The sequence below is a fragment of the Musca domestica genome, unplaced genomic scaffold (genome assembly GCF_030504385.1).
Source record: "Musca domestica strain aabys unplaced genomic scaffold, Musca_domestica.polishedcontigs.V.1.1 49, whole genome shotgun sequence".
Lineage (NCBI taxonomy): Eukaryota > Metazoa > Arthropoda > Insecta > Diptera > Muscidae > Musca > Musca domestica.
The window spans coordinates 5,759,226-5,829,556 of record NW_026712344.1 but is presented as its reverse complement, the minus strand read 5'-3'; the positions used below and the strand labels follow the sequence as shown (position 1 = coordinate 5,829,556).

The 70,331-nt window shown below is 33.6% G+C and overlaps 1 protein-coding gene across 1 annotated transcript; it reads left to right on the top strand.

The window, feature by feature from the left end:
- The first annotated feature begins 9,667 nt into the window (after positions 1 to 9,667).
- LOC101889014 (cytochrome P450 4c3) lies at positions 9,668 to 62,085 on the top strand. Its single transcript, XM_005185973.4, has 7 exons — positions 9,668 to 10,122; positions 52,845 to 52,960; positions 56,192 to 56,308; positions 56,385 to 56,544; positions 56,760 to 56,829; positions 60,733 to 61,295; positions 61,448 to 62,085. The coding sequence occupies exons 1-7, from the start codon at positions 9,888 to 9,890 to the stop codon at positions 61,786 to 61,788; spliced, it is 1,602 nt and encodes a 533-aa protein (XP_005186030.2). The 5' UTR covers positions 9,668 to 9,887; the 3' UTR covers positions 61,789 to 62,085.
- Positions 62,086 to 70,331: the final 8,246 nt, after the last annotated feature.

Genomic DNA, 70,331 nt, shown 5'->3' with positions numbered 1-70,331 from the left:
ACAAATTTGGAAAAATTTCGAGGGTAAATGTGACTAGGATTATCAAAATACCGAATATACGTTACTTTAACGGCAAATTTAATATACCCCATATTATGGTGGAGGACATAAAAAGCAAAGCCTAATTGTGAAAAAATATATTAAACAATACAAAGACGCATTGGTTCGGTAAGCGTGAACTTAAAAGTAATTAGAATTTGTTAATATGAAATTTTCCCAACGAAGTTACCTTGAGATTTGTTTCCATTCAGTTTTTATTATATGTTTTTAGAAGAGTAATTTAAATTTAGTTTAAATTAAGTTTTGTGATTTATTACATTAAGTACTATATATTTTATTGTAAATTAAAAAAATAAAACATTTTTATACCCTACACCACAAGGTGGTCAGGGTATTATGTCTTTGTGCATTTGTTTGTAACAGGCAAAAGAAAACGAGATAGATCCATAGTTCCTTTTGATGATCTGCATAGAATCACTTTCTGAGTTGATTTATGCATGCCAGTCCGTCTGTCCGTCTGTCCGTCCGTCCGTCTGTCCATGTATTTTTGTGAACAAAATGCAGGTCGCATTTATTATCCGATTGAGATGAAATTTTCCAAACAACATTTGTTTGGCCCAAGGACGAACCCTATTGAAATTGGAGATAATCGGTAAAAATTTAGATATAGCTCCCATATATATCTTCGTCCGATTTGCCTTTTATTGTGCACCAAACGTGTAATATCAGCCCGAATAGTATGCAATTTTGCACATGCAACCAAATTAGGCCTAAAAATAAGCATGCCAAATTTGATGGAAATCGGTTCAGATATAGCTATAGCTCCCATATATATTGTTCATCCGATTTGTTATTTTTGCCTCCGCAGCCGTAATATGCACTCTGTAACAACAATATTTGGGAAATATATCAAATGCAGCTCAGCAATACCTTTGCTAAATTTTATCGAAATCGGTTCAGATTTGGATATAGCTCCCATATATAACTTCGTCCGATTTACCTTTTATTGTGCACCAAACGTCTAATATTTGCCCAAATGGGATGGAATTTGGCACATACGACCGAATTTGGTGAAGATCGGTTCAGATATAGCTATAGCTACCATATATATTGTTCATCCGATTTGTTGTATTTGTTACCCACAGCCGTAATATGCACTCCGTAACAACGATATTCAGGGAAATATATCAAATACAGCTCAGAAATAACTTTGCCAAATTTTATCGAGATCGGTTCAGATTTGGATTTAGCTCCCATATATATCTTTATCTGATTTAGAACTAATTTTGCACCAAATGGGCAATACAAGTCCGAATTTAGAAGATACAAATGCTTCGACATATTAAGTCTTTTGAACTTTAAATTATAATTATAATCAAAGAGTGTATGATCGAATTCTCCCATAAAAACTTTTACTTGTTATGTGGAGCTCAACTAAATTAGCAAAGTGGTGGAGTGTATCATTAAATCGGCCCCGCCCGACTTTAGGACTTTCTTTACTGGTTTGATTAGGTGTTGTTTTTTTTTTCAAATAAATGTATGTGTTTGAAGTTCATTTTTATTTGTTAGCAACAATTATAGAGTGCATAGTAGAGTTCAGGGCAAGCTTCTTATGTCCCTTAATATATAATATGAACCAAAGAAAAATTGTGCTCAATATTTTGCGCTATGTTTAATTCGCAAAGTTTAATAAAACGTTCTAAAATACAAGGTTAATATCACTTCAACCCAGAATAAACTGGGTAAAATAACTACCCATTGCATTACCAGTAGTTTGAAAATTCCTCAAAAATAAATTTTCACACTGTCAAGTAATTAGCAACATCAACTGAAAGTATGCGTGTCCAATTGCCGAACCGATGGTTGCGAGTTTGAGACTCGGCATCGACCGTTAAGAAGCTTTAAGTCATGGCTAGACATACACTGGTGGCCAAAACTAAAGCAACTGAAATTACAAGGAGAATGAATGCCCTGTAACTTTTTCAAAAATTAAGAAAATGAGAAAGTTTTGTTTTAAATTAGGTACTTTATTCACTTTTTAAAAACCTAAAATATAAAACCAAAATTCATTTTTATATAAAAAATAATGTTTGGTAAAGTCAATTAACCCGATTTTGGCTTGGACAAAACAAAAGCAACACTGTTGTACATTCATACACCGCTGAAATTTCAGTTGTTTTTACTGTGATATTTATCGCATTTTGCTTCCTTCGACAATTTCGCTTGTCATAAATCCTTTTTGAGAAGTTTTTTACAACAGTATGTGTTTTTCTTTTCGTTTTTTAAGTACTGCCCAAAAATATTTTAAAAATGGCTAGAAGCAAATACAGTACCTGAATAAAACAGCAAATTATCAGTGACTATCAAAACAACATATCACAGAAAATGATTTCCGAGAAATCTATATATATAAATGTAAGTTGTGTTAGTTACTACGCTTATAACTTAAGAACCGCTGGACTGATTTTAACGATTCACACAAATTCGGAGTTGTCTCCTCTCCGAAAAGGATAATATCCAAAAAAATCGCGTAAAAACGTGATATATTAACATTTTCATTTTGACTTTTCAAATGTACAACAGTAATGTTTTATTTTGCATGATTTTTTTTCCATTTTGACTTATTTTTTCTAATGTACATTTGTAGTGTTTTTTTATATTTTTATTTTTGAATTCGAATATTAATACCAATTTATTTAATTGACTTGATTTCTTGAGAACTAAAATTGATGGCGGGTTACATGGAAGTGTAGTACCGAATTATGTGGTGGCGAAACGGAATAGATGATATCGAAATAATTTAACGCGGTCACACCAACGTTAAAAGATACTTTTTCAAAATCGCTAAAAAATCAAGAAAAAAAGGTCTCATTGCAAAAATTCTCAAATCTGGAAAAAATTAAAAAAAAAATTTCAATGGAATCGAATTTTATAGTAATAGTACACTCTATTGACAAACTTTGTAAGGATCTTTAAACATTTGCTGTAAAAATCAGCGAACAAGTTGAAGATTTTTTCAATTTGTTATTCTTTTTTTTGTCATTTTTTTTCAATTTGTATTATCATATTGAATTCAGTGGATTTTTTGTGAACCAAATAAAGAATAATTTTTCACTAAAAAAATGAAATAAGTGCGAAATAGGATGTTGACTGACATCTACCTTTCAACTCCAGGGCCTACATCGTGGTTCAGCTGGAAGATGCGAACACATTTAAACTCATTTCAAAGCGTGACAATGATCCGTCCAATGAGAGCTCAAAATGCAAAATTCTTTGGGAGAATAATTAGTAAAATACCAAATATAAAAGGTGCAAGATAGTAGAGCGAATGGGACTTTTAGTAAGAAAAGGTTTTATATCCTTCCAGAAATTCTTCCCAAATATTCAAAATACCTAAAATCGTTTTGCATAACTCACGGATAAGGAAACAACCCGATTTCATATTTATATAACCATCTATGATTTAAGCTATTTTTGGGGTCTTGGCCACTTTTTTCATTTTTGACCCTTATTTGACATTTTTGTTTCCAAGGGGGTAGAGAACCTCTTCGCATAAAATTTGAAATTTTCAGAGTAGGGCCCATATTGGTATTGACCACATTCATCAATTGATTTGGCTAAAAAAATTTATATATGCCACCCTAGGGTAGGGAACCATCATACAGATAATTGCCACATAGGAATTAATTTAAGTAAAGTCCCCACATTGGAGTATCCCCAAGTCCACTTTCACATCTAATGTGTGGTCAGAAAAGAAAATTTTGTATTCTATTGAATTTGTAACCCCCAAAAGAATATTGGTTGGGAACGTAGATTTGGGATGTGCATCTATATGAAATAAATTGTGGAAACATGAACAAATTACAAATATAACAAAGTAGCACGGGACCGAATATTTGTTGAATCATCATTGAATTATACCATGATGAAAATATGGACTTTAAGGGGTCTCCAACTTACAATTTAAATGACAAATAAAATTAAATCCCATCTTATCATTCTGCCCTCAATTATGAGGTGGATAAAACTATTTTTACTTATTTAAATCACGCGAAAAGCTATGACATGCTATATTGTTGTGCTATATTTTTGATTTGGCCTCTATTTGTCATCTTGGATTATAAGGGGTTGAAGAAAGTTTTCAATGTAGGTCGATGTTTCGGAGTATAAAGAAAGTACCTCCTAATTTAACCATATTTCAAAGAATTTGGCTAATAATGTTTATTAGTGGGGGGGGAGGTTGAAAATCTTACTGCTCATTTGACTGAAAGATTTTGCTACGATTTTTACCATATTAAAAATTAATTTGATCCCTTATATGGCGATAAGAATGATATATACTTTTTAATAGATTTGTATAGCACATCCACATAGTTGAAGCCCACGGTTTAAATATTGAAGCCCACAGCTTAAAAATGGGTACAGGTATTTTAAAACACTTTAAATCGACATGTACGTGAACATTTATATCAGTCATATCTGTGGATAATTATGCTTGGGAAAATGTGCATAATAGACAAAAAGTACGGGCCGGCAACGCGGACCGGGCCAGCTAGTATTTTATAAATATTTATGTGATTTCATAATTATTTCTGTATACTAAGTCGGTTTTTTGAAACCGGATCAGTAGTAACAGTCCATAACGGATGAAGGCCGTGAAAAACTTCAGCCCGTACTGATCCACAAATTGTGAGAGAAATAAAAAACAACTAATTAAGAGTTCAACTGGATTGGTGAGAGAGCAATCATTGGATATAAGCTCGAGATCAGTGCGTAGACGATTGGTGGCAGCTGGTCTGCATGCCCGTAAGACATCAAAAAACTATTTATATCTGAAAAAATCAAAAAGGCTTTCGGAAACGATAATATTAAGTGGAATCAAGCTCAATGGACAAAAACATTTTTTCTGGTATGAGTCTACGTTTAATATTAAAGGCTCAGACGTGAACAATTTTACGGTGAGAAGACCAAAAATGAAGGACTCAAGCCGCAGTGTTGCAAAGGTACAGTAAAGCATGAGGGAGGGTCAAAAATGGCGTGGCGCTGTTTTTCTTTCTATGGACTTGGGCCTATCCATAAATTAAAGGAAGTTGTGGATCGGTTTGTTTACAAAGATGTGTTGGACATCACATTGTTCCCTTACGCTGAGTAAAATATTCGGCTGATTTGGGTGTTTCAGCATGACAATGATCCAAAACTTGTGTCAAAACTTGTCAAATATTGGTTGCGGGAGTCAAAAATTCATGTTTTGTTACGGCCGGCACAATCACCTGACCTAAACTCCTTAGAAAACCTTTGGACTATCGTAGATAGGAAGATCAAGAGAGATTCGGAAATAAATAAGCACAACATTTTCTAAAGAATTCGGGGTGCCTGGGAAGGCACACCCAAGGATCAAATTGAGCGTGTTATAGATTCAATGCCTCGTAGGTGTGCAGCTGCTATCAAAAATAATGGTTATGCTATCGACTACTAGCCAAAATTTAATTATTTTAAAATAAAAAATCAAAAGTTGCTTTAGTTTTGACCAAGTAAAAACTGGGTCATTTTAGTTTTCCACATATTATTTTTCGTTCAAAATTATTTTTGTATTTTTATTTTTAGTTTCTTAAAAGTGAATTAAACCCCTCATTTAAAACTGGAAAAATAATTACGATTTGTTTATTTTTGTAAAAGTTACAGGACATTTATTGTCTTTGCGATTTAAGTTGCTTTAGTTTTGGCCACCAGTGTATTTTGTGAAACTTCATAAAGGGATTACAAAGCCGCACTAAAATCCTGCCGTCGTTTTCCATTATAATTTGACATTAATATGCCTACCCATGACTTCAAGCTTTTTATGTTCTTGCATCTTTAGAAATGCAATTTTCGTAATTTTCAAAAAAGGAAAGTTGTGCTGAATTGTTTGTGTTTTGTGTTTAATTGTGCCGAATTTATTTTTAAAAATCGAAAAAAATAAAAAGGGATATTCAATTTTTTTTTGTATTTAAAGATAATTTTTTGACTATTTTAGTTGTTTTCAAATGTAAGACAGAATTGGGATTTTAGAACTTCAAAAAAAAAAAAAAAAAAAACTGAAAGTTGTGCTTACCTGTACTCGGTTTGCGTACATTAGTGTCATTTCCATCTTTTTGATATCTAACCTTTTTGATATGGAAACGTTATTTTTGAAAACGCTTACATCAGAATGTAGACTTGCAAAATACCAAGATATATTTTTATACCCTCCACCATGGGTAGGAGGGTATATTAACTTTGTCATTCCGTTTGTAACACCTCTAAATATTCGTCGTAGACCCCATAAAGTATATATATTCATAATCAGCATAAAATTCTAAGACGATTTAGCGATGTCCGTCTGTCTGTCTGTCCGTCTGCCTGTCTGTCTGTCTGTCTGTTGAAATCACGATAGAGCCCACATTATTTGACGTAGACCTTTGAAATTTGGCACAAGTGTGTGTATTGTCCCTAGGATGGTTGGTATTGAAAATGAGATATATCGGTCCACGTTCTGGTATAGTCCCCATATAACGGTACCTCCCGATATTCGGTATTTTGATGATTTATGCCACATTTTTTCACGGATTTGTCTGAAAATTGGTATTTGTAGGTCACAACGGGTCCCTGAGCGTGTGGCAAAACATTGCATGGATAGGTCCACGTTTTGGTATAGCCCCCATATAACGGTACCTACCGATATTCGGTATTTTGATGATTTATGCCACATTTTTTCACGGATTTGTCTGAAAATTGGTATTTGTAGGTCACAACGGGTCCCTGAGCGTGTGGCAAAACATTGCATGTATAGGTCCACGTTCTGGTATAGTCCCCACATAACGGTACCTCCCGATATTCGGTATTTTGATGATTTATGCCACATTTTTTCACTGATTTGTGTAAAAGTTGGTATTTGTGGGTCATAATGGGTCCTAGTTCGTGTGGCGAAACATTGTAATTATAGGTGCACGTGTTGGTGTAGCCCCTATATAACGGTACCTCCCGATATTCGGCATTTTAATGTTTTTTGCCACATTTCTTCTAATGTTCTTTTACCCTAGGGTGGAGGGTATTAAAAGTTTGGCCCGGCCGAACTTAATGTTTTTTTACTTGTTTTGTTTAACATTGTTATTCAAACGATGTTGAGAATATTATGGTTCTCTGTAGTCAATTTACAATCCAGTTTAACTTTGTTTTCAAATTCTAAACAATACTCATCATCATCGTGTGAAGAGTTCTTTTGGCTTGTTTCGGGTCGTCTCACGTGTTTTTCCATGTTGACGAAATGGAAAAGAACTGTGAACGAGTTTCAATATAACTTCCTATTCGTTGATAAGAACAAAATTGTTTGCTCAGCCTAGTACCAAAAAAAAAAAAAACAGGTTTAGGTAATCAAGCGAAATAGATGTGTTTTCTATTAGACCTTTTTTTATCCAAAAAAAATTAACATTTTGTAAGGAAAAGAACTGGGTTGCGGGACACATAGTTAAATTAATATTCTGAATCTGATTACTTTTGTTGTTTGCCAAATCATTCTTGACAAGTTCTTGGCTTACAAAGCTGCAAAGATCAATTTTTAATAGCTGTAATAAATATTTAAAGCAGTCTTGTTAAACTATTATGAAATGCCACGTTTAGTATATACATAAATAAATAAAGTTGTGGACGAAGAAAGGTTCTAACAGAGTTAACCGACCACCACCTGCTCATTTTCAAACTATTCAGTAAAGATACACTTTTCTTTTCTTTCTTCTCAAAATCCTTAAATAAAAATGTGAAAGAAAATCTTAAAATTTTTCCAAAAAAAAAAAAAAAAAAAAATAAATAAATAAATAAATAAATAAAAATAAAAATAAATAAATAAATACAAAAATAATATTTCTTAGTTTTTATACCCTACAACACTATGTGTTGGGGGTATTATAAGTTTGATTGGGCAAACAATTATGCAACACCACGAAATATTGGTTTCCCACATAGGAATGTATATATGGATCTTCCTATCTCGCCGAGCTGAGTCGATCTAGCTATGTATGTCCGTCCGTCTGTCCATGTTAATTTGTAATCACTCTACAGGTCGCAATTATGGTCCGATCTTCACGATAGAATGGAGGTGGGGCTAGGGTTAGAATAGAACCCTATTTCTTTTGGAGATGATTGCATAATATTTAGGGGTTGAAATGGACCAAAAACTGAACACTTGCTCTACAGGTCGCAATTATAGACCAATCAAAGCGGAAATAGGCCACAACATTTGTGTTAAATAAATGTCAAATTTTCCATTAAACCGCGAATATTTTTAATCCCGGCGAAATCACAAATAGACGAACAGGTCAATTCTGACCGTTACGCAGATGCCGATAGTAAATATATCGGTTATATAGTGAAATATACAATGTGTATATACCAAGGAAGGGGATGTTAGTTAGAATGCTTATATCTCAAGAATGGCTGGACCGATTTTGACAAATTTTGTCAATTCAGAATGCCCTCTTGACATAAAAATATAAAATATAAAAAAAGCGCAGAAAAATATGCCAATAATGATGTTAATTTAGATTTTGTTGTATTTTGTGACAATTTTTTTATATTTTCATATTTTTTATCGCATCCGATTTTTTCAATTTGACTTATAATATTTTGTAACATTTTTTTCTCCTTACAACACAGGTTGTGGACATTATATAAGTATTGTAAATATCGTCCGATCTTCACAAGGGTAGGGCAGGGCTCAGAAGGGCTAGGCCTATTGTTTTCAAAGATGTCCGCAATATATTAGGGGTTGAAATGGACCAACAACAACGTAGCTTTGCACAAAAATAGTTGACAACATCTTCAATTCTAATATAAGTTTATTTTCACATTTAGTTATATAAATTGTTATTTATTTGTGTTTAAATATAAAAATGTCGACTGCTTGGACGTTTGGCATGTCCTTACAAAATTTGTCTTTGAAGATCCGCGACTTCGTATTCACAACATTTAACGATACCTTTCTTTATTCGGTATTTTGATGGTATTAGCGACATTATTCAGCGGAATTGTTTTACATTTAGTATTTCAAGTTCCGAATCAGTACTACTGCCTACGACAAAAAATTATGCAGGTCTTCGTCTCGTATATCCCCCATATAACGGTTTTCATTTAGGCGGTATTTTTCTACGAATTTATTTTTAAATTTTCATTTTCTTTCCAAATCGTAGAGGGTATTAAATATTGTTATTCTTATTTCGATTTTAATTGACACCTAACTCCAGCCAATGCCATTACACATTGAATAGTATACCGAAGTAACAACAAACATTTCAATATGGCAATGCTGCCACATCCGGAGCCGGTTTAGTGTGAACAAACGTTGGCATTCGCGACAGCAATGTTCACGACGAAGCCGACGTCGGTAACAACAACACTGCCAATGTTAAAAATGATTGTTTGTGCGCATGCGTGCTGTTGCTATTGCTGCCAACTTCAATGGCCGGCAGCATCACCTCCATTTCAAACAAACGAAAAACACAACACAAAACAAACAACAACACCTACCAACTTAAATCAAAAATTCGCTCCGAAAAATAAGCCATTGAAAATGTTAAAGACTTCTTTTATATTTTTATGCAATTGTTGAGCGGTGGTTAGTTGACATTCGGCCAGCATAAACGAAACAACGCGTCGTGGAGGTTGTTTCGCATAAAAGAGCGCGCAATTTAAAAACTTTTGCTTTCAACTGGAATGGAAAAAAAAAAATAGCAAATAATTTTTGAAAACTGTGAAAGTGGAAAACTGATGAAAAATTTAAGAAGTTAAAAACCAAAAAAAAATATTTAGAAATAAATTAAATACGAAATTGAAAAATTTACTTGTGTTTCGAAAAAAAGTAAAAAAAAAAATAAAAAATGTCTTCTCGTGTCATAAGCTCTTTGATGGCCGAGAGTTTCCTACTCTCCAAAACCGTTAAATACATATCCGGCTATTCGCCAATAACTGTATTCCTAGTCGCAGCCATCGCCATCATTACCGTGCTTTATAATAGACGTCGTGCCCGCTTGGTGCGTCTCATTGAAAAAATACCTGGACCCAAAGCAATGCCCCTGCTGGGCAATGCAGTGGAAATGAGTGTCGATCATGATGGTAAATATCGAGCGGTTATTGATTATTTTGAAAAAAAAAAACTAAAAAAAAACTAAAAACTACAAAGAAAGAAAGAAGGAAGAAAAAACATTAATTGTGACCCCATTACGGTTTCGTATAATTTTTTGGAAAGTGTAGACTATGACATAAACGGCGTTTCTATCGGTTTTTTTTTAATGTTGTGACTTTATCAGAGTTTTTTGACCCTACCTCAACAAATTTGCCGTTTCTGTTTTGTTTTCCTTGTGGTTAATTCAAAAAATTTTTTTGGATAAAAAATTGCTCGATTAAATAATCTCTCTGTTTGCTGAGAGGTGTAAACTATTTTAACCCTGAATTATTCCATGAGATTATTATCCCCTCTTCGTACCTCAGGCTATCAGTTGTATTAGCGTTGAACCACACCAAACAAATGAAAGTGTTAATTAATTACTTAAATTTGTATCACTTTTGATTTGTAATGTAACAACAAAATACCGTTATAGGTATAATCTGAGAAATAGTGGTGAATTGTAGCTACATACGATGAAAGAAATAGAGGAAGAACAAAACGTCACAAATGACAAAGACAAAAAAAAAGAATTTGTGTTATTTTGTCTTCCTTTTTTAAGCTAGGTGTATTTACAAGGTAACATGGCAAGACGAACTAAATTTTTCAGTCGTCAAATCACATCTAATTTTAATGGATTCTTTGCGAAAAAAAAACAAAATTGACAGCAAGATAATACTAGGCTGAATTTGACTCATGTCCTTTGCTTCTAAAAGAACTTAATTTCATACCGAGGGCACACTTCCACACTTTTGAAAAATTTCGGATTAAGAATATAGTGTCTTCGGTAATATCGCAGAGAAATAGAATAATATTTAAAAAAATAATCTTCAAGCTGGTCAAAAATTGATCTGGTTAAAAACTCCCTTTAAACGGGTTCGTACAAATTCAAAATATCCTACAAAATTATTTGTCATAAAATTCTGCTACATGTCCTAAAAGACACCAAGAGTCTAAATCTTACTTAAACGCTAGAAATTCATGTATATTAAAAACACATGTTAGGGCGGGTTTGTACAAAAATCTCCAACATAGAATCATATAGGATGGATGATGACAAAGATAAAAATATTCTGTCCATGTATTTTTGTAAACAAAGCACAGGTCGCATTTATTGTCCGATCCAGATGAAATTTTGCACAAATCATTCATTTGACCCAAAGACGAACCCCATTGAAATTAGAGATAATCGGTCAAAATTTAAATATAGCTTCCGTATATATCTTCGTTCGATTTGCTTTTTATTGTGCACCAAACGTGTAATATCAGAATAGTATGGAATTTTGCGCATACAACCAAATTGGGCCTTAAAATAAGTATGTCAAGTCGATATTTGGAAAATATAGCAAATACAGCTCAGAAATTCCTTTGCCAAATTTTATCAGGATCGGTTCGAATTTAGATATATTTATCCGATTTCAAGTTAACTGTGCACCAAATGGATAATACAAGCACTAATTGAAAAGACACAAATGCCTCGAAAAATTTAGTAGAAATCGATTCAGAGGAAGAGGATATTTTTCCCTCATTTATTAGTTCCTTTTGATTTTAAATTATAACTATAATCATAGTTGGTATGATCCAATTCTCACAAATTCCTCATAAAAAAACTTTTACTTATTATGTAAAGCTCTACTAAATATGCAAAGTGGTGTAGGGTATCATAAAGTCGGCCCTCCCGACATTAATACTTTATTTACTTTATTTTTTGAAAAATTTTCCTCGGACTTCAGGTTTGAAAGTAACACAAAGAGTGGATCAATATGACCCATTTTCTGTACCAATGATTAGGGATGTAATCCAAAGATCTGTATTAAATTTTTTAAGCTCTGTTCTAAATAATATGAAGTATATCCGAAGTTAAAAGGGACCCTTTGTATATGGCCAAAACAAAGGGCCTTAACAACATTTGGCTTAAGAACCCAACAATTCTTTGGGCTCTTTAGGTAGGTCGAAGTTTTAGTATAAACCAAGATACATTAAAAAGTTAAGGTAGAGCTACTAGCTGATTACAATTTATTTCTAAGTGTGCTCGTGACTTCTGCCAATTTTGTGTATGTATTTATTGTTTTTAAAAATATAAAATATTTTCAAAATGAAAATGACGTTTCTTTAAACGTGCATTGCAGATATTAACCAGTTTTGCCATAGAATTGAAATATTGAACTTTTGAAAGAATATTCAGACATTTTATTGATTTTTCGCACTTTTTTACTCATTTTAAAAAATGAGAAAAAACAAGTAAAATTGCTGTACGTTCGGACGGACCGAATTTTGAATACTCTCTACAATTTGGAACGAATTTGGCAGTTTTCAAAAAAATAAAATCCGTTAAAAATTATGTTAAAATATTAAAAAAACAGAATGTAACCGTTTTATTAGGGCCTATACGACGACGTCGACCAGCATAGGTCACTTTTTTCATAGGCCAATACAATATTCAAATGCGAAACTTGAAAAATAAATTGGTTTGGTGTGTAGCTAAAATCATTAAAATACCGAAAAAGGGATGTACCATTATATGGGGGCTATACCAAAACGTTGACCTGCACAGACAATTTTCTGTCTTAAGCTGTAGTATCCATTACGAACTTCAAATGCCACATTTGAAACATTTCCGTTGAAAAATGTCACTTTAATCACCAAAATACCGAGAATAGGGAGGTGACATTATATGGAGGCTATACCACAATGTGGACCTACCTGGCCCATTTTCAATACCAAAAGGCCAGCAGACATGATGTAGATTTGAGTAAAATTGTATTCCGTTTTCCGTTTAGAAACTAGAGTGACTCCACAGATGTACAAACGAACAGACGGGGGGACATCGCTAAATCGACATAGTATTTTATGCTGATCAATATATGTATATACATACATATATATATATATATATATATATATATATATATATATATATATATATATATATATATATATATATATATATATATATATATATATATATATATATACGGAAACGGAATTACAAACTTAATATATCCTCCATACTATGTTGTAGGGTATAAAAATACGGAATAAAAGATAACAGCTTGTTACGAATAATTTTGAATAATTCTGACAGGAAGCGGACATAGCCTGTATTTCTGTAATTTTACAAAGCTGTTCTATCTCCTTATTGCACCATGGTATAGGACTTATATAAAGATACCCATAAGTGAGAGTCTTGGTTATACTTTCCGAGCGATTTGGCTTGAACTTGGTTTGTCACGGCTTAGAACAAGTAGTCTTTAAGTTTAGTATCAAAAATGACACATTCGATATGCATGAAAAAGAATATTTGTTTGAATACCCACCCTCTGCATAACTAACAGGTCAAAATTGTATGGAAGGGAAGAACTAAATAGTGGAAAACAACATTGACCATCTTCAAGCTCTATGGATTTTTATACCCTACACCACAAGGTGGTCAGGGTTTTATGTCTTGGTGCATTTGTTTGTAACAGGCAAAAGGAAACGAGATAGATCCATAGTTCCTTTTGATGATCTGCATAGAATCACTTTCTGAGTTGATTTATGCATGTCAGTCCGTCTGTCCGTCCGTCCGTCCATGTATTCTTGTGAACAAAATGCAGGTCGCATTTATTATTCGATTGAGATGAAATTTTGCAAACAACATTTGTTTGGCCCAAGGACGAACCCTATTGAAATTGGAGATAATCGGTAAAAATTTAGATATAGCTCCCATATATATCTTCGTCCGATTTGCCTTTTATTGTGCACAAAACGTGTAATATCAGCCCGAATAGTATGGAATTTTGCACATGCAACCAAATTAGGCCTAAAAATAAGCATGCCAAATTTGATGGAAATCGGTTCAGATATAGCTATAGCTCCCATATATATTGTTCATCCGATTTGTTATTTTTGTCCTCCGCAGCCGTAATATGCACTCTGTAACAACAATATTTGGGGAAATATATCAAATGCAGCTCAGAAAATCCTTTGCTAAATTTTATCGAGATCGGTTCAGATTTGGATATAGCTCCCATATATAACTTCGTCCGATTTACCATTTATTGTGCACCAAACGTCTAATATTTGTCCAAATGGGATGGAATTTGGCACATACGACCGAATTTAGTCTAGAAGGTAGTATGCCAAATTTGGTGAAGATCGGTTCAGATATAGTTATAGCTCCCATATATATTGTTCATCCGATTTATTGTATTTGTTACACACAGCCGTAATATGCACTCCGTAACAACGATATTCAGGGAAATATATCAAATACAGCTCAGAAATATCTTTGCCAAATTTTATCGAGATCGGTTCAGATTTGGATATAGTTCCCATATATATTTTTATCCGATTTCAAATTAATTTCGCACCAAATGGGCAATGCAAGTCCGAATTTAAAAGATACAAATGCTTCGGCATATTTAGTCCTTTGAATTTTAAATTATAATTATAATCATAGCGTGTATGTTTGAATTCTCCCATGAAAACTTTCAATTATCAAGTGGAGCTCAACTAAATTAGCAAAGTGGTGTAGGGTATCATAAAATCGGCCCCGCCCGACTTTAGGACTTTCTTTACTGGTTTTTATTGCGGAAAGGAACGTTTTACAAATTTGTCCATTCAAACGTTACTACGATCTAATTAATTTTGCATGTTTTCTATAACATTATCCATCATTTAGGGGTACCCTTATACATAAATTACATTAAATATATTACATTAAATTAATATAAATAGAATAATTAAAAGTAATATTCCCACAACAATTAGGCGGACGCTAAGCGTGCGCTTTACAAGTCATGCATATCAATATTGTTTTTTTTTTTTTTTAATTTAAAAACAAAAACATTTCAACAACAATAAAGTGTGTTTTTATTATTATTGTTTTAATGATTTGAATAGGCAATTTGAAATACATTTAAAGCAACGCCTATGCAACAAAAACAATCAAAATAAAACTTTTTTGTGAGCAGCGTTTTATTTTGTTTCACACGCATAGTCGAAAGGGCCAATTGGTAATTAAATATTATAAAGAGTTAAAAAAATAAAAAGAAAATAAAAAAATACACAATAAAATAAATAAAGAAAAAATAAATGTGTAAAATGTTAGTAAAAAAATAAAAGGCTATATATTTTTATCTACAGAAATGCCTGAAACCCCAAACTTATGGGCATGTTTAACAAATTATATTTCAATTATAATTATCGTAATTTGTGTCTATCTTCTATCGTGAATCTTCTTCATTTGCGTTTCTTTATATTTTTCTTTGCAATGCCACAGGTGATTTCGTTGTTTCGCCATTTTTTTTTTCAAATTTTCTCAGGCAATTGTAATTATTTTCAATGATAATGATGAGTGAAACTAGAAAAAAAAATACAGCCACAGAAAAATCACTTCTACTTTCAACACGTTTATGTACGAAATCTGTGTATGTTTGTACAAATAATTAGTTGGCATTATAATATCGCCAATTATAAAAGAATGATTGTTAAGGTCTTCGTAAAAAAAACGAATACATAAGTAACATGGCATGTGTTAAATTTTGTATGTCAAAGGAAATATTTAAAATTTTCTCTGACATTAAAAATACTAACAGAAAATTATATGTGAATAAGATGCTGTGGGAAACTATGTGTACGCGGTATCAATAGCAAAACAATGAGGTTATGAAGTAATTTTCGGCAGCCATAGGTACTAAATATTGAACTAATTTGGGCCTGAGCTTTGTCTATAAACATAAAAGCGGTGCACGAAACGGATTCTTGTACTAAAAGGTTATTTAGTACCAGTACATATTGGGGAGTGGAGGGGTAATGACAGAATATGCAATATTTAAATATGTATGTCTATGACAAGCAAAATGGGATTTGGTTATCAAAAGTACTAAATGTATTCAATATCGAAACTTGGACATACGGGAATAAAATGTATTAACCATATGAATATGAACAAAATTATGTTTAATTTTGAAAAAGCTACGATTGAAAAACTTTACAAAAGATTGCTTCAAAATCTAAAAAAAGTACCCTTAATATTTAAGAAGGAAGGATGATTCGCACTTATTTCTTGCCTACAACCGTGCAAATGATACGTACAGGAAATAAAAGACAATCCAATTACGAACTTTTTAGTTTGGTGATACCAAAATATTAACAAATTGGAATAAAGTCCCTGGAAATTCAAATTCTTGAAACATGAAATATAGTTAAAAATTAATTAAAATTGTACATAGAATAAAAATAATACTTTCCGCATTAGATGCACAAAAAAGGTATGAGCTACCGATATGGTAAATTTTTAAATATTTTTACAATAATTTTCTTGAAATTTTTTTTTTTGTCAGTTGTGCGCCATCGCCCCCCAAATGGTTTCGAAATTCGTTTTCGTCTACGTTGGTGAGTGATTTCGAAAATAGTGACAAATTGGCAAGGGTGGTATCAAAAATTTTCCTCCAAGAAATGTTTTAAAGGCGGGGTTTTTATATGAAAAAACAAATGAAACAAATAAAATGGCTATGAAAAGTGAGTATCAAAAATGGTACCAAATCGTACCATAAAGAATTTCTTCACAATATGATATTTTAAAGTAGTATTTGGGCCATCTACTCTTTTCCAATGCATGTAATGTTCAGATATTATGCCTAAACCTAGAAATTCATCAACTGGAAGAATCCGAAGATTTTTTTTTGTTTTTTGTTTGGTAAACCGACTTTTTGATGGACAAGTCTGAAACTCAATTTTTGTTTTTTGTGAAAATTGCTAAGTCGACTTTTTGTAATAGATTTTCGATATAAATTTTTGGTTTAATTTTAATGCGAACCAAATAATAAACTGCGATTAATTTGCAATTGTTTTCATATATGTAAAAAAGTCAAACAATCGATTTCAACATCTGTTTGGTAAAAGTACAAAAAAGTCAAAATCGTAAAAAAAAAGATTTTGAACCGATTGGAAAAAATCGACTTTTTCGTTTAAGGCAGAAATCGCAGAGCCTAAAAGTCGACTTTTGCTTTGAGTGCTGTAAAGGGGTGGGTTTGAAATAAAAAAACTGCAACAAAGTCAAACGCCATAATTTTTATTTATTTTTTTAAATTCTATTGAATGAAAGCAAAAAATGTCGGATGTAGCATCAAATTTTAGAATAAGTTTAGATTTGTTCGAATTGGTCATCTTTGGCACGAATTATGGCCTTTAAACGGCCAATGAAACCGTCACACGCTACCCGAATATTGCTCTGCGGTATTTTGGCCCATTCCCGGCGAAATGCTTGCTTGAGGTGATTGACACTTTGGTATTTTTTAGTACCAACTTTGCTTTCCAAATACTCCAGACACAATAGTCCAACGGATTGGTATTCCAAGATTTTGGTGGCCATTGTGCGCTGGAAATGAAACGAGGAACCTCATTTTGTAACCATCTGAGTGCGATGGTGCTGAGTCCTGTTGGAATTTCCTAGGTCTGCGGCCAAAATGTTTGCGTGCCCAAGGCTTTAATACACCCTCCACAATATTTTCGCGATAATATTCGGCATTTATTCTGATGCCACGGTCGATTAATATTAGCGGAGAGCAACCATCGGCTGTTATGACGGCCCACACAATCACCATGGCTGACGCGTGAGTTCTGGTGGCCAACCAAAGGTGCACATTTTCAGCTAAGCTCTTTGGCAAGTAAACACGATCATTTTGTTTGTTTGCAAACTGCTGGACAAGGAATGTTTTCTCATCGGAGAAAACCAAAATTCGGCAGTTCACCACCTTCGGCCAAGCGAAGCAACTCTTTAGCTTTTTTGCGTCTATTTTCTTTCCGTTGCGGTGTAAGTTCTTGCACTTTTTGGAATTTCAATGGCTTTACCCCGAGCTCATTTTTTAATATTTGCCGAATGGAATATTGCGATATGTTCAGCTCTCGAATCATTTCTCGGCCACTGCGACGCGGGTTTCGATGGTACGAGACAGAAAACATTTATTCACATTTAAATGCTGGAGTGCTCTAACGATAGCCACTTGTGGTTGTCCAGCCAAATATAAAGAAATCACACTATCACGCTTGAATCCCATCACGAATAATTTTTTTTTTCTGGGAAATTCTCATCATATGTCGGAATAGTGACAGCAATCTGAATCTGGTTGCAGTTTTTTCATCTCACCCTGTATATATAATAATTAGTAAACACTAGAATTTAAAAAAAAAATTGCATTGGATCACTCCTGAAAAAGGAACATGACGACGAATTGTTTGGACATTTGTAAATCCAATGAAGGTATAGATTTAAAAGAACTGGCATTTTGTATGAGGGCAACTGATGGGGCTTTGGACCGCCCCTTTTGGATGTACCTGAAGAACTTAGGTGTACCAAAGGTTTTTAAGAAATTCGAATTACTAAAAACACTACATTTAGAAGCATTTGGTATTATTTAACCGATAGAGCTAAAATCATGATGCCTATATATCTTAAAATAACTTGCATTGTGTAAGAAATTGAAGTTGTTAGGAATGCATGGACCGATATAGTTTCTAAGATAGTTTTGTACATTATCAATCACTGATTTTTTCTTTCTTTTCTAAATCACCCGTCAAAATAAATAAATAAATAACATAAATAAAAATCTTTAACCATTCAAAAGTTAAAGAAATTTAACCAGACTAACACAATTTTGAACCCCTCTGGTTTGGTTGATTTCTATTTAAGTGTTTTAGAACCATTGCGATACACGGCATTTGCAGACTTGCTTCTGTTTCCAAATGGAGGCTAAATGTTCCCCACATAGGTACTTACTCTTGCCCTGAGGTCTGATCGGAATAACTGCAAAAGATTTTCAAATCGACCTAATTATTTTAACACAGGAATGTAAACCGATATTAACAAATAAATTCTTTGACTATTAAAAGTCCGCAAATAAATAGAAAATACTATTTGCTTTATTTTAAGAATTAACATGTTTGATGTTACCAAAATCCTATGTTTACTTTGTCCGCTGAAGGGATTGAACTCACAACTCTCTGATTTGAACACACTACACATTGCGCCACGTTTACAAACATTTCGAGTTGTTTCAAGTCTTACATGTACATTAACATGACAATGTATTTTATATTGTTACTAGCTGAACCCGGTGCGCTTCGCTACCCCTTTTGATTTTATATGCATTCAAAATTTTATTTACGAATATATGTTGGATAAAGAAAAACAAATTTAAAAATTTAAAAAAAAATATTGCACTAATTTAATGCGTTAATAAACAAAATCATTACAAAAGCAGTAACATGACATGCATACACGAAGGGTTTGTCCTTTGGATTTATTTATTTCATAGCAAATACCAAGCGTGCAGGAAACTGCAATTTTTTTAAGTAGAGTGGCATTTCTATTGCAATTAGTGAATTCGAGATAGCAACATACTTCGCCGTAATAAGCGTATTTCTAATAAATTGTTGTGTTGTTTTTTTAGTGTTAGCCTAAGGCGTTGTGGGTCAATGGTTCTTATTAAAATCATATCCCAATCTGATCCGATTTAAATATAATTTTAAAAAAATTACTTTTTCACCAAACTCCGCCACACCTTTCATATTTCATTGAAATTGGTGCGTCAAATATGTGAAATCGGCCGAATATATATATATATGGAAGCCTTATCCAAATCTTAACTAATTTCCAATTAATTTATCACATTTATTATTATAACCAAAATCCGCCACACATTCTGAATTTCATTGGAATCGGTCATATATATCGTGTTTGGTGCATAATATGTATGAAATCGGCCGAAATATATATGTTAGCTATATCCAAACCCCAACTGATTTCAATATAATTTGGCAATTTTTGCTAGTGCCAGATTTTGTCTCTCTCGTTTTGGGTGCATCAAATATGTGAAATCGGCTGAGTATATATATGGGAGCTATAATCACATCTGAGCGTGTTTGAATATAATTTGTCAAATTTATTTTTGTACCAAATTTAGCCACTCATGCCGAATTTCGTTGGAATCGGAAATACGTATCGTGTTTTGTGCATCAAATATGTGAAATCGGCGGAAAATATATATGGGAGCTATATCCAAATCTGAACCGATTTTAAAATAATTTGACTAATTTATTGTCTAATCAAAATCCCGTTACATATTCCAAATTTCTTTGGAATTGAACATACATATCGTGTATGGTGCATAAAATACATGAAATCGGTCGAAAATATATATGAGAGCTATATTCAAATCTGAACCGATTTTAATATAATTTGACAAATGTATATTTGTTTTAATTTCCGCTACACATTCCAAATTTCATTGAAATTAGAGATACATAGCGTGTTTGGTGCATCAAATACATGAAATCGGTCGAAAATATATATGGGAGCTATATCCAAATCTGAACCGATTTCAATTTAATTTGACAAATTCATTTTGGCTCCCAATTCCGTTACTTATTTTAAATTTCATTACAATTGGAAATACATGTCGTGTTTGGTCCACCAAATACATGAAATCGGCCGAAAATGTATATGGGAGCTATATCCAAATCTGAACCGATTTCAATATAATTTGGGAAATCAATTTTTTAGATAAAATCTATCACACGTTTCCAATTGCATTGAAATTGGGGATACATAGCGTGTTTGGTGCATCAAATGCTTTAATCGGCCGAAAATATATATGGGAGCTATATCCAAATCTGAACCGATTTCAATATAATTTGGGAAATCAATTTTTTAGATAAAATCTATCACACGTTTCAAATTTCATTGAAATTGGGGATACATAGCGTGTTTGAGGCATCAAATGAACGAAATCGGTCGAAAATATATATGGGAGCTATATCCAAATCTGAACCGATTACAATATAATTAGGCAAACTTATTTTTGTTCCAAATTTCGTTACGTATTCCAAATTTGGAGACTGTATCTTCAACCAATCAATAGATATGTGCATATAAAATCTAAATTTTTGGGAGGTACCTCCGATTCTGATGCTATATCTCCAGTTCCAAGTGGAAATTCAAAAATGTATATAGCCTATGTTACTTTCAAGCGATGTTGCAGTATATATGGAAATTTTCAGGAAAATCTATTCAGCGGTTTTCGAGTCCATAAATTACAAACAAACAAACATACAAACATTTTCCTCTTTTATAGATATAGATTTAAGTCGAATGGATTCCCTCCACTATAGTATGGAGGGTATATTAAGTTTGTCATTCCGTTTGTAACACTTCGAAATATACATTTTAGACCCCAAAAAGTATATGTATTTCTGATTAGCTTAAAAGCTTATGTCGATTTAACGATGTCCGTCCGTCTGTGAAAATCACTCTAGCTTCCGAACGAAATGAAGTAGATTGATAAAATTTTACTCTAATGTATATTATGTCCGCAGCACTTTGGTATTGAACATGGGCCTGCAGGTCCACGTTTTGGTATAGTCCCCACCCGATGTTCGGAATTTTGATGATTAGCCACATTTGATGATTTAGCCACAATTGTCTCAAATTTGGTATTTGAAGTTCGAAATGGATACTACAGCCTATGACAAGAGATTGTCTGTGCAGGTTCACGACTTCTTCCACGTTTTCATATAGCCCCCATATAACGGTACCTCCCGATATTCGGTATTTTGATGATTTTAGCCACATTATTGGCTGGAATTGTTTCAAATTTGGTACTTGAAGTTCCCAATGGATACTACAGTCTAAGATAGAAAATTGTCTGTGCAGGTTAACGTATTCGTATAGCCCCCATATAACGGTACCTCCCGATATTTGGTACTTTGTTGATTTTAGCGACTGTATTTATCGGAATTGTTTCAAATTTGGTATTTGAAGTTCGTAATGGATACTGCAGCCTAAGGCTGTCTGAGCAGGCCCACATTTTGGTATAGCCCCTATATAATAGTATCTCCCTATATTGATGATTTTAGCCACATTATTCACTTACTTTTTTTGTAAGTTTCGCATTTGAATATTGTAATGGCTTATGACAAAAATTGCCTATACATATCCACGTCCTCGTTTAGACCCTAATATGACGGCTACTTTTGGTATTTTTAAGATTTTAAAAGATTTTTTAAGGAATTTGATTTTTTTTGGAAAATAGCCAAAATCGTTCCAAGTGGTTGAAGGTATTCAAAGTTCGGACCGGTCGAATTTAGAGCTTTTTTTACTTGTTTTTTTTTTCGTTTGTCAACGCCGAGTCGCGAACTCACAACCATTGGTTTTTCAGTCGAATACGACACTCTGCGCCCACGTTACAAATTACTAGGTATTTTAAAAGTAAGAAATTTTTATCTTTATAGGAATTACATATCAATTTTTAGCTCACTGTTAATGCTGAGTCATTATGCTCTTGCCATTTTTTGGATTACCGGTAATGCAGAGTATGTGGTAGAACATACGCCTTCCAAATGTTTGCTGGAACCTTATCAAAACTTACAACTTTAGTCATTTTGTTGGTTCACGATGCCCATTCAGTCTGTGTCTGTGTTTAGATTTGGAAATTGAATCTGGTGAAGGCGCCTCGTAGGAGACTGGTAACTTTCTTGGGAGATCATAAGGCTATCTTGTCTTCTACCATACCTGCAATAAAATGATATTTCTACGTGTTACAAATCTGACGACGTAGTTGGCATACCATCTGCAACAATGTAGTTATAAAATATCATAATCTTGCCATTTTGCCTATCTCAGTCATGGTCATACCTTGACGTTAATGAAAAATCTACAGAATTAATTGAGGCTATGGCTTTTTTCACACACACACACACACACACACACAAAAAAAACTTCTTTAGCAAATTATCTTTCCGTTGATTAGAATATTGTAAAATAACCTTAGAAACATTATGACCCCTTGGCAACATGACTACAAAAGAATAGAACAAAATAAAAGGGTAAAAATAACTTTAAGAGAATAAATGCTAAGAATTTAATCGACCCCCAGAGGCAGCCAGAACCAGTTAATACCAGATTTTTTTTTCAAATATTCTGTCCTAAAACAGGTTATTTTAAGAATTTTGAATATTTTACATGAATCACATGTAATAAACATAATATGAATTCAAATATTCTTTGTAAGTTTAGGTATTAGAAATGAACCATAAAATATGAATTTTTATTTGATTATTGTTTACATAAGAATGATTCAGTGCTAAATAATAAAGTTGGCATTATATAAATGGTGTTGTTGTAATAAATCGATGTTCTTTTATCTATATATATAAATGTAAGTTGTGTTAGTTACTACGCTTATAACTTAAGAACCGCTGGACTGATTTTAAAGATCCACACAAATTCGGAGTTGTCTCCTCTCCGAAAAGGATAATATCCAAAAAAATCGCGTAAAAATATGATATATTAACATTTTCATTTTGACTTTTCAAATGTACAATAGTAATGTTTTATTTTGCATGATTTTTTTCTATTTTGACTGGCTTTTTTCTAATGTACATTTGTAGTGTTTTTTATTTTTTATTTTTGAATTCGAATATTAAAACCAATTTATTTAATTGACTTGATTTCTTGAGAACTGAAATTGATGGCGGGTTACATGGAAGTGTAATACCGAATTATATGGTGGCGAAACGGAATAGATGATATCGAAATAATTTAACGCGGTCACACCAAAAGAAAGATAATTATTGATTAAAAGATAATTACTTTTTCAAATTCGCTAAAAAATCACGAAAAAGAGATCTCATTGCAAAAATTCTTAAATCGGGAAAAAATCGAAAAGATTTTCCGTGGAATCGAATTTTAAAAAAATAGTAAGGGTCTTTAAACATTTGCTGTAATAAATCAGCGAACAAGTTGAAGATTTTTTCAATTTGCTATTCTTCTTTTGTCATTTTTTTTAATTTGTATTTGCGAACACATTTAAACAACCAAAAATGACAGAAAAAGCCTAATGGAGCTCATTTCAAAGCGTGGACCTACTTCTTTCATGTGACAATAATCCGTCCAATGAGAGCTCAAAATGCAAAATTCTTTGGAAGTACAATCAGTAAAATACCAAATTTAAAGGGTGCAAAATAATAGAGCGAATGGGACTTTTAGTAAGAAAAGGATTTCTATCCTTCCAGGAATTCTTCCCAAACATTCAAGATACCTTAAATCACTTTTGCAGGTCATGATATCGATCATAACTCACGGATAAGGGTACAACCCGATTTTATATTTATATAACCATCATATGATTTAAGCTATTTTTGGGGTCTTGGCCACTTTTTTCATATTTTGGCCCTTATTTGGCATCTTTCTCTCTAAGGGTTAGGGAACCATCATACAGATAATTGCCACATAGGAATTTATTTAAGTAAAGTCCCCACATTGGAGTATCCCCAAGTCCACTTTCACATATAATGTGTGGTCAGAAAAGAAAATTTTTGTATTCTATTGAATTTGTAACTCTCAAGAGAATATTGGTTGGAAACGTAGATTTGGGAAATACATCTATATGATAATATGGTGGATAAAACTATTTTTACTCATTTAAATCACGCGGAATGTTTTTCAGTTTGACATGCTATGTTGTTCTGTTAAATTTTTGATTTGGTCTCTATTTGTCATATTGGATTATAAGGGCTAGAAGAATGTTTTCAATGTAGGTCGATGTCTCGGAGTAGTGCCCATGTAAAAGTATCTCCTGATTTTACCATATTTCAAAGGATTTGGCTAAAAATGTGTATTTGGGGGGTGAAAACTTACACAAAAATATGAACATATCTACAAATTTTAGAATTTTTTCCATATAATAGTACCCCCTCAAGTCCACTTTTTGGCGGACAAACAGACCGACATGGTTAGGGGGACTTATAAGAACGCTAATGGACAATCTGAGGTGCTAATGGCTTAAAAAAGTAATTAACTTTGGCTATTCTTAATTCATTCAGCGCTCAATTATGAGGTGTACAAAATACAGCAAATTCCAAATTACTGCTCATTTCACTGGAAGATTTTGCTACGATTTTTACCATACTAAAAATTAATTTGATCCCATGGGGATACATGGGGATAAGTTTGATATATACTTTTTAATAGATTTGTATAGCACATCCACACCTTTGAAGCCCACGGCTTAAATATGGGTACAGGTATTTTAAAACACTTTTAATCGACCAGTACGGGAACACTTATATCAGTCATATCTGTGAATAATTATGCTTTGACAAATATGCATAATAGACAAAAACTACGGGCCGGCAACGCGGACCGGGCCAGCTAGTTTATTTATAAATAAAAACAAAAGAATCAACCAAATCATTTGTTGACGAATGTATTCATCGTAATCAACACTTCAATTATAATGGACCACAACACCAGGGTGCTCATTGACTTTGCTGCCGGTTGGTTGGCTGCCTGGCTGTTTGGCTTTGTTTGTTTCTCTGCATCGTTTGTTCGAAATTGAACACAAAAAAAAAAAAAAAAAAAATGCGGAAATACAAGATGTTATAAAATTTTGAATACTAATTGAGTATTCTGTTGTTTTGAACTCGAGATCTTTTGGGTGACTGGTCTTTACCACTTGTTTCGTTTTGTTGTTGTTGTTGTTGTTGTTTACCTATCGCTCTTTGTCTCTCCTTCCGATCTTGATTCATTGATTATAATGCAATATAAAACAAAGCCATTGAGGAAGTCAAAATGACCGTTATTAAATGTGTGATAATTTTAATATATTACTAGACATTCAGTCGTTCTGTCTGTCCGCCCCAAATTTGAGGGTTTATTTTGTTTTCGGTTTTTTCTTTGTGGCCCTTTTCTAACACTATGTCTGCAATTTTTTGAATTTAACAGGTTTTTTTTAGATAAATTCTTCTATTTCCGCTTAGCATTAAATTATGAGCATAAATACCGGACATTAACCATCTTCCGATGTTACCAAAGCCGAAATCTATTAAATGATCACATCTTAAAAATTTCCAATTCTTGTTAATGAAGATCATAGTCCGAAGATTAGCGCACACTTGGCCAAGACATTGTCACAGGCGTTCAGCTAAGAGTTCATTAGTTATTTGTTAATAAACACAAAAACTTGGCAATCGTATACATAGATAAATGTTGCGCATGCGCATTTTCTTCCGTTTCATTAAATTCTATATTGCCCCAGGGTTATTTAGTTGTTTTTGATTTTGTTTAGCACCCAGCGAGCTGGAAGACATACAATTAAAATTTAATTATACACATTTCTTGTAGATCTTCTCTATCTCTGTTCAGAATACGGAAGAATAATGAAGGCCATTTACAGAATATATTTCGAAACATCGAAGATTTCTTTTAAAAGACTTGAGGTAATGGGAGAGCTTAAATTCTTAAGATTACCGGAAAAAGCGAAGTGGAGGAACTTTAAATTGGGCTATGTAAATTAAATGTTACTTTGTTTTTTACTCGCGTGGAATAATGGGAATCTATATTATCCAAGGTTGAGAAAAATTGAAGAACTTTAAATATTTGGATTCGGAATTTTGGATTCGTAATAAGAGGTCGAGTAGGTGTTTTTAGTACTAAAATGCGCAAGTTGTTCAGTTGGACAACATTTTTTAAATCGACGTTTCATACATCGTACTAAATTTTCAGAATTTTAATTTTTTTTTTTAATTTTCGGAAAGAAAAATAGGAAAATGTTTAACTTTTCACCAAAAAGTCTTTAAAATCTTTAAGTTTGAAGTTTACAGAGGAGGATATTAGTAAAACCATTGTACAATGGACCCACATCCAATCTTCCTGTTCAAATATATTTCAACGTCTCCATATGTAAAACCTAGAAACCAACAGTGAACTCAATATCAAATTTCAGATTTTCACCTTCCTTCAGCAAATACCAAATTTAGTACTTTTCGTACAATTATAGCACACTTATTACACCTCCATATCACAATGCCAGATGCCTACAAATTTCAGGATTTCTGCTTTATCCAGTCACCCAATACCCAATTTAGTACCAATTAGTACTTTTCATACAATTATAGTACACATCTCCGAAACCACCTCCATATCTATCCAAAGACGCCAACAGCAACCTCAATATCAAATTTCAGACTTTCAGCTCAATTACTTTACCAATTCCAATACATATACAGGGTGATATAAAAAAACTGCAACCAATTTCAGACTGCAGTCATTTCTAAGCCACTCGTCCTACAGCTGTTGAAATTATTCCAGCAACACTCATTATATTGTTTACAAGTGTACAAATTCATTTTGTTGAGAATTTTCCAGAAAAAATGTTATTCGTGATGGTTTTCAAGCGTGATAATGTGATTTCTTTATATTTGGCTTGAAAACCACAAGAGGCTATCGTTAGAGCACTCCAGCATTTAAATGTGAATTAATCTTTTGTGTCTCGTACCATCGCTTATTACCGTGAAACTGGTCGCATAGCCCGACGTCAAGGAAATGGACGGAAGAAAACAGCAACATCAGCAGAAATGGTTCGAAAAGTAAAGAAGCGACTTGATCGAAACCCCCGTCGCAGTGGGCGAAAAATGGTTCGTGAGCTGAACATATCCCAATATTTCATTCGGCAAATATTAAAAAATGAGTTGGACGTACATCCATTGAAATTCAAAAAAGTGCAAGAACTTACACAGCAACAGAAAGAAAATAGACTCAAAAGAGATAAGGAATTGCTTCGCTTGGCCAAAAGTAATGATTCGTTGCCCAGCAGTTTGTAAACAAACAAAATGATGGTGTTTATTTGCCAAAGAGGTCAGCAGAAAATGTACATCTTCGGTTGGCCACAAGAACTCAAGCGCCGGCCATGGTGCTCGTATTAGTCGACCGTGGCATCAGAATAAATGCCGAAATAAATACGAATGTATTAAAACCTTGGGCACGCAAACATTTTGGCCGCAGACCTTGGAAATTCCAACAGTACTCAGCACCATCACACTCAGCACGCGCCACCCAAGAATGGTTACAAAATGAGGTTCCTCGCTTCATTTCCAGCGCACAATGGCCACCACAATCTCCGGATACCAATCCGTTGGACTATTGTGTTTCACTAAAAATACCAAAGTGTCGATCACCTCAAGCAAGCGCTTCGCCTGGAATGGGGCAAAATACCACAGAGTAATATTCGGGTAGCGTGTGACGGTGTCATTGGCCGTTTGAGGGCCATATTTCGTACCAAAGGTGACCAATTCGAACAAATCTAAACTTATTCTAAATTTAGATGCTATTTCCGACATTGTTTGTTTTCATTCAATAAAATTTAAAAATTATGGCGTTTGATTCTGTTGCAGTTTATTTATCTCACCCTGTAGTACGCATATACAAAACAATCGCTCCATCCTAGACACCAATGGTAAACATAAATTAATGCCATCTAGTATTTTTCGAACAATTATACATTTCCCGAACTACCACCACTCAATTCCTCAATATAAACGTTAAAAAAACGTACAGATACCGAAATGTTAAAATATACAGCACTAGATTCTGCCTACCAATTTCATCATTATGTTAAAATCTTAAAAATACCGAATGTAGCTGTTACATTAGGGTCTATACGACGACAGGGACCTACATAGGTAAGTATGGGGCCTATACGAAGACGTGAACCTGCACAGACAATTTTCTGTCATAGGCTGTAGCATTCATTTCAAACTTCAAATACCAAATTTGAAACAATTCCGATGAATATAGTCGCAAAAATCATCAAAATACCGAATATCGTGAGGTACCGTTATATGGGGGCTATACCAAAACATGGACCTACATGTCCCATTTTCAGTACCAAAAGACCTGCAGACATAGTATATATTTGAGTAAAATTTTATTAATCTACTTCAATTCGCTCGGAAGCTAGAGTGATTTCCACAGACGGGCGGACATCGCTAAATCAAAATAGAATTTTATGCTGATCAAGAATATATATACTTTGTGGGGTCTAAAATGTATATTTCGAGGTCTTACAAACGGAATTACAAACTTAATATACCCTCCATACTATGGTGAAGGGTATAAAATATTAACAACAAATTAATACAAAAATCAGTAATAACTATGAGTATGAGTGGCGGGCCTTTCTTAGAAAGTATGGGCCTTTCCAACTCACTTATTTTGTTTTACTCACATTTACTTTGTTTTTGTAAGACCTACTGGCAAGTTCTTCGCCTTTCCTACACACTTCTTTTGTTATTGCTTTTCCAAATGATTATTATTCTAATATAAAAATGTTTTTTTTTTTCTATTTTTAGGTAAGTTCCAGCTATTTTATGTTGAAGGCTCTCCATGTAAGTTAATGTTAATATCATTAGTATTCTGAAGACCTGCAGAGAAGGCAAAATTTTCCATTCTACTCGAAACATAAAAACACAATTATGTTTTGCTGTCTTAATGCCCCACTCTTCTATGGACTTCTTTAAATCAAAATCAAATGTTGTCTGCAATTATTATTCATTTAAGACACTGGTGAAGATCGCTATCCAGTCACACGTAATATAGGAGGAATGTACTTCTTTTGTGGGCTGGCAGGCAGACTCATTTATGACAGTTATTTGTTCCGCACCCAAAACTTGTTTTGGACAATGTATTGTTCTTCTTTGTTTTTTGTACAACGCGCACTTGGGGGGAATAAAATAATCTATGATTCGTTTCTGGTATGAAAAAAAAAAGAATTATTTAGGTTTAATTGTTGTTGCTTCTTGATTTGGTTCTTTTGTTTGATATGACCATTAAGCACCTCATCTGGGCGATGATAGTCTTTGTCATTGTCGCGCTTGTTCTTTTTTGTTGCCATTCGAAATCATTAAGATTCTTAATTGCAAATTGGTAATTTTGATAAAATTATCTGACTGGCATTGAAAATGAGGTGTGTGCGCATGGCCCGCCCGCCTGGTAGCCAGGCTGACAATCAGTCATTTAACAACATAGCTGGGGCGCGACAATTATTTAGTAGTACTTGCACAAATGACGTAGAAAATCAACATAACATAAATATGAAACAGACACACACACACACACACAAGATACACAGGTGATTTTGGGGGCGTTTCGAGGAGTGGTATGATAACACTGGAGAATGTTGGAAACTTTGAGTCAAAGAGTTTAGGTATGAGATATATAGTTTTAAATATGGACGACCAAGTAGGGGTCTGTTATACAAAATCACACAAAGTGTTATAAGGGTATTTTACATAATGAAAACATTTCTTCACATACCTAGCTATAAGCTAGGAAGTTGTATGATTCGAATAACTTGTTAAAAGGTAATGTAAACAAACTAAATGGGTTGTTCCTAAATTAAAATAACAAAATTTTCTCATTACCAAATAATAATTAACGTCGGTATAAACACTTATTTTGGGTTGATTTATAAGTAGTTACGATGACCAGAATTAGGAGAGCCATTATTTGGTAATGAAATGTATTTTTGGGTAATGTATAAATAGAAAAGTAGCTGAAGTTATCCTGAAAAGACAACAGCACCAAGAAGTGGTTTCCAAATGCCAAAATTGCCTATAAAACTGTCCATAAGTATTTTATAAACTGGAGACTCTTTTAAAATCTTCTTTACATTAATATCTGTCAAAAGTGTTCTCGATATAGAATTTACTCTAGATGGCTTCAAAATAAACAATATTCCAGAAGTCTTCAAAAATTTTTCTATAGAAAAATATTCCCCAGAGCTCTTTAGTTCAAAGAAGATCCTTCAGGGGATTTCTGTGGAGAATATTCTCTTTCTCTCCAGGGGTCTTCTACTCAAAGGAAATATTTAAAGGTTTTCTATACAGAAGAGACCCCCTGTATTCTGTTATAGGGAAAACCCTAAACAAGACTTTCTGATATTACCTTCGAGAGGTCGTCTCTAGAAATAAGGCCTCCAAAGGTCTTCTATATATAGGAAAATCAGAATACGTAAGATTTTCTCGAAGCCTTCTATAGAAAATTTTCTATACATAGAAAAATATGCTCAGGATCTTCTATATAGAGAAGACCCTCCAGAGGTATTTGTTGTAGTCTACGATGTAAAGCAATTTTTCAGAAAATGTTTTCTATACACATAATCCCCCAAACATGGAAAGGCTTCCATATGAAATTGGCTTTGCAGAGATTTTATATTTTTTGATGCATAGGAGATCATTTTGAGGTGTTCTCCAAATAAAGTACAAGGCAAAGATCTTCTATGTTAAGAAGACTCCCGACAGATTTTCTTTTAGAAAATACTTCTAGTGGTTTTCCATACACAGAATCCGATCCAATGTTTTTTGGACAAAAGACGCATAAAAAGTGTCTATATACAGGAGACCCTCTAGAAGTTTTCTACACAGAGCAGCCCTTCTTCTGTATATATAGAACCCTTCTTCGGTATATAGAAAACCGTTCAGAGATGTTTTTGAATACAATACCTTCCAGAAAACTTTTGTACAGAAAGAACTCTCCAAAGGTCTTTTACCCAGAAAATGGGTTACAGAGTTACAGTCTTCATCGCAGAGAAGATCAATCCGGGATCTTCTATACACATGAAATCTTCCAGAAGAAATCTATATAGTCCGTAAAGTCATATATCACTTCCTCAAATACAAGCTAAAGGTCTTCCAAAACAAAAAGTAATTTCAGTGGTCTATCATATACAGAAGATCCTCTAGAGGTCTTCAATATATGAAAAAACTTCCAAAAATCTTCTGTGCGAAAAAGGCAATCCAGAGATAACTCTTCAGAGTTCTTTTACCCAGAAAAGGAGTTTTAGAGGTCTTTATCGCAGTAAAGATCAATCTGGCGTCTTCTATGTATATAAAATCTTCCAGAAGCAGTCTATATATAAAATCTTCCAGAATCAGTCTATATAGTCCATAGAGTTATACATCCCTTCTTCACATACAAGGCAACCTAAAGGTATTCGAAAAAAGGTAATTTCAGTGGTCTTTCATATACAGAAGATCCTCTAGAGGTGTTCAATATATGAACAAGTAAAAAAGCTGCTAAGTTCGGTCGGGTCGAACTTTTAATACCCTCTACCATTTGGAAGGATCTTTTCAAAAAACTTCTGAAACTACCACTTAAATGAAAACTGTTATATGCAGACTATACGAAAACGTGACCTGCATACAAAAATTGTTGTTGTTATAGGCTGTAGTACCCACTACGAACTTTAAATATGAAATTTAAAATAAAAAAATGTGGAAACTATACGAAGACCTGGACCTGCGTAGGTTGTAGTAACCATTAAGATCTCCCAATACGAAATATGAAACTATTCTGAAATCATGAAAATACCGAATATCGGGAGCTACCGTTATATGGGAGCTATACGAAGACGTGGACCTGCATACAAAAATGTTTGTCATAGTCTGTAGTACCCATTACGAACTTCAAATACCAAATTTGAAATAATTTCGGTAAATAATGTCGCTGAAATCATGGAAATGTCGAATATCGGGAGGTACTGTTATAAGGGGGGGGGGGGGGGGGGGGTGGGCTATAAGAAGTCGTGGACCTGCAAACAAAAGTTTTTGTCATACGTTGTAGTACCCATTACGAAATTGAAATATGAAATTTGAAATAATTCCGGTAAGAAATGTCTCTAAAATCATCAAAATGCCGAATATGGGGAGGTACCGTTATATGGGGGTAAACTATGCATGCACGCAAAATTTTAGCCTTCTAATTCAATTCGTTCGAAAGATAGACGATCGCTAGATCGTCTTAGAATTTTACGCTGATCCAGAATATATATACTTTATAGGGTCTATTATTATTATTATTATTATAATTATTATTATTATTATTATATTATTATTATTATTATTATTATTATTATTTTTATTATTATTATTATTATTATTATTATTATTATATTATTATTATTATTATTATTATTATTATTATTATTATTATTATTATTATTATTATTATTATTATTATTATTATTATTATTATTATTATTATTATTATTATTATTATTATTATTATTATTATTATTATTATTATTGTTATTATTTATTATTATTATATTATATATTATTATTATTTGTTTATTATTATTATTATTTATTATTATTATTATTATTATTGTTATTATTTATTATTATTATTATTATTATTATTATTATTATTTATTATTATTATTATTTATTATTATTATTATTATTATTATTATTATTATTATATTATTATTATTATTATTATTGTTATTGTTATTATTGTTATTATTATTATTATTATTATTATTATTATTATTTTTATTATTATTATTATTTATTATTATTATTATTATTATTATTATTATTATTATTATTATTATTATTATTATTATTATTATTATTTATTATTATTATTATTATTATTATTATTATTATTATTATTATTATTATTATTATTATTATTATTATTATTATTATTATTATTGTTATTATTGTTATTATTATTATTATTATATTATTATTATTATTATTATTATTTTTTATTATTATTATTATTATTATTATTATTATTTATTATGATTATTATTATTATTATTATTATTATTATTATTATTATTATTTATTATTATTATTATTATTATTATTGTTATTATTTTTATTATTATTATTATTATTATTATTATTATTATTATTATCTATACATAGAAACCCCTCTTGCTTATATAATAGAATAGTCAGCTGGTATCCGTTTATACGAGAGACTCAATTTTAATAATTAAATTACAAATGAAACAATTCTAATTACTATTAGAATAACTCGAATTACAAATGGAATAATTGAAAATAAAAATGGAATCATTCGAATTACAATTGGAATAATCGAATAATAAATGAAATGTTACGTCTTCCAATCATAGACCATATTTTTCGTACAACCCCTCCTGAATAGCCCACACACATCAAACTAACGTTGAACAAATGTTTCCAAGCAATTTGAAACTTCTTATCTAATTACATGTTAATGTTAAATTGAATACCAGTTTTGGAACATAATTACCCCAGTTGAGAACCAATCTTAAATCTCTGGTCTGGCAAAAATGAGACTTGTTTTGGACAAAAGCAACAACATTATTCAAATATCTTTGTTACATGTGAAATTCAATCAGTTCGAAGACAATCAAGGTCAAATTTCAATCGGTGCAATGATCTTGTGGCTAACCAATTTGGATGTAACACAAATTACACACACACGCACACATATATACCAATACCAAACTTTACAAGGCTCCACAAGCAAATATCATAAATTTGCTTAGTTAGTGTATCAAATTAATGTCTGGCGTCTCATAAAACGTTTCACACGTATTTTTTGTTAATGTGATTGATTATTGGGTTCAATATTGGATTGAATTCTGAAAATGTTTCAAAGCCTAAGAACAGTATGTCATATTTAACATATTTAAAACAAAACATTTATCGCCATTTTGTAGTATATATGTATTTCAAAATGAATGAATATGTATTTATCTATTTTTCATTCCATCCCAATATTATATACTAAAATCATTAACAAAGCTTTTCCAAAAAATAAATAGATTTTTACTTTGTTCAAATATAATCTTATTCGAACACACGAAATTTGTTTGTATATGTAGTGGTGGCGGCGATCGTCAAATACGATGCGCACTTACTCACGTCTGACATACACACAGAGTGAGCCAGTTCGAGCCAGTTGATTGCTGCGGATAAATAGTAGTTCAAAAGATATTATCGATGCTGCCGTTTTAATGTTCGTTGTTGGTATAAGCAGGCAACAATGCTTCAGCAATCAATGGCGCTTTCATTGACAGGTGTTACAGTGGCACGAAAAGTGTTCAACATAATTATCATAGAAAGAGGAAGTAATCCGGAAGCAATGGATCAAGTATTGTGAATATAGAATATGAAGGGGTATACAGGGTGAGATGAAAACATTGCAACCAACTTCAACCTAAAAATGGCTCGTGAGCTGAACATATCGCAATTATCCATTCGGCAAATATTGAAAAATGAGCTCGGGGTAAAGCCATTGAAATTCCAAAAAGTGCAAGAACTTACACCGCAACAGAAAGAAAATATACTCAAAAGAGCTAAAGAGTTGCTTCGCATGGCCAAAAGTGGTGAACTGCCGAATTTGGTTTTGATCGTGTTTAATTGTCAAAGAGGCCAGCTGAAAATGTGCACCTTCGGTTGGCCACCAGAACTCAAGCGCCGGCCATGATGATGGTGTGGGCCGCCAAAACAGCCCATGGTCGCTCTCCGCTCGTATTAGTCGTCCGTGATATCAGAATAAATTTTCTGGGGAGCATATTTAAGCCTTGGACACGCAAACATTTTGGCCGCAGACCTTGGACGTTCCAACAGGACTCAGTACCATTGCAGTCAGCACGCGGTTGGCGCTAAAAAATACCAAAGTGTCGATCACCTCAAGCAAGCGCTTCACCGGGAAAGGATCAAAATACCGCAGAGCAACATTCGGGCAGCGTGTGACGGTTTTATTGGCCATTTGAAGGCCATAATTTGTGCCAAAAGTGACCAATTTGCAAATCTAAACTTTTTCTAAAATTTTATGCTATTTCCGACATTTTTTGCTTTCATCAATAAAATTGAAAGAAAATGTTTAAATTATAGCACTTGACTTTGTTGCAGTTTTTTTTATCTCGCCCTGTATATTCTTTATCAGTTCAAAATTCTAAGTCGATTTAGCCATGTTCCTCCGTACGTCTGTTGGAATCACGCTAGAGTCCAAACAGCATGTATTAGGAAGCTAAAATTTGGCACAGCGTTGCCATTTGTCTGCAGGTCGGTCCACGTTATCCTATAGCCCTCATATAATTTAGCCTCAGTTTCCAGCCATTTACAAATTATATATGCCTGGATACCACTTTTGCGGGTCTTCCATGGAATAAAGAGCTTCTATGGCTGGAAGCCTTCTATGGGTCTTCAAGGAGTTCTTGAATGTAAAAGGCATTCTCGGCATTGAAGATCCGTAAAAGGCTTTCAGCGATAAAAGTTCCCTATTCTATATAAGTCCCGCAAAAATTTAAATTTAATTTCTAGCGGAATACCTTAAAATTCGGTATTTGATGTTCATAATATATTACATTTTCTGTGACAGAAAACGTTTTTCAGCTCATAATGGGTTCCAACTTTAAAAGACCATGTACAGATCATGTGTATACCACATTTGCGGGTCTTTCATGGAAAAGGGCTGGAAGCCTTTTATGGGTCTTCAAGGAGTTCTTGAATGTATAAGGCATTTTCGTCATTGAAGATCCATAGAAGGCTTTCAGCGATAAAAGCTCCCTATATAAGTCCCGCAAGTTTTTTTCCCGCAAAAATTTTATCTAGGCATACATGACTTGTAAATGGTCTTTTAAAGATTACTGTAATCATTATTGACCCGTATAAAGTCATTTAGCAGTAGAAACTTTCTAGTCAAATAGAAAGCATGAAAATTGTTTTAAGCATATAAGTTCTCTAAAAGGCATTAAAACTATCTACGAAAAGACATTGAAAATTAATATTCTGTTCATAAAAGACCTGTGAAAGATTTCCCAGCCATTTGAAAGTCTTCTTCCCACCGAAGACCTATGAAAGGCATCTATCCACATAGAGATTGTCAAAGACTTCTCAGACTGCAAGTTTCTTATCTTAAAGATTTTCCCAAAGGATGCATATGGCCTTCACTCGCATTATCTTAAAGATCTCCATGAGTCCCTAAACCTATAAAATAACTTAGAAAGTATTTAATCTATGGAAGTTCATTTCTGTATTATTCCGGAAGATCTTTATTATAAATGACCCTTAGAAGGATTTAGGTAGAAGAAATTTCAATAGCGTTCTTTAGGCAGAACTCATTTTGTATACAGTACTTCGATGAGTTTTTAAATATTGTCTGGCTGAAGGACTTGAACAGTTCGTCTACTGCTATATGGCCGTTTGTAGATCTTAAAATAGTAGAGTTCTTACGGGACGAAATTTGACAGCTTTTCTATGGTCAGAAGACCAGTTACACCGTTTGTATTACAGGAAGACCTTAAGTGGGGTAGATTATTTTTTGTATATCTTCTATTTCTAGAATACCTTTTACTATTCTTCAAGGCCTAGCTATCTATTAAAGATTTTTTGTGGCTAATATGCCATTTACATATCTCCATTTAAGACCTGTAAATAATTGGATGATTGGATTTAAAGACTTCCAGAGAAGATCATTTAAAGGTCTTTTATGACTAGAATGACGTATTACAGATCTTCTATGGCTTGAAGATCATTTAAAGTTTTTCTATGAATACAAAGTCTTCTAGAGAAGATCTTTTACAGGCCTGTTATGGCTAGAAAACCTTTGATAGGTCTTACAGAAGATTTTTTAAAGACTAGTTTCTGTGTCCAGATGTTCATGTATGGCTAGAGTCCCTTTTATTGGCATTCTATGGCCAGAAGACCTTCTATATAAAAAACTATTTTACGTCTTTGAAGACTAGGTTCTATGGTCAGAAGACCTTTTTTCTTTTATGGCTAGAGCAACCTCTACTAGCCTTTCATGGCCAGAAGACCTTCTATATCAAACAATGTTTATGGCTAGAGTTCCGTTCGGAGTTCGTCTTTGCCCAGAAGACTACTTACAAGTCTTATATACCCAGAAGACCTTTTATATGTCCATTCAATACATTCCTTCTTAATACCGCATGTAAACGATTTTTTTATTTAGGGAACATCACTTTTGTTGTCTCTCTTTCTCTCCCTCTCTTTTTCTCTTTTTGGGTTTACTTCATAGCACTTGAAATCCCAATTTCAAAGAGCATGCGTAACAACATTTTGCTCTGCACTTTCATCTACAGTTATGACCTTCCCGCCCGAGGGTTTAAAACAAACCCGTATAACAATGAAAAAAAATTAGACGAAAAATACCGGGTGCAAATTATTTATTAACACTTGGATACTGAATTTTGTTTACCAATTACTAAAACAACAAACAAAAACATTACCTCTACATTTTTTGCGACACCTGTAAATGAAATGTTTGGACATCACATGCTGATGCGTCTGTGTGCGTGTGTCTTCCAGAGTACCCAACTCTAGCAGCATTCAAAGTCACTATAATAATTTATTTGATTAATTCATTACATAAATATAAAAACACACATACATTCAAAGACCTGTACGACATGCATGGACCACCTCATGCTTCCGAAGAAAAAAACCCGCAGCAATGCCATAGAAACGGAAACTACATTTTACAACTACGACAAGTCATCTCACCCATTATCATCGGAGTTATGTCTCTCCCCCAATTTGTCTATTTTGGCTACGTATTACACTCCATTTCAATGGCTCTACAGTTCAGATGCCACAGCCACGATTTGAGTTTACATTATGGCTTTGTTCCAGATTAAAACGATGACGAAGCATCAGTCTAACTGAAGTCTGACCAAAGTCGATAAAAAGCATCTCTTCGGCCGGGCGGTTATATTGTTAAATTTTGTACGCATGTGTGTGTGTGTGTGGTTTGTTTATTTATTCGCATGTGAATGACTGACTTCCACCGGTAGTAGTTAAAATAAACGTCATATTGAAATGCTACCAACAACAAATAATGCCCAATGCTCGTGTTCGCAGTGGTCAAGTATGTTCATAGTTATTCATAAATGTATGTGCTGACATATGTATATCGAACGTAGCCCACAAGTGACGCTAGTTTAGCCTATTTACATTGTAATTTGATTACTAATAACACTGTGCGACACAAAATATAATTACAAGGAAACCAAGTAGATTATGAAACAAGAGTATGTGAAAAGTCACGCGTATCGGCGTTTTGAAAGTTTGCATCGGCAGGAAACCAAAAGAGTTGAGTAAGAATTCTTTGAAAATGCATGCATTTTCGGTATAGGGTAGGTGTACCAGTAGTCGGCACTTTTAGGATTTTCGAGTTTTTGATCGCTCACCATTCTGAGTGGAACATTTCAATTATTACAAAGTTAATTTATTCAGATTTGAAATTTTGTACAGGGTTGCCCATATTCGACGGACCTTTAGGCCCTTTGGGCCCATTCCAATCGACGAGGCTTGTCCGCAGGCAACATTCTTTGTGTCAATTGAATTTTGTACGGGAACAAATGCAAATCAATGCGAATAATCCGTTGTAAAGTGGACCGAGCCATGCCCAACTGCTGAGAACGGCGTTTTTGGGATGTTCTTGGGGACCTCTCAACACTGGCTCGTACGGCAGCGATATTCTCGGCCGATTGCCTTGGTCGACATTTATATGGCCTCTTCGGATTAGAAAGAGCCTTACCAGTCGAAATTTTTTCGTATAAACGTCTAATGGTGTTCTTAGAAGGCGCACTTCTCACATTTTTTAATGTTTTAAAAGCACGTTGAGTTTTCACAATTGACTTCTTCTGTTGAATGTAAATTTCAACTATTTCAGAGCGCTCGCGCGGCGTGTATTGGTTCATGGTAAAAATCTGCTTGGACTGACGCTTCAAACGCGGTATGTCATTAAGCGATGTGACATCTCTGTCAAAAATCATGGCGTTGCCAGATGGGTCCGTCGAATATGGGCAAGCCTGTATAGTTTTTGCAATAATAAATAAAGTTTTAATAACTTTTTATTAAAATTTCATAAATATGTAGTTTTATTAAAACAATGCTTTTTTGCCAGTAGTCGGCACCACTTGCCAATTGTCGGTATGGCATTTTCCAACAGTCGGCATACCAATATTTGTAAGAATAATTAATAATAATAATAAATTAATTCATTAAAATATTATATTATTGTTTAGTTAAACTGATTCGACGTCCTTATTGTACTTTTCTTAAGAATACGAATTGTTGAGGACCTTCACAGACAATAATTTAATTTTTATTAGAATAATTCATCTTTTCTTAGCGAAATTGTGCACAAACATAGCTGACAATATATTTGAAGTAAACAAAATACATTTAGTTATAATAGTTTCATTTATTTGAGCTTAAAAATAAAAAGTGCCGACTACTGGGACATGCCGAACTTAGGCACACTTACCCTATAGTGTCAGAAATCAGGGAAGTATTTTTACAAAATAGATTAACCCATATCGTGTCACAATGAAAAAAAGTACATTAAGATGTTATCGCACTGGAACAAAATAGTTCGACATAAAATTTTGGGTCTCAGAATACACCAAAATTTACATAAACGCTGGATATCATTAAAATTAATATATAATAACACTCTATCTAAGTTTACGAAAAATAGTTCTATTTAATACCATATGATTCTATGGTTAAACCCTATCCGTCCGTCTGTCCACCCGTCAGTGAAAATCACTCTAGCTCCCGAACAAAAAGACGTAGGTTGACAAAAGTCTTTTGAGAAGCATTTTAGGTACGTACGTAGAATTTTGTATTGAAAATGGGGAATAGTACAGGGTGAGGTAAAAAAAAACTGCAACAAATTCAAACGCCATAATTTTTACATTTTTTTTTAAATTTTATTGAATAAAAGCAAAAAAAAAAATGTCGGAAATATCCCATTTTAGAATAAGTTTAGATTTGTTCGAATTGGTCACCTTTGGCACGAATTATAGCTTTCAAACGTCCAATGAAACCCTGCCCGAATGTTGCTCTGCGGTATTTTGGCCCATTCCCGGCGAAGCGCTTGCTTGAGGTGATCGACACTTTGGTATTTTTTAGCGCCAACTGTGCTTTCCAAAATACTCTAGACGCAATAGTCCAACGGATTGGTATCCAGAGATTTTAGTGGCCATTGTGCGCTAGAAATGGAGCGAGGAACCTCATTTGTAATGAGGTGTTGAGTCCTGTTGGAATGTTCAAGGTCTGCGGCCAAATGGTTTGCATGTCAATGGCTTTAATACACCCTCCAGAATATTTTCGCGATGACGTTCGGTGTTTATTCTGATGCCACGGTCGATTAATACGAGCGGAGAGCGACCATCGGCTGTTATTGTGGCCCACACCATCACCATGGCCGGCGCTTGAGTTCTGGTGGCAAACCGAAGGTGCACATTTTCAGCTGACCTCTTTGTCAAGTAAAGACTATGATTTTGTTTACAAACTGCTGCTCATAAAAGAAAACCAAATTCGGCAGTTCAACACTTTCGGCCAAGCGAAGCAACTCTTTAACTCTTCTGAGTCTATTTTCTTTCTGTTGCGGTGTAAGTTCTTGCACTTTTTGGAATTTCAATGGCTTTACCCCGAGCTCATTTTTCAATATTTGCCGAATGGTATATTGCAATAAGTTCAGCTCAGAGCCATTTTTCGGCCACTGCGACGGGGGTTTCGATCAATTCGCTTCTTTACTTTTCGAACCATTTCTGCTGATGTTGCTGTTTTCTTCCGTCCACTTCCTAGACGTCAGGCTACGCTACCAGTAACACGGTAACGAGCGATGGTACGAGACACAAACGATTCATTCACATTTAAATGCTGGAGTGCTCTAACGATGGCCACTTGTGTGTTTCCAGCCAAATATAAAGATATCACGCTTGAATTCCATCACGAATTACTTTTTTTGAGCTGTCACTGGAATAATTTAAAAGCTGTCGGATGAGTGGCTTAGAAATGACAGCATTCTGAAGTTAATTGCAGTTTTTTCATCTGACCCTGTAAGTTAAATGTAGCCTTTATATTAGGGTCTATACGACTACGTGGACCTGCATAGGCAACTTTTGTCATAAGCCATTACAATGTTCAAATGCGAAACTTGAAAAAAATTGGTGAATAATGTTGCTAACATCATTAAAATACCGATTATAGGGAGGTACTTTGGGTGCTATACCAAACTATGGGTGCTATACCAAAACGTGAACCTGCACAGACAACTTTTTGTCATAGGCTGTAGTATGCATTAAGAACTTTAAATATCAAATTTAAAACAATTCCGGTGAATAATGTTGCTAAAATATCAAAATACCGAATATCGGGAGGTGCCGTTATAAGGGGCTATACGAAGGCATGGACCTGTCTCAAGCTGTAGTATGCATTACGAACTTCAAATACCAAATTTGAAACATTTGAAATTTGAAACATTTGAAATTTGAAACATTTAAATCACCAAAATACCGAAAATATGGAGGTACCAATATATGGGAGCTATACCAAAACAAACCAAAAGTCCTGAAGACATAATATACATTTGAGTTAATTTTTATCAACCTACTTTATTTCTTTCGGAAGCTAGAGTGATTTCCACAGACGGACGGACGGGCATCACTAAATCGAATTTTATGCTGATATATACAGGGTTGCCCATATTCGACGGACCTTTGGGCCCATTCCAATCGACGAGGCTTGTCCGCAGGCAACATTCTTTGCGTCAATTGAATTTTGTACAGGAACGAATGCAAATCAATGCGAATAATCCGTTGTAAAGTGGACCGAGCCATGCCCAACTGCTGAGAACGTCGTTTTTGGGATGTTCTTGGGGACCTCTCAACACTGGCTCGTACGGCAGCGATATTCTCGGGCGATCGTCTTGGTCGACTTTTATATGGCCTCTTCGGATTAGAAAGAGCCTTACCAGTCGAAAATTTTGTCGTATAAACGCTTAATGGTGTTCTTAGAAGGCGCACTTCTCACATTTTTTTAATGTTTTAAAAGCACGTTGAGTTTTCACAACTGACTTCTTCTGTTGAATGTAAATTTCAACTATTTCAGAGCTCTCGCGTGGCGTGTATTGGTTCATGGTAAAAATCTGCTTGGATTGACGCTTCAAACGCGGTATGTCATTAATCTCTGTCAAAAGTTATGGCGTTGCCAGATGTGTCCTTCGAATATGGGCAATCCTGTATACTTTCTGTGGTCTAAAATGTATTCTTCTAGGTGTTACAAACGAAACGGTGGAGGGTATAAAAAGATTTTTGTGTGAAAGATTTCTAAGAAATTAATTTATGTAGAGAGTTTTGGAAATTTAAGCATAGCTGTGAGTATATAAGAGTTCTTCTATGTACACACAAGAAGAAATTTTCAGGACAGAAGACCTATGGCATATAAGTATTTAGGGGGCCCACTGAAGTTTTCAATATTGTTTATAAACACTTCTTCCTTATATACTTCCTCAAAGGGGCAAAGGGAGTCTAGGAAATCACGTTATGAAGAAACCAGTAAAGAAAGTCCTAAAGTCGGGCGGGGCCGATTTTATGATACCCTACACCACTTTGCTAATTTAGTTGAGTTTTTAATTATAATTTACAATTCAAAGGACTAAATATGCCGAAGCATTTGTATCTTTTATTTCTGCATACTACCTTCTAGACTGAATTCGGTCGTATGTGCCAAATTCCATCCCATTTGGACAAATAGTAGACGTTTGGTGCACAATAAATGGTAAATCGGACGAAGTTGTATATGGGAGCTATATCCAAATCTGAACCGATCTCGATAAAATTTAGCAAAGGTATTTCTGAGCTGCATTTGATATATTTCCCCAAATATTGTTGTTACAGAGTGCATATTACGGCTGCGGAGGACAAAAATAACAAATCGGATGAACAATATATATGGGAGCTATAGCTATATCTGAACCGATTTCGATAAAATTTGGCATACTTATTTTCAGGCCTAATTTGGTTGTATGTGCAAAATTCCATACCATTCGGGTTGATATTACACATTTGGTGCACAATAAAAGGCAAATCGGACAAACATATATATGGGAGCTATATCTAAATTTTTACCGATTATCTCCAATTTCAATAGGGTTCGTCCTTGGGCCAAACAAATGTTGTTTGCAAAATTGCATCTCAATCGGATAATAAATGCGACCTGCATTTTGTTCACAAGAATACATGGACAGACGGACGGACGGACGGACAGACGGACAGACGGACTGACATGCATAAATCAACTCAGAAAGTGATTCTATGCAGATCATCAAAAGGAACTATGGGTCAATCTCGTTTCCTTTTGCCTGTTACAAACAAATGCACAAAGACATAATACCCTGACCACCTTGTGGTGTAGGGTATAAAAACATTCTACATCGCTGATGAGCCATCCACATTAATGGTACTTCAAGAATTCCGTAGCTTATGCTTTTCGTCAGAAATTCGAATTAGTTTTCAAACACGGGTCGACACTCAAAGAAAATGTCACAGCTTGACAATCATGAGAAAACAAAACTCTTGGCTGTTAACTTCGCTAACCGGCGCCTGCCACTCCAACAAGATTACGATCTTTCCGTGTAATTTCTAGTAAACATGATTGGACAGCTTGAATTGTTAAAGTTTATATTAAATTATTCAGAAAATTAAATAAAATGATTTTGGTTGTTGTACTTATCCATTGAACAATTTCATGGTATTGACATTCGTATTGTTTTCAAACGAGTGTTGACACTGCTTCAATTTGCGGTCAATGATTTGTAACGAAAACAGTTAGTGAAAAAAAAATAAGAGGAGAATCAAAATTTGGTAAAGTCACTTGTATGATTACTTTAATTGAGAATAAAATTTGTTATATTAGGCAGTTGGTTGGAAAAAAGGCAGCTACAAAAACGAAAGACTTAGAACACAAACTTGAATGACATTTGCTTGGCTGGATTGTGGCGGCTGCAACAACTATTACCACAAATGGAGTTCAAGGCAAACAAGGCCGCCACCATAACCACCACAAAAACAGAATCTTGCGGTTAAAATTTTGTTCAAAATCATGTTACGTGCTAAGCACATTTATTAAGAAACCAACATTCGCATAAGAAAATCCAAAAGGTTCTGTGCTTACTGGAGCAACACTACTCTTCTCCCCACACATTTTCCCTTCTGATCACATAAATTTTATTTCACTGCACTTGAGATTGTTTTTATGAACACTTCAAATACCTCTGATTAAGTTCTTAAGTTTTGGGAATGACATCACAAAAATTTTGCAAACACCTAAAATAATAAAACATCAAATTTTTTGGGTAATTTTTTTTTAATTCCCTCCGTTGGGGCCAAACTAAATTGCTTTAGAACCAAGGTCATCAGCATCGTTGGTGTTTTTGTTTTGCCACCATGGCTTAGAATTTTTGTGTTAGACTCTCAACAGATGCGGGAGCCAGCCGTCATCAAGAGGCAAACAATTGTTCGTTTTGTTCAAAACTACAAACAATAATTGAATTTGGCAAATACTGTTGTTGTTCTTGTTGTTTTTTTTTTCGTTGTTGCTGCTGCTATTGGTAATAACCAGAAATTCAGTTTTATTTTATTAATGCTGAGAATATTTATTTGTTTCTCGCCTGCCTAATGACATTTTAATTTTCACACACAATGCGCTTTTTCTATGTAATTTGATGAAAATGGTGTTTAGTCATTTTGATGGAATTTGGGTAGATTGTGATGACAATTGTTAAGAAGATAAGTTAGTTCATGGGAAATTTTGAATACATTTATGTTGGGGGTTAGGTCAATGAAGATAGAAGTAAAACCAATCCAATTGGAAAGGGTCGAAGTAGCGATGCACTCCGTTCGAGTTACGTTTCGGGCATTCTAATCTCCTTCTTAGCACAGTGGTTTACTTTTAAACTTTTGTTTAATTCCATAACAAGTAAGAAGAAGACCATAGATGTGCGGGGCGGATCATTTGATATCCTACAAATCTACATTTTGCGGTAAAGTTTCTGCGTATTTGACTAGAATGAAGATACCCCTAAGAAATATCCCCATATCTACTGCATTATAAAATCAAATTTTGAACCTGATTGCACCTCTTTCTCGAATAATCATCATAGATCTGGAACCAATAATTTCCAAAAACATACGATATCTAACAAGTCAAAAAAAAAAAAAAAAAAAAACTGTAAATTCGGTCGGGCCGAACCCTTTCGTTTACCATTTTGAACTAATTTGGCAATTTTCAAAAAAATAAAATCCGTTAAAAATTATGTTAAAATCTTTAAAATACCGAATGTAGCCGTTATATTAGGGTCTATACGACGACGTACACCTACATAGGAAACTTTTGTCATAATCCATTACAAAATCCAATGCGAAACTTGGGAAAAAAATCGGTGAATACCGTAGCTAAAATCATCAAAATATCGAATATAGGGAGGTACCTTTATATGGAGGTTATACCAAAACGTGCACCAGCACAGATAATTTTCTGTCATAGGCTGTAGTATCCATTACGAAATTAAAATACCAAATTTGCAACAATTCCGGTGAATGATGTAGCTAAAATCATCAAAATACCGAATATCGCGAGGTGCCGTTATATGGGGGCTATACGAAAACGTGGACCTGCAAAAACAATTTTCTGTAATAGGCTGTAGTATCCATTTTGAACTTCAAATACCAAATTTGAAACATTTGCGGTAAATAATATCGCTTAAATCACCAAAATACCGATAATAGGGAGGTACCATTATATGTTTACTAGCTAAACCCGGTGCGCTTCGCTACCCCTTTTGATTTTATATGCATTCAAAATTTTATTTACGAATATATGTTTGTTAAAAAAATTTAAAATTAAAAAAAAAAATATTGCACTACTTTAATGCGTAATTAAACAAAATACTTTTACACCAAATTCCGCCACACCTTTCATATTTCATTGAAATTGGTGCGTCTAATATGTGAAATCGGCCGAGAATATATATATGGGAACTATATCCAAATCTTAACTAATTTTCACATTTATTATTGTAACCAAAATCCGCCACACATTCTGAATATATATATCATGTTTGGTGCATAACATGTACGAAATCGGCCGAAATATATATGTTAGCTATACCCAAACCTCAACTGATTTCAATATAATTTGGTAATTTTTTCTGGTGCCAGATTTCGTCTCTCTCGCTTTGGGTGCATCAAATATGTGAAATCGGCTGAGTATATATATGGGAGCTATAATCAAATCTGAGCGTATTTGAATATAATTTGTCAAATTTATTTTTGTACCAAATTTAGCCACTCATGCCGAATTTCGTTGGAATCGGAAATACGTATCGTGTTTTGTGCATCAAATATGTGAAATCGGCGGAAATTATATATGGGAGCTATATCCAAATCTGAACCGATTTTAATATAATTTGACTAATTTATTTTCTAATCAAAATCCCGTTACATATTCCAAATTTCTTTGGAATCGAACATGCATAACGTGTTTGGTGCATCAAATACATGAAATCGGTCGAAAATATATATGGGAGCTATATCCAAATCTGAACCGATTTCAATTTAATTTGACAAATTCATTTTGGCTCCCAATTCCGTTACTTATTTTAAATTTCATTAAAATTAGAGATACATAGCGTGTTTGGTGCATCAAATACATGAAATCGGCCGAAAATGTATATGGGAGCTATATCCAAATCTGAACCGATTTCAATATAATTTGGGAAATCAATTTTTTAGATAAAATCTATCACACGTTTCAAATTTCATTGAAATTGGGGATACATAGCGTGTTTGGGGCATCAAATGATTGAAATCGGCCGAAAATATATATGGGAGCTATATCCAAATCTGAACCGATTTCAATATAAAACTAGACAAATTTATTTTCGAATCAAATCCCGTCACACACTCCAAATTTCATTGGAATCGAACATTCATATTGTGTTTGAGGCATCAAATGAACGAAATCGGTCACAAATATATATGGGAGCTATATCCAAATCTGAACCGATTAAAATATAATTTGGCAAACTTATTTTTGTTCCAAATTCCGTTACGCATTCAAAATTTGGAAACTGTATCTTTAACCGATCAATAGATATGTGCATATAAAATTTAAATTTTTGGGAGGTACCTCCGATTTTGATGCTATATCTCCAGTTCCAAGTGGAAATTCAAAAATGTATATAGCCTATGTTACTTTCAGGCGACTTTGCAGTATATATGGAAATTTTCAGGAAAATCTATTCAGCGGTTTTCGAGTCCATAAATTACAAACAAACAAACAAACATACAAACATTTTCCTCTTTTATAGATATACTAGCTAAACCCGGTGCGCTTCGCTACCCCTTTTGATTTTATATGCATTCAAAATTTTATTTACGAATATATGTTTGTTAAAAAAAAAATAAAATTTAAAATAAAAAAAAAAATATTGCACAACTTTAATGCGTAAATAAACAAAATACTTTTACACCAAATTCCGCCACACCTTTCATATTTCATTGAAATTGGTGCGTCTAATATTTGAAATCGGCCGAGAATATATATATGGGAACTATATCCAAATCTTAACTAATTTCCAATTAATTTTTCACATTTATTATTGTAACCAAAATCCGCCACACATTCTGAATTTCATTGGTATCGGTCATATATATCATGTTTGGTGCATAACATGTACGAAATCGGCCGAAATATATATGTTAGCTATACCCAAACCTCAACTGATTTCAATATAATTTGGTAATTTTTTCTGGTGCCAGATTTCGTCTCTCTCGCTTTGGGTGCATCAAATATGTGAAATCGGCTGAGTATATATATGGGAGCTATAATCAAATCTGAGCGTATTTGAATATAATTTGTCAAATTTATTTTTGTACCAAATTTAGCCACTCATGCCGAATTTCATTGGAATCGGAAATACGTATCGTGTTTTGTGCATTAAATATGTGAAAACGGCGGAAATTATATATGGGAGCTATATCCAAATCTGAACCGATTTTAATATAATTTGACTAATTTATTTTCTAATCAAAATCCCGTTACATATTCCAAATTTCTTTGGAATCGAACATACATAACGTGTTTGGTGCATCAAATACATGAAATCGGTCGAAAATATATATGGGAGCTATATCCAAATCTGAACCGATTTCAATTTAATTTGACAAATTCATTTTGGCTCCCAATTCCGTTACTTATTTTAAATTTCATTAAAATTAGAGATACATAGCGTGTTTGGTGCATCAAATACATGAAATCGGCCGAAAATGTATATGGGAGCTATATCCAAATCTGAACCGATTTCAATATAATTTGGGAAATCAATTTTTTAGATAAAATCTATCACACGTTTCAAATTTCATTGAAATTGGGGATACATAGCGTGTTTGGGGCATCAAATGATTGAAATCGGCCGAAAATATATATGGGAGCTATATCTAAATCTGAACCGATTTCAATATAAAATTAGACAAATTTATTTTCGAATCAAATCCCGTCACACACTCCAAATTTCATTGGAATCGAACATTCATATTGTGTTTGAGGCATCAAATGAACGAAATCGGTCACAAATATATATGGGAGCTGTATCCAAATCTGAACCGATTAAAATATAATTTGGCAAACTTATTTTTGTTCCAAATTCCGTTACGCATTCAAAATTTGGAAACTGTATCTTTAACCGATCAATAGATATGTGCATATAAAATTTAAATTTTTGGGAGGTACCTCCGATTTTGATGCTATATCTCCAGTTCCAAGTGGAAATTCAAAAATGTATATAGCCTATGTTACTTTCAGGCGATTTTGCAGTATATATGGAAATTTTCAGGAAAATCTATTCAGCGGTTTTCGAGTCCATAAATTACAAACAAACAAACAAACAAACAAACAAACAAACATACAAACATTTTCCTCTTTTATAGATATAGATAAGAAGAAGAAGAAGATACCACAACGTGGTCCTACAATATAAAAGTCAGAGGTGGGACTTTCATGTATTTGTGATTTTGGCCATTCTGGTATTTTTTTTTCACAAAAAATTGTAGTCCGTTTCAACAGCTAAATATTATTATATATATATATATACTATATAAATTATTATATAAATACTATTGATCCTTTGTTGAGAACTCTTGGGTGACTGCAAAATCTAGACAACGTTTTGGTTTTTGGTCCATTTTAAAGCCTGCGAATATTTCCCAAAACAATGGCCTCCTATTCTTATACTAAGACTATATAATGCCATGTTTACGTTAGAACTTTTTGTAGGGTTAACCTACTTTGAGAGGATTTATTTGAAGTAAAAGTAATGGATATGACAATTTAAATCCAAAGCCAGTGGGTTAACCTTCATATATATATAAACGTACTGTTAGACTCCCAACACATGGTGTTTGGAAGGTAAAACAATATTACAAAATGTACAGTTCAATATTATAAGTCAAATTGAAAAAAAAGATATGACAAAAAATAAAAAAATTGTTACAAAATATTACAGAAAATATTCACACTTTTATTAGCATATTTTTGTGATTTTTTCTAGATTTTATTCGTTTCTGCCAAAAGGCCATTATGATTTGGTAAGGATTGTCAAAATTCGTCCAGCCGTTCTTGAGTAATAAGCGGTCTAACTATCATCCAATTTTTTTAAAGTATGCGATTGTATATATTTTGCTATATACTTTTTCAACCGCTAAATATTATTCGATGACTATCCAAATTGATAGGCTTCTACCCAGCCCCTAAACTTTAGCCCTATGCAAAACTCCGCGTTCAATTTTTCAGTTTTTTGTCCATTTACACATCCATTGTCCATTACCTAGATCACAATATTTGTATTAACCCAAGGTCTGGTCTGAAGATGGGATATATCAGTCCACTCCTTCTGTATCTCCCCACAAAGGGTCAAAAATTTGAATATCCATGGAGCTCATAAAATGTGGAATTAAAAAATGTTATAAGGATGGTAGAGATCGGACTATTTTTTCTGATGCCTCCCCCACATTTTGAAAACAAAACGCTCAAAGATAGCGAAATTAGCACTCACTTCAGATTTTACACACACACAAACATTTTTGCTAACACAAGATTTGTTGTTAAGGTGATATATATCTGCGATGTCCCGCAAAGGGTCACAATTTTCAATACTTTTATCAAATAAGCGATTCTTTACAACTTGTATGGTGGCTATACGAACACCTGGACCTGCATAGTCAATTTCCCGTCACAGGCTGTAGTACCCGTTACGAAGTGCAAATACGAAATTTAAAAAAAATCAAAACACCGAATGTGGGGAAGTACGGAAACGTGGACCTGCATAATCAATTTTCTGTTATTAGGAACTTCAAATACGAAATTTGAAACAATTCCGGTGAAGAATGTCGCTAAAATCATCAAAATACCGAATAAAGGGAAGTATCATTATATGGGGGGCAGACGGACGGACATCGCTAAATCAATATATAATTTAATGCTGATCAAAAATATATATACTTTGTAGGGTCTACAATGTATATTTCGTGGTGTTACAAACGGGATGACAAACTTAACAATCCCTCCATACTATAGTGGAGGGTACTGTGGCTGAGGGCAAAACCGACTGATACTTCTTAGCTTGTTTTTAAATGGATTTGGCCCAAAGAGATATGGGATCCGAAGTTGCCAGGGAGAGCAAGGAATCATACATGGTTTGCTCTTAGTTTAATGTAAAATCTAGGTTATACGTCAAATAAATTCTCATAAAGCAAATTAACCCCAAAAAAAAAAGTTCTAATGTAAACATACTATTAGGTGGGACAATGTTCTCAGTTTTTATTTTATTTCAATATGTAGGACATGAAAATACTACATATGTATTCACACAATGTAAAACAATTACAACCGTTCGATTTATTTGTTTTCGATTTCATTTAAATCAAAAATTTTTTATATATTTTAAATGCAATTTTTTCCAAAGTTGTGGTCACGTAGAATCTAATTTTAGGAAATTAACTAATCTAATGGGTAAACATAGTCAGCAAAAACAACAAAGGTTATTTAGAGTTCATTTAAGAAATGTAAAAAAGGTTGACATTTTGCTATTTGTTGTTGTTGTTGCCTTTTTTGTTTGCATAAATTATTCTAAAGATTACCTTAACTCCAAAACGACAACATTGAGCGCCACATAATATATTTATTGAAATGCCCCCTGAAAGAGATAAAAACTCTTTAATTTATTATTCATATACATAAGAAAAATAAAATACGATTTTTTAAATTCGCTTTTGTTGAAGCATCGCATATTGAGGAATGCCCACCGCTTTGTTTGTATTGCGTTTTAAGCAAAAAGTTATCTGATATTCCTTTTGCTACAATTCGTGTCCAATTATAACCTCAAACGCATATCTACAAGGGGTATATTCCTTTGATACGAATAAGTTAAAGGTATATTCCTGTGGCCGAAATGTCTTAGGATACTTGACGCGATGTGAGTCCATTTATCTTTCGTCAACGAATTATACTTTTTTTTTAATTGTTTTCTAAAATTCGGGGTCAAGAAACGTGGATTTCTAAAAAATATATAACAAAAACTTAGAATTAGAATTGAAAAATATTGTTCAAAAAAAATTCGGTATATTTTTATACCCCACAACATTATTTCTCCGTTCCCGCACCTACAATAATCTACTAGTTTTGAAATATTTGAATTTGTTATCAATCTTCAGCTCGCAAGTATGACCTGAACGAAATTTTGCAAGGATTTGTCATAATACATTTCATACTCTAAATTTATGCATTGAACATCCTAATTGATGTATTCTCCAACCTGTCGTAAACTGAAGACCGACTGTAAAAGCAGGAAAAAATTGTGTATCTGTTCCATTTCATTTTCGAAAGAAAAAATTAAAAACGTTGACCTTTGACCTCGAATAGCTTGGTTTACACACGTGGGATTACTGGAGTCTCTTAACATTCTTTTCGTAGCGCTAAGCTTTACACTAAAATTAAGGTTTGTTGAATTTGTGTATTTTCAAAAGTCTATTTTGGAATCTAGAACCTGTTTTTCGGGAATTTATATCCAACAGAATTCAAAATGAGATTGTTATTTTGCCACAGGCTAGTAAATTTTAGTTTAAATATTATTAATTGATAGTCATTAATTTATTAAAATAAACATTTTTATTCGTGTCTTTTTTTACAGAATTATTCTCCCGTCTAACCGGCTCTCAACGCATGTGGGGCACGCGTATTGGCATGAATAAAGCCTGGCAGGGTCAAACACCTTATGTCATGTTATTTGATCCAGAAACTGTTGAGGTAAGAGTTATAATTTGAAATTGAGTCTTTGGATTGTCTTTGAATCGCAACAAAAGTCTACTGGAAAAATTTGAACTAAATATTGAGTGAAATATTTGGTATGAGGGAGGACACTTGGACTGCAGAGTAAGGATAAATATAAAAATATGATTTGGTAAAATAATTTGGAAACTTGTACTAAAAAGGTAAATATTCATATTGGGGAGCACTTTTTTTGTGCAAGTTTAGGGTGGATTTTGTTTTTTTTTTTTTTTTTTTGATATTCATATTAATAAGGTATCAAAATTACTAAAAAAAATCTAGATATATTATAATTGATACAGGGTGATAAGACGAGCCAGAGATTTGGTTTTATGTATGTAGGTTTTTCTGTGACGAACATATGGCGTATACAAAAGCGTTTGGAAAGTCTTATTTAAGAGTATGTTGATATTAGGAGAACGAGTACAAATAGAAATCTGGAATTTAATATGAGGCTCACACTTGGATATCAGCATTAAGTCAAATGAATCAAAATAAGGCGCAACAACAGAATCTCATACCAAAAGAATTGGTATGGGGGTATTGTTTTTCTTTCAAATGAATTAAAAAACAAGTAAAAAAGCTGTAAGTTCGGCCGGGGCGAACGTTGAATGCCCTCCACCATGTGGAACGAATTTGAAAATTTTCAAAAAATACATTTGGTTACATATTCTCTTAAAATCTTAAAAATATCTAATGTAGTCGTTATATTAGGGTTTATACGAAGATGTGGACCTATATAGGCAAGTTTTGTCATTATATGGGTGCTATACCAAAACGTGGACCTGCACAGACAACTTTCTGTCATAGCCTGTAGTATTCTTTACGAACTTCAAATACCAAATTTGAAATAAATTCCGGTGAATAATTTCGCTAAGATCATCAAAATACCGATTATCGGGAGGTACTGTTGTATGGGGTGGGTGTTATATGAAGACGTGGACCTGCACACACAATTTTCTTGTCATAAGCTGTAATATCCATTACGAACTTCAAATACAAAATTTGAAACATTTGGGATGAATAATGTCGCTTAAATCACCAAAATACCGAATAAAGGGAGGTACCATTATATGAGGGTTATACCGAAACGTGCACCTACATGACCAAAAGTCTTGCAGACATAATATACATTTGAGTAAAATTTTATCAACCTACTTAATTTCGTTTGGAAGCTAAAGTGATTTCCACAAATCGATATAGAATTTTATGCTGATCGAGCATATATATATACTTTGTGGTGTCTAAAATGTATATTTCGATGTGTTACAAACGGAATTAAAAACTTAATATATACTATGGTGGAGGGTATAATAAACGAAAAGTTCTGAAATATTGCAAGTTTAACAAATATATAATCTAAAATGTACTCCTATATCAAAGGGGAAAAATTATGCAACGCCTCGAATTATTGGTCCTGCACATAGGAAACTACATATGGATCTTTCCATCTCGCCGAGTCGATGAGTCGATCTAGCTATGTATGTCCGTCTGTCCATGTTAATTTGTAATCACGGTACAGGACGCAAATATGGCCCTATTCCCATGAAATTGAAAATTGGGGTGAGGTTAGGGTCAGAATAGAAGACATTTTTTTTGGAGATGGACCAAAAACAGAAAATGTTCTTGATTTTGCTGTAACTCTGCAGGTCACAATTATAGACCAGTCGACGCGGAATTGTACATGGAGTTAGAGTTTAGGGTTAGACATAAGCCTACCAATTTGGACAATCATCGAACAATATTTAGCGGGTAAAATAAATCAAGGTTATGGGAAAATATTTAGAGTGTAAAATAAACCATAACTTTTATGTACAAAAATACGAAAATTTCCACCAAAACGCGAACATTTTAATCGCGGCCAAATCACAAATACATTAAAATGACACGTCTGACCATTACAGTGATGTTGATATCGACAATATCGGATATATAGCAAAATAGGTACAATATATGTAAAAGAAATAGATCTTAGTTATTCTGCTTATAAGCCCAGAACCGATGGACTGATTTTCAAAATTCTCCTCAATTCGGAATGATTTACCATTTTGAATTTTATATTTTCTAAAGTTTTCTACACCCGCAACCCTATGTGTTGAGGGTATAATATACAGGTCGCAATTATCGTCCGATTTTCACAAAATTTTGCATGGGGTAGGGTTAGGGTCAGAATTAAAGCCTATTGTTTTGTAGTTGTTTATTTAGGCGTTCAAGTGGACCAAAAAAATTAAAATTATCCTGATTTTGCAGTCGCTCTACATTTCACAATGGAAAACTAATCGATACGAAATTTAGCATGACCACAGATTTAAGAACAGGGAAGAAGTGTTGCATTTTCGGTGACCATTGGATTATATTTAGCTGTAAATTGGGCCACAACTTTCCCATGACGGAGTGCGTAAATATTGGGCATTTTAGACCCCACAAAGTATATATATTCTTGATTGGTCTGTCCGTCGTTCCGTGTGTGGAAATCACTCTAGCTTCCGAACGAAATGAAGTAGGTTGATAAAATTTTACTCAAATGTATATTATGTCTGCAGGACTTTTGGTATTGAAAATGTAGGTCCACGGCTATACCAACCACATAATGGTACCTCCCTTTTTTGTAATTTTTGTGATTTAAGCGACATTATTCACCGAAAATGTTTAAATTTTAGTATTTGAAGTTCGTAATGGATATTACAGCCTATGACAGACAATTGTCTGTGCAGGTCTACGTCTTCGTAGAGCCCCCATATAATGGTACCTCCCTATATTCAGTATTTTGATGATTTTAGCAACATTATTCACGATTTTTTTCAAGTTTCGCATTTGAATATTGTAATGGCTTATGACAAAAGTTACCTATGCATGCTGACGTCGTCGTATAGACCATAATATAACGGTTACATTCGGTATTTTTAAGATTTTAACAGAATTTTTAACGGATTTTATTTTTGTTTTTAAATTGCCAGCTCCAAATGATGGAGGGTATTCAAAGTTCAGACCGCCGAATTTACAGGTTTTTTACTTGTTATTATTATTATTATTATTATTATTATTATTATTATTATTATTATTATTATTATTATTATTATTATTATTATTATTATTATTATTATTATTATTATTATTATTATTATTATTATAATTATTATTGTTATTATTATTCCTACTCAATAATAAATACTTTAAAATTCATCGCCATTTCTTCTTTTCCAATTCCAGCCCATTCTTAACAGTCAAAAATTCATTGACAAAAGTGGTGATTACGAATACTTGCAACCCTGGTTGGGCACTGGCCTTTTGACAAGTTTCGGTCGTAAATGGCATTCCAGAAGAAAGGTAAATGAAAACACAACATAATTCCCAACACACGTTACCATCATCGTCTTCTTCTTCTCTTCTCCGTCATCAATAGATTTTAACACCAGCTTTCCATTTCAAAATTTTGGATGATTTCATTGATGTTTTCAATGAGCAAAGTGCCATCTTGACAAATAAATTGGAGCGTGAATTGAACAAAGAATCATTTAATATCTTCCCCTATGTAACATTGTGTACCCTGGATATTGTCTGTGGTAGGTATCATAAATAAGAAAAAAATTACAATCATGACTCTAAAAATAATTACGCCTGGCGATGATGATGACCATCAAATGGTCATTGTTGTCATTCGTAATGATGTATTACAGTCTTGCATTTGTAGGGCCTAATTGTTTTATTTTTTTTTTGTGGCCCATTCAAACTTTGTGATGAAAAAGAGTTTTATGATTTCGGTTTTGGTCTATTTCAGAAACCGCTATGGGTCGCAGCATTTATGCCCAGAGTAACAGTGAATCGGATTATGTTAAGGCTGTTTATGGGTAAGTATTTGTGTCATTAAACATTTCTATGCAGCTAATTCGAGCTATAAACAGAAGCTGGCTACTTGGCAGTTATCAGCATCGTTTTTCAACACTTGCATTGTGGTTTAGTGTAGTTTTATTTATTTATTTCCGGTAATTTAGAGGAAATACGTATTTTAAAAATTTGTTTTGTGGGAACTCTTTTGATTTCTAGATATAATCAAGGTTAGGCTATGACACCACTGTTTCAAGGTGAAGGTAGTTAAAATAATTGAAATAAATATAAAGGGCGTAAATACAAAAGACAATTTTGTCACAGGCAAATTTTATATCTCCTATTAAATTAAGGATTTATGTAAAGTTGTAAAAAGAGGCAAAAGTTATTTTACTACGGGAGATATATTCCTCTATTCAAGCGGAACCTTTAGAGTTTCTTAAAATAATTGTTGGACTTTATGAGTTAATCTATTCATAGTGCTTTAGCTTTTGAGGCTTCTAGCTTTAAAATTATTTCTTTGTTTGGTAGATCTTTAAATCTTCTACACGGAAAACTCCCAGAAGTTCTTGTATTCATAAAATATATTCAGAAGGTTATATAATTAAGAAAAGGTCTTCTCTTTACAAAATGATCTATTTTTAAAGACGATGTTTAGAAGTTTTTCCATTTATTAATTAACTTTTTTATCCTCAGAAGTAATAAGACTCCTGGCTGTAGAAGGCTTTCAGTTGTCGTTTAGACATGTAGTAGACTTTCAGAAGGTCATATATACCCAGGACTTTACAGTATCATTATTATATTTAGTCCTTTAAAAGGATCGTACATATATAGGGAATCCTTATAAGGTGTTCTACCCATGGTTAACATTTGGAGTTATTATATATATAAAACCCTTTAGGAGGGCCTACTACCCTTTAGAGATCTCAAGGAATTATCATAAATTTCCCCTAGAAAGACTTCTATTCATAGAAGGACTTTCATCAGGGGTTCCCACCTGAAAAAGTTATAAAAGGCTATATTTCTATACATTGAAGACCTTTAAAATGTCGTATATGCATAGAAGACTATTGAAATATATTTTATCCATGGAAGCCCTTTAAAAAACTTCTGCCAATAGAAAATATTTTAATTGTTTGGTCCATAAAGGACATTTAGAGGTTTTCCGGTCCATAGATATCTCAAAAGAGGTATCTTTTCTCTAGAAGCCCAATTTTTTTCTCAATTTTTTAAAGGATCTATATAATGTCGTCTTATATAAAGTCTTCTGAATATACAGAAAGTCTTCCATCCATAAAAATCTTATAGCCACAGAGGAAAGTCTTCAAGTCATAGGGGAACTATAGAAGGTCTTTCGGTCATAGCAAATATTTTAGCCATAGAATACCTTTAGGATTCCGCCTAACCAGAGAAGGCCTTTGAAAAAGAAAAGGGCATTGGAAGGTCTTTTCCTATAGAAACCCTTAAAAGTACTTGTGACAATAGAAGGAATTCGGTATATAAGAGAACATTTGAAGGTCCTTCGTCCTAGAAGAGCTAAAAGAACTCTTCCTTCTGTAGTAAACACAGTGGGAAGTCTATAACTCATGGATGATTGTTCAAAATCATTCATATCCTGGAAGTCCTATAAAAAGTTGTTTAGCCTGGAAAATTTTTTGGAGACTTTTAATCCATTGAGGGCGTTTGGATGTTTTTATACCCTACACCACAAGGTGGTCAGGGTATTATGTCTTTGTGCATTTGTTTGTAACAGGCAAAAGGAAACGAGATAGACCCATAGTTCCTTTTGATGATCTGCATAGAATCACATTCTGAGTCGATTTATGCATGTCCGTCCGTCCGTCTGTCCATCTGTCCATGTATTTTTGTAAACAAAGTACAGTTCGCATTTATTGTCCTATCCAGATGAAATTTTGCACAAATCATTTGTTTGGCCCAAGGACAAAAATTCAAAAATTTAGATATAGCTCCAATATATATCTTCATCCGATTTGCCTCTTATTGTGCACCAAACGTGTAATATCAGTCCGAATAGTATGGAATTTTGCACGCACGATCAGATTGGACCTCAAATTTGATCGAAATCGGTTCAGATATAGCTATAGCTCCCTTATGTATTGTTCATCCGATTTGTTATTTTTGCCCTCCGCAGCCGTAATATGCACCCTGTAACCACAATATTTGGGGAAATATATCAAATACACCTCAGAAATACATTTGCTAAATTTTATCGAGATCGGTTCAGATTTGGATATAGCTCCCATATATAACTTCGTCCGATTTACCTTTGATTGTGCACCAAACGTCTAATATTTGCCCAAATGGGATGAAATTTGGCACTTACGACCGAAATGAGTCTAGAAGCTAGTATGTCAAATTTTGTAATGATCGGTTCAGATATAGCTATAGCTCCCATATATACTGTTCATCCGATTTGTTACCCACAGCCATAATATGCACTCCGTAACAACGATATTCAGGGAAATATACGAAATACAGCTCAGAAATATCTTTGCCAAATTTTATCGAGATCGGTTCCGATTTGGATATAGCTCCCATATATATTTTTATCCGATTTCAAATTAATTTCGCACCAAATGGGCAATACAAGTCCGAATTTAAAAGATACAAATGCTTCGGCATATTTAGTCCTTTGAACTTTAAATTATAATTATAATCATAGCGTGTATGATTGAATTCTCCCATAAAAACTTTTAATTCTTATGCGTAGCTCTATTAAATTAGCGAAGTGGTGTAGGGTATCATAAAGTCGGCCCCGCCCGACTTTAAGGCTTTCTTTACTGGTTTTATCCATAGGATATTTTTAAAAGTTATTTGATACATACGAGAATTTTTAGGGGTCTTCGGTACGTTGGAGACCTATGGAAGGCCATTTGTCTGATACATGATCTTTAAGACGATTAAATAATGCGGTATTTTTTCTTTAGAAAAAGTCTCTCTTTAGACGATGCCTCTCTTTAAAAGAACTGAAAGAAGTCTTCTCTCTTTAGAAGATCTGAAAGATATCTACTAGCTTTAGATGATCTAAAGGAGGCGGTATTATTTTTTCTATAGAAATTACTCGGTCTCTAGGCAACGTTATGGAGGTCTTCGATCCATTGGAGACCTTTTGAAGGTCTTCCGTATACTTGTCTTCTAAAGAAGAATGTCGTCTTACCTCTTTAGACGGCCAGAAAGAGGTATATTTGTTTGCTTGTATAGGAGACCTTTTGAAGATATTGACCTTTAAGAAGTCTTTAAGAAGGCCGTGTTCTCTCTTTAGAAGAGGTATATTTTTAGTAAAACTGAACCTTCCCTTTTAAAATGACATTAGGTGACTGAAAACTATCTTCTCTTTAGAAAAGCGTTTCCTTTAGAGCTGACGAACTATCGATAATCACATTATTAGAAACATTCGATAGTACTACTTTAAAATAATAATGAACAATAATTAACAATCCCGAAAGGAATTTTCTTCTTAGTATCAAATTCCTCCTCAAAAGTGTTAGACATTTGGAAAGGGAAGAAGGTATAAATCCGGTGTGCTTGTAACATATGAAGTGAATCCAGCCTATGTATCCATATTCTTCCGGGTATTACTACCAATCTGCCAATGGTAGCAAATCCATGTATTTAAAATATCCTTTGAATTCTAATGCCTTTTTTAAAATAACGGGTTTTACATTACCTTCGATTTTTAAAAGCTTTTTTTCCTTTCGAGGAAATATAAAATGTTTTCCTACACAAGAATTGTATAAATGTCCCTATATTATATACGGAAATATGTATAAGGTCTACATAATCTTATTCAGATCAGCTATCTCTAGAAAACTTATAAAATATCGTCCATATATGAGTCAATACAACGCACACATATTCTCTTCATTTATATTAATCAAATGTATTGTTATCTCCCTCCTTCGCAGCATCGGTGAAATTGTCCAATCCCGTCAATCAAAACTGTGGCTACATCCCGATTTCATTTTCCGTATGACCGCCGACGCTAAACGTCACACCAGCTACATTAATACCCTACATGGTTTCTCCAACAAGGTGATTCGTGAACGTAAAGCCGAATTGCGTGAGAATATGAACAACAACAATTACGACAGTGTTGCCGATGCTTATGACGACTTGGGTAAAAAGAAACGTTTGGCTTTCTTGGATCTGTTGATTGAATACTCACAGGAGGGCACAAAATTGTCAAACTCCGATATTCGTGAGGAGGTTGACACGTTTATGTTTGAGGGACACGATACCACATCGGCTGCCATTTCATGGACGTTGTTCCTGTTGGGTTCTCATCCTGAATATCAGGAACGTGTTGTCGAGGAATTGGAGTCGATATTTGGTGATGATCGTGACACACCGGCCACCATGAAGAATCTCATGGATATGCGTTATTTGGAGTGCTGTATCAAGGAATCTTTGCGTTTGTTCCCCTCTGTGCCAATGATGGGTCGTTCCATAAATGAAGATGTTCAGATTGGTAAATATTTACCCTCTTAAAGGGAATAACAATGCGTTTACATTCATGACTTTCAACATGATAATTGGCTAAATCACGATAGCCTACTTCGTCATGATAGAGAGCGGAAAAATATTCTGAATACGATAAATTTTTGGTTTTGTCTTTTCCAGGTGACTATACCGTACCAGCTGGCACCACAGCCATCATTATGACTTACATGCTGCATCGTAATCCTCGTGTCTTCCCCAAACCGGAACAATTCAACCCCGATAATTTCTTGCCTGAGAATTGTGCCGGTCGCCATCCCTTCGCCTATATCCCCTTCAGTGCGGGTCCACGTAATTGCATTGGTCAAAAGTTTGCCATTCTCGAAGAGAAGGCTGTCATCTCCACAGTATTGCGTAAATATAAGGTTGAAACCGTAGATCGTCGTGAAGACTTGACACTTTTGGGTGAATTGATTTTGCGACCCAAGGATGGTTTGCGTGTTAAAATTACCAAACGTGAATGAATGAATGAAGGAATGACGAATTGACTGTAATGTGATTGGTCTATTCTGAGATTATCTTGCCAACTTCGAAAGATGAAAAGAAATTGCAACAAATTATTAGTAGTAGCTATAAGTTTGTAAATAGCTGTCGTCTATCTCTGTAGAATTTTAAGTTTTCCTACCAACCCCCTCCCCCTGCCTTTGATATTTGTATCTCAATTTTTCAGCGGGGCAATTCAGCCGTAGATGTTTATACCAAAATTTATTTTATTCGTTTTAGGCTATAAGTTGAATATTATTTTCGTATATTTGATATTATAAGTAAATATAAAAATAAAAAGAAAATTTTGAAAATTATTTACACTGTTACATCTTGATTAGTCATAGACATTATGGATCCATTTACCTGGTAATGTAAAAAAAAACTACCATTTAATAGGTTGTTCCTTGAAAAATAAAAAAAATATCATATATTCCCCCTATACCAATGAACGGACGAGTACGGGCATCAATCTCGGCAAATCCCCTTGCTGCAAGTTCAATATAAAAACAAGTAAACAAAGGCTATAGTCGTGCGGGGCCGCTTATGTGATACCCTACAACACTACAATATGTTAGAAGCCCTTTTATGTCAAAATCCATTTTAATAGAGTTCGCTTTTGAAATTATGTCACGGAGAACTGCCTAGGTATTAATCTTCGCATTTTGACCAGGGACATTTGCCTAATATTTACGCACTTCTCTTAATATATTGCGGACATCTTTGAAAACAATAGGCCTATCCCTTCTGAGCCTAACCCAACCCTTGTGAAAATGTTCGTTAGGATAACCCCAGCCTGTGTTGTAAGGGGAAAAACATTACAAATGTATACTTCAATATTATGAGCCAAATTAAAAAAATCGCATCTGATAAAAAAAAAAAAAAAAAAAACAAATAACAAAGTCCTATAAAATCTATATTAACAAAATCTATATAACATTGTCATCTTTTTATACGATTTATTTAGATTTTATACTTTTATGCCAAGAGGGCATTCTGAATTGACAAAATTTGTCAAAATCGGTCCAGCCATTTTTGAGATATAAGCATTCTAGCTAACATCCCCTTCCTTTGTATATATACATTGCATACATTTCGCTATATATATCCGTTATATCTACTATCGGCATATACGTAACGGTCAAAATTGACCTGCTCGTCTACTTGTGATTTCCACGGGATTAAAAATAAATTAAATTAAAAATTAATGGAAAAATGACCCTCAAATTGGAAGGCTTCTGCCCAGCCCTAAGTTTTAGCCCCACGCTAACTTCCGCGTCGATTGGTCTATTATTGCGACTTGTAGGGCAACTGCAAAATCAGGAAATTTTTCAGTTTTTGGTCTATTTCAACCTCTAAATATTACGCGATCATCTCCAAAAGCAATAAGCTTCTATTCTGGCCCTAGCCCCACCTCCATTCTAAATTTCGTGAAAATCGGGCAATAATTGCGACCTGTAGAGTTATTACAAATTAACATGAACAGACGGACGAATGGACATACATAGCTAGATTGACTCAACTCGGCGAGATAGAAATTTCCCTGTATACTTTCCTATGTGGGAAACCAATATTTCGAGGTGTTACATAATTTTTGGCCCAATCAAATTTATAATACCCCCAACACATAGTGTTTAGGGTATAATAAAATAAACAAGTAAAAAAGCTGTAAGTTCGGCCGGGCCGAACTTTGAATACCCTCCACCATTTGAAACGAATTTGGCTATTTTCAAAAAAAAAAAAAAAAGAAAAAAAATCCGTTAAAAATTCTTTTCAAATCTTAAAAATACCGAATGTAGCCGTTATATTAGGATCTATACGACGACGTGGACCTGCATAGGCAATTTTTGTCATAAGCCATTACAATATTCAAATGCGAAACTAGAAAAAAATCAGTTAATAATGTGGCAAAAATCATCAAAATACCGAATATAGGGAGGTGCTATTATATGGGGGCAATACGAAGACATAAACCTGCACAGAAAATTTTCTGTCATATTCTATAGTATCCATTACGAACTTCAAATACCAAATTGGAGAACAGTTCTGGTGAATAATGCCGCTAAAATCATCAACATAGCGAATATCAGGAGGTATCGTTATATGGGGGCTATACGAAGACATGGACCTGCACAGATAATTTTCTGTCATAGGCTGAAGTATCCATTACGAACTTTAAATATATGGAGGAGCTATACGATGGCGTAGACCTGCACCGATAATTTTCTGTCATAGGCTGTTATATCCATTACGAACATCCAATACCAAATTTGTAACATTGCCGGTGATCAATGTCGCTAAAATCATTAAAATACCAAATATCGGGAGGTGCCGTTATATGGGGGCTATTCGAAGACGTCGACCTGCATAGACAATTTTCTGTCATGGGCTGTATTATCCATTACGAACTTCAAATACCAAATTTGAAACGATTCCGGTGAAAAATGTTACTTAAATCACCAAAATGTCGAAAATAAGAAGAAGGAGCATTATATGGGGCCTATAACTAAATGAAGACGCATTTCATTCTTCCACTAGCTCAAATTTTAACAAAGTGGGATATTCAAAATTTGCAGTAAATCAGACGTTGAGAGAGGAATTCTTTTCAAATGTGTTGCCCTCAATGATCGCAGTCTGACATCCATGTAAATAGTTTAAACTAAATTGGGTACTCCCCTCGGTTAGTAAAAAATGTGTGTAATTTTTCTGTTATATTTGAATTTTTGTGGAAGTACAAAAAGTGGACCCATACATCTTCGATTTTCACACTTTTTCTAATGTCTGTAAAATATTCGTATATACGAAATTGAAGAAAAATCGAACATTTATATCAAATTTTATATGAGTAATTGTTAACTTAAATGTTGCCTTTTGGTAGTGGAGGTATTTCAAACAGTGGACCAATATCCTATCCTATATGTATGTAACTTTTCGTTTTGCTGTAGACAAAACGGTCTACAACGTTTTACTTAATCACTTTCAATAATATTTTATGTATTAATGTTGAAATTACATTTCTACGTTTACTATTTTTAGCTTTCCTTGGTTTTTAATAGAATTTTTATTTTTTGTTTGTTCCTAAAAGTATGCAAGGAAAAGTGAATAATTATTACTAGTCGAATTTCAAATATACTCATGTGTGTGATTTCGTCGAAAAAGGGTTATCGTTTCTACTAAACAATGTGCCTGCAATGAAAAAATTTCCACCGATAGATGGATATAGTAGTTTGTTGTCATCGAAGACATAAACCGGTACTTGTAGTTTATGTTTCCCTCACCAGGTGCTAATCGTCGTAATATTGTTGTTAATGTATGAATAGTCACGAGCAGTTAGTCAACAGATAGATACAATTAGATGGATGATATTGATGGTTTAAAAAGTTTTAAATAAATAATATTGATTTTTCAATTTCTTCGCTCCGCTTCCCTTATACGAGGTGTTTCGGAGACACCATTAATTATGTATTTTGTTGATAACCATACGATTACAAATGAATTTATCAATGTCTGCCTATTTGGTGCAATTATGGGAAGGACTATATGATTTGTATTACAATGGGCGTTATCGGTCGACGTTTATTAGTAGATGCCAAATATCTTTACTTCCTAACTTTCGATATTCTGTAATCAGATATCTGAAATTTTCTCATCCTCTAAAAACTGACTCATGACCATTTTAAAATATCCAAATCATAACTAAATAATTGATAAAAAAAAAGTAAGCAAAGGCTATAGTCAATTGGAACCTGTAGAGCGACTGCAAAATCAGGAAAATTTTAATTTTTGGTACACAAAATCTTCAAAAACAAAAGGTTTTAATTCTGACACTACCACTAATTCGATACTATTTCGTTTATATATATATCGTACTTATTTTTAATGCATTATGATTTCGCCAGGATTAAAAATTTTCGCGGTTTAGTGAACATTTTCTTATTTTTTGACATAAAAGTTATGGTTTATTTTACCTGCAAAATATTGTCCGATGACCAAACCCAAATGGTAGGGTTCTGCCCAACCTTAAACTCAAACTCCATGCAAAATTCAACGTCGATTGGTTTATAATTGTGGCTTGTAGAGCAGGAAAATTTTCTGTTTTTGGCTTATTTCAACCCCTACATATTTTTCGAACACCTCCAATCTGATCCATCTTAATTTACCATTTTCAATTCCGTGAGGATGTGGCCATTAATTACGACCTGGGCCTCAATTCTTGTTTTATGAAAATGTGAAATGAAAACATTCATAAAGGAAAGAAATGTCAAATGAAAAATTTTATAAAGAAAATATTTTTCATTTCATATTTTCATAGAACAAGAATCCACCCTCTGTAGAGTGATTACAAATTAACATGGACATACGGACGGACGGGTATACATAGCTAAATCGACTCAGCTCGGCGAGATAGAAGATCCATATATTGTTTCCTATGTCGGAGACCAATATTTCGAGCTGTTATATAATTTTACTGATCGCAAATAATAGCCAAAAATTACGAGAGTGAATATTAAAGGAGTTATTGCCATTTTATAACAAAGGGTGTTTTTTACAAAAAAAATTTAAATGTTGATGAAACTTTTTTATTTGTTTCACTATACTCTGACAAATCATCATGAATAGACTCACGCTTGAACAACGCTACGAAATTATCCAAATTTACTTTGAAAATCAGGCTCTAGAGCAGTTGGCAAATGACCCGTGGTTTTATCGCAAAATTGTGTTCAGCGATGAGGCGCATTTTTGGCTTAACGGGTTTGTTAATGAGCAAATTGCCGCATATGGAGTGAGACCAATCCACAAGAGACCCTACAGACTCCATTACATCCAAAAAAATGCACCGTATGGTACGGTTTTCATGCTGGTGGCATCATCGGACCTTATTTCTTTAAAAATGAGGCCGGAGCTTGCGTTACGGTCAATGGAGATCGTTACCGCACCATGATCAACGATTTTTTGTTTACAAATATGGATTCAACAGAATGACGCTACGTGCCATACAGCGAACGCAACCATCGACTTATTGAAATCAAAATTTGGAAAACCAAAAATTGGACGTCCAAAATGCATTTCGTCAAGAACAGACGCGGTGCCCATATGCCTGAAATCATTTTCAAATTTTAATGTCACGTATTGATCTTTCAAAAAAAAAAAAAAAAAAAAAATTGATTAAAATTTATTTTTATACCCTACAACACTATATGTTGGGGGTATTATAAGTTTGATTGGGCCAAAAATATGTAACACCACGAAATATTCGTTTCCCACATAGGAAAGTATATATGGATCTTCCTATCTCGCCGAGCTGAGTCGATCTAGCTATGTATGTCCGTCCGTCCGTCTGTCCATGTTAATTTGTCTCTACACTCTACAGGTCGCAATTATGGCCCGATCTTCACGAAATTTAGAATGGAGGTGGGGCTAGGGTCAGAATAGAAACCTATTTCTTTTGGAGATGATAGCATAATATTTAGGGGTTGAAATGGACCAAATACTGAAAAATTGCCTGATTTTGCAATTGCTCTACTGGTCGCAATTATAGACCAATCGACGCGGAAGTTAGCATGGGGCTAGAGCTTAGGTCTGGGCAGAAGCCTTCCAATTTTGATGGTCATCGGGTAATATTTGGTGGGTGAAATAGACCATAACATTTGTGTTAAATAAAAGTCAAATTTTCCATTAAATCGCGAATATTTTTAATCCCGGTGAAATCAAAAATTTACGAACCGGTCAATTCTGACCGTTACGTAGATGCCGATAGTATATATATCGGTTATATATAGCGAAATATATACAATGTATATATAGAAGGAAGGGGATGTTAGCTAGATTGCTTATATCTCAAAAATGGCTGGACAGATTTTGACAATGTTTTCAATTCAGAATGCCCCCTTGGCATAAAAGAATAAAACCTAGGAAAATCGCATAAAATGATACCAATAATGATGTTAATATAGATTTTGTAGTATTTTGTGACATATTTTTTATCACATGCGAATTTTTCAATTTGATTTATAATATTTCGTAATTTTTTCCCAACTTAAAACACAGGTTGGGGAAATTATATAAGTATTGCAAATATCGTCCGATCCTCACGAAAATTTTGATAAGGGTGGGGTTAGTCTAAGAAGGGCTAGGCCTATTCTTTTCAAAGATGTCCGTAATATATTAGGGGTTGAAATGGACCAACAACTAAAAATTTTCCTGATTTTGAAGCCGTTATAATAGTCACAAATAGAAACCAAAGGACACGAAATCTCACATGGACCACTAATTTTGTGTGAAAAAATACCAGCATTACTTACAGGCTATATCCGAAATACACAAAAGCCGAACTTCTGGCTTTTTTATGCTGATTTCGTTGACGAATATAGCCAAATATCGTAGACTCATCATCGTAGTATAGATGAGTCTAAATTTGGAGATATAGAGGGGCTTCTTGCTTTTGGAGATTATTGCAAAATATTTAGGGGTTCAAATCAACCAAAAAACATAAATGTTTTTCCGATCACACAATTGAAGCCAATCGACACGCCTGTGAAGAGAGTAAGGACAGGGAAGAATTCTAGCATTTTGGATGACCATTGGATTATATTTAGTTGTAAAATGGACAACAACAACAACTAACAGCCCGACGGAGTGCATAAATATCGGGCAACTGTCCCTAGTCAAAATCCTAATTTCAAAAGCGAAATCTTCCAATATAGATTTGGACATAAGGGGGCTTCTAACATATTGTAGTGTTGTAGGGTATAATATAGTCGCCCCGCACGACTATAGCCTTTGCTTACTTGTTTGTGTATTTTTTACAATTTCTGTCGGGCATAAAAAACACCCTTTACTTAACAATTCATGCATAAAATATTCATTTAGAATATTTAAGAAGTTATGGTAATTGTAAAATATTATAATTGAAGCCGTGATAACTCATCACAAATAATAGCTGAATGCGCCGAAAACTCAATATCCAAAGGGTTATTATAATTTTAACATATTCAATAATTCATGCCTAAATAACTGATCACAAATAATAGCTAAAAACGCCGAAAACTCAGTATTTAAGGAGTTATAGCCCTTTTAAAATATTCAATAAATCATGCCTAAATAACGTGTCACAAATAATAACTAAAACGCCGAAAACTCAATATTTAAGGAGTTATGGCCCTTTCAATGCATGCACAAATGATAACTAAAAACGATGAAAAGTAAATATATAAGAAGTTATGGTGATGTAACTTAAATAATAACTTAAAACGCCGAAAAGTAAATATTTAAGGAGCTATGATCACTTTAAAATATTTAATAATTCATACATAAATAAATGATCACAACTATAGCTAAAAAACGCCGAAGAATGAATATTTAAGAAGTTACGGTAATTTTAAAAAAATATTCAATAATTCATACCTAAAGCAATGATCATAAATAATGGGTAAAAACTCCGAAAAGTGAATATTTTACGAGTTATTGACCATTTTAAAATATTCAGTAATTCATGCCTAAATAACACAAATAATAGCTGAAAACGCTATATAATATTCAGTAATTCATGCCTAACTAATGATCACATATAATAGCTAAAACGGCGAAACGTGAATATAAAAGGAGTTATGACCATTTTAAAATATTTTACAATTTATGCTTATATAATATTAAAAAACCCCGAAAACTCAATATTTATGGAGTTATGTTTATTTTATGTCCAAAAGTCAATATTTAAGGAGTTATGGCCATTTTAAAATATTCAATAATTCATTCCTAAATAAATGATCACAAATAATAGCTAAAATGCGAAGCCGAAAACTCATATTTAAGGAGTTATGGCCATTTTAAAATATTAAATAATTCATGCCTAAATAATACATAATTCATGTTCAATAAATATCTGATCACAAATAATAGATAACAAGTAAGCAAAGGCTATAGTCGTGCGAGGCCGACTATGTTATACCCTACAACACTAACAATATGTAAGAGTCCCCTTATATTCAAATCCCTATTGGAAGATTTCGCTTTTGAAATTAGGAAATTTTTGAAATTAGGATTTGGAGTCGATTTACAGCTAAATATAATTCAAAGGTCATCTAAAATGTTAGAATTCTTCCCTGTCGTTAAGTCTTTTCACAGGCGTGTCGATTGTCTTCAATTGTGTGATCGGAAAAACATTTCTGTTTTTGGTTAATTTGAACCCTTAAAATATTTTGCAATCATCTCCAAAAGCAAGAAGCCCCTCTGTATCTCCAAATTTAGGCTCATCTATATGATTTGCTTGTCTACGATATTTGGCTAAAGTCGTCAACGAAATCAGCATAAAAAAGCCAGAAGTTCCCTTTTGTGTATTTCGGATATCGCCTGTAAATAATGCTGGTATTTTTTCACACAAAATTAGTGGTCCATTGTACCCGCTGTCCTAAACTCTAACTTTATTATTGTAACTTTATAACGGCTGCAAAATCAGGAAATGTTAGTTGTTGGTCCATTTCAACTCCTAATATTGCGGACATATTTACAAACAAGTAAGCAAAGG

What these genes read in the sequence shown, in the direction of transcription:
- LOC101889014 (XM_005185973.4), top strand. Translation starts at nt 9,888, where the DNA reads ATGTCTTCTCGTGTCATAAGCTCTTTGATGGCCGAGAGTTTCCTACTC. An exon ending in TACCCTGGATATTGTCTGTG is followed by an intron (nt 56,545 to 56,759) that starts GTAGGTATCATA and finishes GGTCTATTTCAG; the next exon opens with AAACCGCTATGGGTCGCAGC. An exon ending in TATGTTAAGGCTGTTTATGG is followed by an intron (nt 56,830 to 60,732) that starts GTAAGTATTTGT and finishes CCTCCTTCGCAG; the next exon opens with CATCGGTGAAATTGTCCAAT.